The sequence below is a fragment of the Aegilops tauschii genome, chromosome 5 (assembly GCF_002575655.3).
Source record: "Aegilops tauschii subsp. strangulata cultivar AL8/78 chromosome 5, Aet v6.0, whole genome shotgun sequence".
Lineage (NCBI taxonomy): Eukaryota > Viridiplantae > Streptophyta > Magnoliopsida > Poales > Poaceae > Aegilops > Aegilops tauschii.
In genome coordinates, this window is record NC_053039.3 from 185,278,566 (window position 1) to 185,350,654 (window position 72,089).

At 44.3% G+C, this 72,089-nt stretch overlaps 3 protein-coding genes across 5 annotated transcripts; 2 read left to right on the forward strand and 1 right to left on the reverse strand.

The window, feature by feature from the left end:
- The first annotated feature begins 25,006 nt into the window (after positions 1-25,006).
- LOC109748944 (cyclin-T1-4) lies at positions 25,007-38,253 on the forward strand. 3 transcript variants are annotated; one of them, XM_073500089.1, is made up of 8 exons: positions 25,023-25,270; positions 26,261-26,321; positions 26,571-26,818; positions 27,409-27,490; positions 28,277-28,411; positions 29,501-29,676; positions 29,769-29,923; positions 36,907-38,253. In XM_073500089.1, the coding sequence occupies exons 3-8, from the start codon at positions 26,583-26,585 to the stop codon at positions 37,803-37,805; spliced, it is 1,683 nt and encodes a 560-aa protein (XP_073356190.1). In that variant the 5' UTR covers positions 25,023-25,270; positions 26,261-26,321; positions 26,571-26,582; the 3' UTR covers positions 37,806-38,253. The 3 variants fall into 3 exon arrangements, with proteins under 3 accessions (XP_020163539.1, XP_073356190.1, XP_073356191.1); XM_073500090.1 differs by having other exon boundaries at positions 25,074-25,270; positions 26,261-26,288; XM_020307950.3 differs by lacking the exon at positions 26,261-26,321 and having other exon boundaries at positions 25,007-25,270.
- A 309-nt stretch (positions 38,254-38,562) lies between these two features.
- On the forward strand, positions 38,563-38,940 carry LOC109778131 (ethylene-responsive transcription factor RAP2-13-like). The gene has a single exon (XM_020336720.1). It carries the CDS (start codon positions 38,563-38,565, stop codon positions 38,938-38,940), a length of 378 nt encoding a protein of 125 aa, XP_020192309.1.
- A 4,411-nt stretch (positions 38,941-43,351) lies between these two features.
- On the reverse strand, positions 43,352-55,829 carry LOC109777951 (E3 ubiquitin-protein ligase RGLG5). Its single transcript, XM_020336543.4, has 12 exons — positions 55,565-55,829; positions 54,897-55,400; positions 54,234-54,318; positions 54,017-54,157; positions 53,815-53,928; positions 53,633-53,730; positions 53,422-53,501; positions 50,877-50,982; positions 50,677-50,804; positions 50,371-50,575; positions 43,681-43,737; positions 43,352-43,599 (listed from the first exon to the last, which is right to left on the reverse strand). Exons 1-12 carry the CDS (start codon positions 55,577-55,579, stop codon positions 43,519-43,521), a joined length of 1,614 nt encoding a protein of 537 aa, XP_020192132.1. The 5' UTR covers positions 55,580-55,829; the 3' UTR covers positions 43,352-43,518.
- Between the last annotated feature and the right edge of the window lie 16,260 nt (positions 55,830-72,089).

A 72,089-nucleotide genomic window follows, 5' to 3' on the forward strand; every position in this document is an offset into this window, starting at 1 on the left:
GTATAACGCCCACAATGCGGCTATATCTCCCACGTGTCGAGGCACGACTTAGAGGCATAACCGCATAGTGGTTTTGTCGCAAGAAGGGTCATCTTCACACAATCCCATGCAATGAACAAGAATGGGATAAAGAGTTGGCTTACAATCGCCACTTCACACAATACATAAATATCATCATACATCATCCAAAATACAAACATATAGACCGACTACGGTCAAAATCCAGATGAAAATAAGATAACCCCAAATGCTAGATCCCCGATCGTCCCAACTGGGCTCCACTACTGATCATCAGGAAAAGACACATAGTAACGACCACGTTCCTCGTCGAACTCCCACTTGAGATCGACGCCAACATCTGCACTGGCATCGTCGGCACCTGCGACTGTTGTGGTAGAATCTGTGAGTCACGGGGACTCAGCAATCTCACACCCGCGAGATCAAGACTATTTAAGCTGGTAGGAAAGGATGGTGCAATGAGGTGGAGCTGCAGCGGCAAAAGCATATATGGTGGCTAACTTGCGCAAATGAGAGCGAGAAGAGAAGCAACGGAACGGACGTCATCTAGCAATGACCAAGAAGAGGTCCTGAACACCTACTTACGTCATGCATAACTCAGACCGTGTTCACTTCCCGGACTCCGCCGAGAAGAGACCATCACGGCTACACACGCACTTGATGTATTTTAATTGGGTCAAGTGACAAGTTATCTACAACCGGACATTAACAAATTCCCATATGCCTCATAACCGCGGGCATGGCTTTCGAAAGATAATACCCTGCTGGGGTGTCCCAATTTAGCCCATCATAAGCTCTCACGGTCAACGAAGGATAAACCTTCTCCCGGAAAGACCCGATCAGTCTCGGAATCCCGGTTTACAAGACATCTCGACAATGGTAAAACAAGACCAGCAAAGCCGCCCGAATGTGCCGACAAATCCCGATAGGAGCTGCACATATCTCGTTCTCAGGGCACACCGGATAAGTCAAGCTACGAGTAAAACCAGGCCTCGAGTTTCCCCGAGGTGGCCCCGCAGGCTGCTCGGTTCGGACCAACACTCGAAGGAGCACTGGCCCGGGGGGGTTAAAATAAGATGACCCTCGGGCTCGCGAAAACCCGGGGGGAAAAGGCTTAGGTGGCAAATGGTAAAACCAAAGTTGGGCCTTGCTGGAGGAGTTTTATTCAAGGCGAACTGTCAAGGGGGTCCCATAAATCACCCGACCGTGTAAGGAACGCAAACTCAAGGAACATAATCCCGGTATAACAGTAACTAGGGCGGCAAGAGTGGAACAAAACACCAGGCATAAGGCCGAGCCTTCCACCCTTTACCAAAATATATAGATGCATTAATTAAATAAGAGATATTGTGATATCCCAACATATCCATGTTCCGACATGGAACAACTTCAACTTCACCTGCAACTAGCAACGCTATAAGAGGGGCTGAGCAAAAGCGGTAACTTAGCCAAACAACGGTTTGCCAGGAGAGGATGGTTAGGGGCTGACATGGCTAAAATGGGAGACATGATATAGCAAGTGATAGGTAGCGGAGCATGGCAATAGAGGGAACAACTAGCATAGCAAAGATAGAAGTGATTTCGAGGGGTGGTCATCTTGCCTGCAAGGTTCTCAGAGTTGTCGAAAGCTTGATCCTCGTAAGCGTACTCGACAGGTTCCTCGTTCACGAACTCGTCTCCCGGCTCTACCCAAGACAAGAACACAAACAAACGGAACCACAATCAACAACGAGAAATGCGCAAGCAACATGATGCAAAACATGTATGATATGCAAGATATGATATGCGATGCATATGCATGCTCCGGAAGGAAAATGATGAACATGGCAGTAACTTGGCAAACCAAGCATGCCACTGGAAAGATGAGATGATTTCGGTCGAAATCGATAATAAAGATCACCGGAATCGGATGCACGGTTTGCAAATGGCAAGCAAAACAAGAATGACACGAATCTGCGATTAACAGCATGATAGCACTTAAAATGCAACAAGTAACAATGCTACAGCACCCCAACATAGCAAAAAAGCACATGGCAGTAATCTACAGGAGATGCTTGCCAAAAGATGAACACTGAGCTACGGCTAGTTCACAACATATCAAGCTCAAACAAGCATGGCAAAAGTGCAAAAGATTACAGGTTCACAGACTTAGTGAAAAACTGGACATGGCAGTAAACAGCATCAGGTAGCAATGTTCAGAGCACGAAATCAACATGCTACAGGAACATAACATAGCAAAACAAGGCATGGCAGTGTTCTACTAAAAGCACATGACAAAAGTCCCTTACTGACCATAAGCCAAAAAGTACCAGAAGATATTATGGCAAGCATGTAAACATAGCAACTTTCGTTATCAGGTTTCAGACTTAGCAGAAAAACAGAGCATGGCAGAAATATTAATATGTAGGCCTCTTTGTGAGCTTGATGCACTCACTACAGAGCAATGAATGACAAACCAAGCATACCTAAAGCAATATGGCATGTTTATGAAGCTATCCATGGCAAGAACAATTGCATATCATGTATGGATCAACTACAATAAGCTTGGCAAAAATGCATATCATGTTAAGAATCTGCCAGAAATATTTTATAGCAAAAGTAGAGCAAGATTGAGTCATTCTATGTCACTCCATAATTGCAAACAATTGCAGGAATGGACCAATTACAACTATATCTACAAAACATCCTTACTGAACATCTCCAAAATATGCATGGATCTCTCTGTAGCATCAAGTTTACATGGCAACAAAATTACAGCAGACAAGGACTTAGAGAAATCACAGTCCCTGAAATCAGAAATATTACGGGGCCTACTTTGCATGCTTGTGCTAGTCACCACAGAGATCACAAAAATACATGGGCTACACTACTGAAAATATGGCATGGCATACTTCAAAACACATGTAGAGCTCATGCTCAAAAGATGCACAGAATAAATGATACAAAAATGACAAATCTCCAAGTTCTGATAAGAACCAGAGAATAACAGCAACTAGCCCTCTTCCAACAAAGATTTGGGCATCAAGATGACCTCTAATGAACATGGTGCAATTGAACAAAATGCAGAGCATCACGAGACGAACAATTTGACATATTACACACGCGAATCGGAGCTACATGCACGGAGTTATGGCATCATGAACAAGTGCACATGCTGTAAAAATTCCAAGACTTGGAAGATTTCGGGGTCGCTAGAAAAGAACGGGGGAAAAATACCAGATCGGATCGAGCCGATGTCCTCGAGCTCGAGCTCGTCGCCGGTCGGGAGGGAAGAGGAGGCGGGCGCCGGCGGAGGTGATGGACGCCGGAGGGCGACGCGGAGGGGGAGCGGCCGGAGGGGGGCGGCGCTGCCGCGGCGGCGGGCGGCGCCGGCGAGGCCCGGGCGCCCCGGTGGACGGCGCGGCGGCCGAAGGAGGTAGCGCGGACGCCGGGGCCGGTGATGGCGGTGGCGGCGGCGAGCGCGGAGGAGGCGGTGCGACGGTGCGGGCCGGCGGGCCCGCGGCTGGCCGGGCGGGCCGGCGCGGTGGGAGGTCGGAGACGGGCCACGTGACGCGCTGCGATTCGTCCGCCGGCGCGGGCGGACGTTGTCCGGCGGCGCGAGGTGGAGGGCGCTAGGGTTAGACTGCGATTCCGTTTTTCGGGATGAACACATATTTATAGGTAGAGGGAGCTAGGAGGCTCCAAATGAGGTGCGGTTTTCGCCCACACGATCGTGATTGAACGACCTAGAGCATGGAAGAGAGTTTGGTGGGTTTTGGGCTGGTTTTAGAGGGGGGTTTTGCTGGACACTCAAATGAACTTTGCGGATGCCCGGTTAACCGTTGGAGTACCAAACGACCTCCGAATGGAACGAAACTTGACCGGTAGTCTCCGGGTGGTATAAGAAGACCACTTGACAAGCCTCGGTCCATTCCGAGAAAGTTTGACACACGCACACGAAAGAAAACAATAGGGGTGCACCGGAGGAGATAGGAGCGCCGGATTGCAAAACGGACAACGGGGAAAATGCTCGGATGCATGAGACGAACACGTATGCGAATGCAATGCACATGATGACATGATATGAAAATGCAAGACATGACAAAATACAAAACGAAAGACAAAACCCGACAATGGAGGGAAAATCATAACACATAGCCGAAAATGGCAAGAGTAGGAGTTACAAATATGGCAAGTTACATGCGGGGTGTTACATATGGGAAATAGTATGTGGTTACCGAAGGTTGTTCGGAGTCCCGGATGAGATCCTGGACGTCACGAGGAGTTCCGGAATGGTCCGGAGGTAAAGATTTATATATGGGAAGTCATCATACAGTCACCGAAAGTGTTCGGGGGTATGCCGGTATTGTACCGGGGCCACCGAAGGGGTTCCGGGGGTCCACCGGGAGGGTCCACCTGCCCCGGAGGGCCTTAAGGGCTGTAGGTGGAAGGGAACCAGCCCCTAAGTGGGCTGGGCACCAACCTCCCCCTAGGGCCCATGCGCCTAGGGTTGGGGGAAACCCTGGAGGGGGCGCCCCCCTTGACTTAGGGGGCAAGCCACCCTCCCTGGCCGCCGCCCCTCCCACCAGATGGGATCTAAGGGGTCGGCCCCCCTCTCCCTTGCCCCTATATATAGTGGAGGGGTGGGAGGGCAGCCGCACCCCCTGGCCTGGCGCAGCCCTCCCTCCTCATACAACTCCTTCTCCTCCGTAGTGCTTGGCGAAGCCCTGCCGGAGAACCACGAGCTCCATTGCCACCACACCGTCGTGCTGCTGGAGTTCTCCCTCAACTTCTCCTCTCCCCTTGCTGGATCAAGAAGGAGGAGACATCCCCAGGCTGTACGTGTGTTGAACGCGGAGGCGTCGTCCGTTCGGCGCTAGATCGGATCTTCCGCGATTTGAATCGCTGCGAGTACGACTCTATCAACCGCGTTCTTGTAACGCTTCCGCTTAGCTATCTTCAAGGGTATGAAGATGCACTCCCTCTCTCTCATTGCTAGCATCTCCTAGATTGATCTTGGTGACACGTAGGAAAATTTTGAATTATTGCTACGTTCCCCAACAAGTTCATGGAAGCGCTTCCCCCTACCTGGCGCGCCAAAGTTGTCGTGGTGGAACACGATCAGCTATGAGACTATCAGCCCCTTGTGGTTCGGCAAGGGGGAAGATCACATTGCACAAAGAGCAGAGGCCATGGAACAACACGACGGTGGTGACGCTGGTGATTTTTACCCAGGTTCGGGCCGCTGAGAAGCATAAAACCCTACTCCTACTTCGGTGGATTGGATGAGGGAACACGTCGAGCATGCATCGCTCAAGCCCGGCAAGGTTGCCTCAGCGAGAGCAGCTACGCGCGTACAAGTGTGTGAAAGTCTGAATCCTTTGCTAGGTTGCCTTGGACCTCATGTTATAGCTTAAGGGGTGACCATAGTGGCAAAACAGTCTTTATCTAATGGTCTTTATCTAATGATTAGATAGCTAACAGTGCTATCATACCTAACTCTGGTAGTTAGGACAAAGTGCATTAAATGCACTGCTAGGTGTCATGCAGAGGATGCAGCCCGGCAAGCCTGCCGTGCCGCTTAATCATCTTCTGCTTGTCTCCTTGACACGCCTCTGGACGGGTGTCATATGAGGGTAATCAACCTTCCAAATGGTTGTCACGTGCTTAGTGGAAGCCACTTAATCACTTGGGGGCTCGACACCACACTGATAACCGATTTGTGTTGCGGTGCGGTGGAGCAGTGGAGCGGTGGAGCCTTGGCGGGGAGATTTGCCCTTGGCAGACCCGCAAGCCTGCCGGGGAACTCTTGGACTTGTCCTTGGGGTGGCCTCGACCCGGGAAGGCTCTCCTGCCCGGCAAGGGAGGCCTTCCCAAGGTGGTGCTCTACTATTTTGTCTTGGTCTTCTTGATCCACTCTTTGATCTCACTAAGAGCTGCTTCTCTGGCTTGGCCTTGCTTTGGATGTTCGTGTAGCTATTCTTTTGCCAAGCTTTGGCTACCGGGGCGGAGGCCTTTCGTCCGTGCACAAGTCAGGGGAAACATACACCCCTGTTTGTGTACCTCGACAATGTTGGATGTGAGCTTGATTGGATCTTTTCTACCCTGAATTACAATGTTTAGTCACCGCTTGAACTTCGGAGGTGCTCCGCATTTATGTTTTGTGGTCTCAGAAAGGGCTAGCGAGATACCATATTATCATAACATATTATGATTGTTTTGACAAATTGTTGACATCTAAGATATCTTATTATTTGCTCGCTAGTTGATTATGTTATTGGCGTGAGTAAATGTGAGACCTAAGTGTTATCATTCATATGGTTAGTACATAATCTTTTCTGAAAATTTGATCACTAGTAAAGCATATATACAACAACGAGAACAAAAGAGTTTGTAAAAGTTTTCCTTTATCACTTTCAGTTTATCAACTGAATTGCTTGAGGACAAGCAATGAGTTAAGCTTGGGGGAGTTGATACATCCCAAACGTATCTTCTTTTCCAAACACTTTTGCTCTTGTTTTGGACTCTAATTTGCTTGATTTGAATGGAACTAACCCGGACTGACGCTGTTTTTAGCAGAACTACCATGGTATCATTTTTGTGCAGAAATAAAATTTCTCAGATTGGGCTAAAAATTTATGGAGAATTTTTCTGAAATATATAGAAAATACTAGCAAAAGATCTGCTAGAGGGGGGCACCACAGATCCACAAGCTCAGGTGGCGGGGCCGCCACCTGAGCTTATGGGCCCCTGATTGCTTGTAATCTGCGTTGGTAATTCCCTGAAGAGGAGGGGATGATGCAGCACAGCAAAGGTAAGTATTTTCCTTAGTTATGAAACAAAGGTTATCAATCCAGTAGGAGAACCAAGCAACACTATGTAAACAGCACCTGCACACAAACAACAAATACTTGCAACCCAACGCGTAAAGGGGTTGTCAATCCCTCAACGGCATTAAGATAGAAATATGATAGGAAATAGACCCGAGGGCCGTAGTTTTCACTAGAGGCTTCTCTCGAGAAAATAGCATACAATGGGAAAACAAATTACTGTTGGGCAATTGATAGAAAAGCAAATAATTATGACGATATCCAAGGCATTGACATGTATATAGCCATCATGTCCAAGATTAGTAGACCGGAACGATTCCGCATCTACTATTTTACTCCACACATCGACCGCTATCCAGCATGCATCCAGTGTATTAAGTTCATGGAAAAACGGAGCAATGCATTAGGCAAGATGACATGATGTAGACAAGATAAACTCATGTATGAATAAACCCCATCTTGTTACCCTTAATAGAAATGATACATGCGTGTCATGTCTCTTTCTATCACTGAGATTGAGCATCGCAAGATCGAACCCATCACAAAGCACCTCTTCCCATGGCAAAATAAATCAATCTAGTTGGCCAAACCAAACCAATAAATCGGAGAAGAAATATGAGGCTATAAAGATCGTGCATAAAAGAGTTCATGAAAGACTCAAATAATATCCATGGATAGATCTGATCATAAACTCATAATTCATTGGATCCCAACAAACACATCGCAAAAAAGACTTACATCAAATAGATCTCCAAGAACATCAAGGAGAACATTATATTGGAGATCAAAAAGAGATAAGAAGCCATCTAGCTACTAACTACGGACCCGTAGGTCTGTAGTAAACTACTCACACATCATCGGAGGGGCAGCAAGGATGATGAAGAACCCCTCCGTGATCGTTGCCCCCTCTGGCAGTGCCGAAAAAGGCCTCTGGATCGGATCTCGTGGTTCTAGAACTTGCGGTGGCAGAAAAACTACTTCATCGACTCCCCTAGGGTTTTGGGGATTTTAGAGTATTTATAGAGGCGGAGGTAGGTCAAGAAGCCTCCTGTGGGCCCCACTAACCATCAGGGCGCGCCAGGGGCCTAGTGGGCCCCACAGGCCTTCTCTCGTTTGCTCTAGGAGCTTCTTGGGTCTCTTATCACCATAAAAAAATCTCCAAAAAGTTTCATGGTAATTGGACTTCGTTTGGTATTTATATTCTGCAAAGTAAAAAAACAAGCAAAAAATAGCAACTGGCACTGGGCACTATGTCAATAGGTTAGTTCCAAAAAAGATATAAAGTTGCTAGTAAATGTATATAAAATATCCAAGATTGATACTTTAATAGCATGGAACAATAAAAAATTATAGATACGTTGGAGACGTATCAACCCCTCGCGGAGAAAAAAATCAGAGAGAAGGAATCATCGTGTTTTACAAGATAGAGCCGCTGCCACCTCCCGTTCTTTGTTGGGAGGCTGATCCGGAGTCCATTCGAGGCTCCGGAGAGGGGGATTCGTCGCCGTCGTCATCATCAACCCTACTTCATCAACAATTCCATGATGCTCACCGCCAGTAGTGAGTAATTCCTTTGTAGGCTTGCTAGACGGTGATGAAGTTGGATGAGATTTCTCATGTGATCGAGTCAATTTGTTAGGGCTTGATCCTGCTATGACTTTGCTATGCTTAATGCATGTTGCTACTTCTTGAGCTTGCATTGGTTTTTTCCCTTGAAGAGGAAAGGGTGATGCAGCAAAGTAGAGATAAGTATTTCCCTCAGTTAAGAACCAAGGTATCAATCCAGTAGGAGAAACGCGCAAGTCCCCAATATAATGCACCTACACAAACAATCTAACACTTGCACCCAACGCAAAAAAGGGGTTGTAAATCCCTTCACGATCACTTGCAAAGGTGAGATCTGATAGAGATAGATATAAAAGATTACTAAAACGTAAAAGTAAATAAATTGCAGCAAGGTATTTTTGGTATATAGATCTAAAAATATATGAAGGAAAATAGACCCTGGGGCTATAGGTTTCACTAGAGGCTTCTCTCTTGAAGGCGAATAATACGGTGGGTGAACAAATTACTGTTGAGCAATTGATAGAAAAACACAAAGTTATGACGATATCCAAGGCAATGATTATGAATATAGGCATCACGTCTGTGTCAAGTAGACCGACTCATGCCTGCATCTACTACTATTACTCCACACATCGACCGCTATCTAGCATGCATCTAGAATATTAAGTTCATAAAGAACGGAGTAACGCCTTAAGTAAGATGACATGATGTAGAGGGATAAACTCATGCAATATGATGAAAACCTCATCTTTTAACCTTGATGGCAACAATACAATACGTGTCTCGCTACCCCTACTTTGTCACTGGGTGAAATCACGCAAGATTGAACCCAAAACTAAGCACCTCTCCCATTGCAAGAAAAAACAATCTAGTTGGCCAAACCAAACCAATAATTCGAAGAGAAATACAAAGATATCAAATCATGCATATAAGAATTCAGAGAAGATTCAAATAATATTCATAGATAAGCTGATCATAAATCCATAATTCATCGATCTCGACAAACACACCGCAAAAGAAGATTACATCGGATAGATCTCCAAGAACATCAAGGAGAACATGGTATTGAGAATCAAAGAGAGAGAAGAAGCCATCTAGCTACTAGCTATGGACCCGTAGGTCTGTGTACTCATGCTTCATCGGAAGGGCAATAGAGTTGATATAGATGCCCTCCGTGATCGAATCCCCCTCCGAGAGGGTGCCGGAAAAGGCCCCAAGATGGGATGTCACGGGAACAGAAGGTTACGGCGGCCAAAGAATAGGGTTAGAGGAGCTCCGAGGGACCCACAAGGCAGGGGGCCCCCTGGGGCGTGCCCTGCACCCTTGTCGTCGCCTCAGGACTCTTCTGACTTGGTTTCCAAGTCCTACGTGTGTCTTCTGGTGCAAGAAAAAACTTCGTAAAGTTTTATTCCGTTTGGACTCCATTTGATATTCCTTTTCTGCGAAACTCGGAAACAAGGAAAAAATAGAAACTGGCACTGGGCTCTAGGTTAATAAGTTAGTCCCAGAAATAATACAAAATAGCATATTAATGCATATACAACATCCAAAACGGGTAATATAATAGCATGGAACAATAAAAAATTATAGATACATTGGAGACGTATCAAGCATCCCCAAGCTTAATTCCTACTCGTCCTCGAGTAGGTAAATGATAAAAATAGAATTTTTGATGTGGAATGCTACCTAACATATTTATCCATGTAATTTTCTTCATTGTGGCATGAATGTTCAGATCCATAAGATTCAAAACAAAAGTTTAATATTGACATAAAAACAATAATACTTCAAGCATACTAATAAAGCAATCATGTCTTCTCAAATTAACATGGCCAAAGAAAGTTATCCCTACGAAATCATATAGTCTGGATATGCTCCATCTTCATCACACAAAGTATTAAATCATGCACAACTCCGATGACAAGCCAAGCAATTGTTTCATACTTTTGATGTTCTCAAACTTTTTCAACTTTCACGCAATACATGAGCATGAGCCATGGATATAGCACTGTAGGTGGAATAGAATATGGTGGTTGTGGAGAAAACAAAAAGAAGGAGATAGTCTCACATCAACTAGGCATATCAACGGGCTATGGAGATTCCCATCAATAGATATCAATGTGAGTGAGTAGGGATTGCCATGCAACAGATGCACTAGAGCTATAAGTTTATGAAAGCTCAAAAAGAAACTAAGTGGGTGTGCATCTAACTCGCTTTCTCATGAAGACCTAGGGCAATTTGAGGAAGCCCATCATTGTAATATACAAGCCAAGTTATATAACGAAAAATTCCCACTATTATATGAAAGTGACAACATAGGAGACTCTCTATCATGAAGATCATGGTGCTACTTTGAAGCGCAAGTGTGAAAAAAGGATAGTAACATTGTCCCTTCTCTATTTTCTCTCTCCTTTTTTGGAGGGCTTCTTTGGCCTCTTTTATTTTTTATAAAGTCCGGAGACTCATCCCAACTTGTGAGGGAATCATAGCTTCCATCATCCTTTCCTCACATGGGACAATGCTCTAATAATGATGATCATCACACTTTTATTTACTTACAACTGAAGAATTACAACTCGATACTTAGAACAAAATGTGACTCTATATGAATGCCTCCGGCGGTGTACCGGGATGTGCAATGATCTAGCGTAGCAAATGACATCAAAAATGGACAAGCCATGCAAACATCATGCTAGCTATCTTACGATCATGCAAAGCAATATGACAATAATGGAGCGTGTCATAATAAAATGAAACGGTGGAAGTTGCATGGCAGTATATCTTGGAATGGCTATGGAAATGCCATAATAGGTAGGTATGGTGGCTGTTTTGAGGAAGGTATAAGGTAGGTGTAAGGCACCGGCGGAAGTTGTGCGGTACTAGAGAGGCTAGCAATGGTGGAAGGGTGAGAGTGCGTATAATCCATGGACTCAACATTAGTCATAAAGAACTCACATACTTATTGCAAAAATCTATTAGTCATCGAAAAAGAGTACTATGCGCATGCTCCTAGGGGGATAGATTGGTAGGAAAAGACCATCGCTCGTCCCCGACCGCCACTCATAAGGAAGACAATCAATAAATAAATCATGCTCTGACTTCATCACATAACGGCTCACCATACATGCATGCTACGGGAATCACAAACTTTAACGCAAGTATTTATACAATGCACAATTACTCACTAGCATGACTCTAATATCACCATCTCTATATCTCAAAACAATCATAAAGAATCAAACTTCACATAGTATTCAACACACTTTATATGAAAGTTTTTATTATATCCCTCTTGGATGCCCATCATATTAGGACTAAATTCATAACTAAAGAAAATTACCATGCTGTTTAGAGAGACTCTCAAAATAATATAAGTGAAGCATGAGAGTTCAACAATTTCTATGAAATAAAGCCACCGTCGTGCTCTAAAAGATATAAGTGAAGCACTAGAGCAAAATTACCTAGCTCAAAAGATATAAGTGAAGCACATAGAGTATTCTAATAAATTCACGATTCATGCGTGTCCCTCTCAAAAGGTGTACAGCAAGGATGATTGTGGGAAACTAAAAAGCAAAGACTCATATCATACAAGACGCTCCAAGCAAAACACATATCATGTGGTGAATAAAAATATAGCCTCAAGTAAATTTACTGATAGACGGAGACGAAAGAGGGGATGCCATCCGGGGCATCCCCAAGATTAGATGCTTGGTTGTCCTTGAATATTACCTTGAGGTGCCTTGGGCATCCCCAAGCTTAGGCTCTTGCCACTCATTCCGTAGTCCATCAAATCTTTACCCAAAACTTGAAAACTTCACAACAGAAAACTCATGAGATCCGTTAGTATAAGAAAATAAATCACCACTTTTTGGTACTGTTGTGAACTCATTCTTTATTTATATTGGTGTAATATATACTATGTCCCAACTTCTCCATGGTTCATAACCCCCCCCCCCCCCCGATACTACCCATAGATTCATCAAAATAAGCAAACAACACATAGAAAATAGAATCTGTCAAAAACAGAACAATCTGTAGCAATCTGAAAACTTCGAATACTTCTTTAACTCCAAAAATTCTGAAAAAATAGGAAAACCTGGGCAATTTGCATATCAATCTTGTGCAAAAAGAATCAGCATTTTATCGTGCTTCCGTCAATTATGAAATTACTTTACTGAGCGCAAAAGTTTCTATTTTTCAGCAAGATCAAATCAACTATCACCGTAAGCCATCCCAAAGGTCTTACTTGGCACAAACACAAATTAAACACCAAAAAACAATTACTACAGAGGTAATAATGTGTATTTTATTCAAGAACAATAGCAAAACAAAAAACACAAAAATAAAATTGGGTTGCCTCCCAACTAGCGCTATTGTTTAACGCCCCTAGCTAGGCATATTGCAATAGATCTAGGTATTGTCATCTTTGGTATGCAATTCCCTTTTAATCAAATCTTCCAAAACTCTTCTTAGAAAATCTATTCTTTCCTTTATTTCCCTTCTAGTAGGTGAACTTAATTCATGAAAAGGACTTTGATTAGTGATTTTGACATTCATAAACCCGTAATCTGTATCATCACCATATATATCATCATATAAAATACGTATCTCATTTTAAAAAGGTTCCTTAGTCATCTTTTCCAACTAATCATTATTAAATCCTACATAAATTCCCCTTGTAATCCAATCAAATTTATCATAGTTCTCAAGGTACAAGGTTTGAGTGATTTCTGAGTAGGGACTCGCCTCCTAAGATTGTCGCTGTAAGATTGATAATCCCGAGATTCCAAACTACGCAAAGTTTCTTTATCATGGAGGATTTCTTCAATCGGAGGATGTTCAACATTTTAATTATAGAAAGCAAAAATCTCCCTAGCCTCTTGTATTATAAAATAAAATTCCTGCATAAGGATGATAGTGACAATCTTTTTAGCTTTAGGATGATTAATATTGGGAAGTTCATAAAACACCTTTTGCAAAGCGGACAAATTTTCTTTCTAATTTTTCAATAAGCATGACAATGGCATCCGCATAATAATTTGTATCGAGAAGGATAGATCTTTTACTAATAGGCATAGTTCCCGTACAATCAAAGAATTCTTGAATAACACTTTTCCCAATAATATTACCATCTCCCACATGAAAAGTTTTTGCTTTATAATTAGGAGGAGTTTCAGTTTCATGATCTAAAGAACAAGATACAAGTTTTTCCTCAAGATTTATACTAGCAAGACCCTCAAAATTTTCAATGATAACCTCCCCAGATTCAGACATGATAGCAACAAACCGATCTAGCAAACGGGTAAGCAAAAAGCGAGCGAAAAGACGAACAAAAGAAGGGCGAATAAAAAGGCAAATCTTTTTGTATTTTTCTGAAAACGTTTTAGAAGTGGGGGAGTGGAAAACGAGAGGCAAATGGCGAATAACATAATGCAAGAGACGAGAGCTTATGATGGGTACTTGGTAGGCTAGATGTAGATCTCCCCGACCACGGCGCCAGAAATTCTTCCTGCTACTTCTTGAGCTTGCGTTGGTTTTTCCCCCTGAAGAGGAAAGGGTGATGCAGCAAAGTAGAGATAAGTATTTCCCTCAGTTAAGAACCAAGGTATCAATCCAGTAGGAGAAACACGCAAGTCCCCAATATATGCACCTACACAAACAATCAAACACTTGCACCCAACGCGAAAAAGGGGTTGTCAATCCCTTCACGGTCACTTGCAAAGGTGAGATCTGATAGAGATAGATATAAAAGATTACTAAAACGTAAAAGTAAATAAACGTAATAAATTGCAGCAAGGTATTTTTGGTATATAGATCTGAAAATATATGAAGGAAGATAGACCCGGGGGCCATAGGTTTCACTAGAGGCTTCTCTCTTGAAGGCAAATAATACGGTCGGTAAACAAATTACTCTCGAGCAATTGATAGAAAAGCGTAAAGTTATGACGATATCCAAGGCGATGATTATGAATATAGGCATCACGTTCGTGTCAAGTAGACCCACTCCTGCCTGCATGTACTACTATTACTCCACACATCGACCGCTATCCAGCATGCATCTAGAGTATTAAGTTCATAAAGAACGGAGTAACGCCATAAGTAAGATGACATGATGTAGAGGGATAAACTCGAGCAATATGATGAAAACCCCATCTTTTATCCTTGATGGCAACAATACAATACGTGTCTCGCTACCCCTACTTTGTCATTGGGTGAAATCACGCAAGATTGAACCCGAAACTAAGCACCTCTCCCATTGCAAGAAAAACTAATCTAGTTGGCCAAACCAAACCGATAATTCGAAGAGAAATACAAAGATATCAAATCATGCATATAAGAATTCAGAGAAGATTCAAATAATATTCATAGATAAGCTGATCATAAATCCACAATTCATCGATCTCGACAAACACACCGCAAAAGGAGATTACATCGGATAGATCTCCAAGAACGTCGAGGAGAACATGGTATTGAGAATCAAAGAGAGAGAAGAAGCCATCTAGCTACTAGCTATGGACCCGTAGGTCTGTGGTAAACTACTCACGCTTCATCGGAAGGGCAATAGAGTTGATGTAGATGCCCTCCATGATCGAATCCCCCTCCGGCAGGATGCCGAAAAAGGCCCCAAGATGGGATCTCACGGGAACAGAAGGTTATGGCGGCGGAAAAGTATTTTGGTGGACACCTCTGGTGGTTTGGGAATATTTGGGAATTTATAGGCCAAAGAATAGGGTTAGAGGAGCTCCGAGGGACCCACAAGGCAGGGGGTGCTCCCCCTGGGGCACGCCCTGCACCCTTGCTGTCGCCTCAGGACTCTTCTGACTTGGTTTCCAAGTTCTATGTGTGTTAGAGTCCAAGAAAAATCATCGTAAAGTTGTATTCCGTTTAGACTCCGTTTGATATTCCTTTTTCACGAAACTCAAAAACAAGGAAAAATAGAAACTGGCAGTGGGCTCTAGGTTAATAAGTTAGTCCCAAAAGTAATATAAAATAGCATATTAATGCATATAAAACATCCAAAGCAGGTAATATAATAGCATGGAACAATAAAAAATTATAGATATGTTGGAGACGTATCACATGTCACTAGGGCCCGAGTGCCATGATATCATATCTGAACCCTATATGTTATCATCTATATTTGAGTTCTTGATCCTATATGCTAGTTATATGCACTTGTTATTGTTTTGATCTGTAGACCCCAAGGTGACAATAATTGGGATAATCTTCGAGGATGACTGTAATTCAAGGAGTTCATGTATTCACTATGTGTTAGTACTTTGTTCTGGTTCTCTATTAGAAGGAGGCCTTAATATCCCTTATATTTCCTTATGGACCCCACTGCCATGGGAGGGTAGGACAAAAGATGTCATGCAAGTTCTTATTATAAGCACGTATGACTATATACGGAGTACATGCCTATATTAAATTGATGAATTGGAGCTATTGTGTATCGCTCTATGTTGTGACTGTTACATGATGAATGTCATCCAACATAAATATCCGTCGCTAATCCAATGATTACGCTCTGCTCATATTGTCTTTGCAAAGTTACTACTGTTGTTGTTGTTGTTGTCAAACTACTATGCTACTAAACACTTCGTTGCAGAGAACAACTTTCCATGTGTGGTTGAATTGACAACTCAACTGTTAAGGCGTATAGATATTCTTTGGCTCCCCTTGTGTCAAATCAATAAATTTGGGTGAAATACTACCCTCGAAGACTATCGCTATCCCCTATACTTGTGGGTTATCATGCCTTCCATGTAATTAGATGCATGCTTGAAAAAACTAGGGCTACCGATACAATACACTCATTGAATGATCTAGTAACACCGTATGGATTATTTGCATTTACACAAGGGGATTGGGTACTCATATTACCTTTGTAGTTTGCAAACCCTTGATGACGATCTCTTCGTAGCAAGAACAGGTTGGAGATTATTTGAAGCTTCGTCCCCAGAGGAGTAGCCAAAAAGTGTGTTCACACATGAACACGCCACTGTGTACCCTCGATACCGGGGGTGATACACCCCAGCTCATGTTGAATGAGACCCGGCCGGAAGAGCGGTGCACAAGCAGTCCGGCGGGTGCTTTTGTTGACCCAAAACCCCACGCACCTGGGAGGGACCCCGTTAGAGTGCGCAGCGGCTATGAGATGCCCTAGGTTGTCCTGATCGCCCCTAGGGCATCGTGGATCGCTGCCCTCCGAGAAAAGAATGAATGAAGAACGAGTAAGAAGAAGAACAAGGGAGAAGGTAAAAGGTAAAGGTAAAAAGTGATATATTGATAGATCGATTATGTGTTGCTCAATCGGCGGTCACCTCTTGTCTATATAAGAGGTGACTGAACTTCACGAACAACAAAAAAACTCCAAATCTCATTCAAATCCTTTCAGAATTAACCAAATTCGGATTTAGGTATGCCTGAGACAGTAGATCAGTTTTTGGATCCTACAGGCCAAATACGACCGGAGATGTGCCCAACAGGAAATTTAACCGTATTGACTAGATGAACGCCTTTCATGTTGAAAGTTTTTCAATTCGAGGTAATCTTGTGAGTGTTTTGGCCTGTCTACCAACATATGGAGTAGAGAAAGTATGAAATATTGGTCGCATAATTACCCGGACATCCGGGAACCTAGCTAGTAGCCGACAAAATTCTTCTCTGACTAACCATCCGGGTCTTCGTCTAGCCTTAGCCTGGACGTCCGCCTACCAGGCCAGATGTCTAGCCGTCGTGAAACACTCCTGCTACAGACCACTATTTTGGCCGCTGAGGATGCATATGAGCTCAGTGAAGATGAACCAAATATGAAAATCAGTAGACTCGACAAGATGAATACATTTCATGTAGAACACCTTTTCATCTGAGGTCTTCTTAGTTGTGTAATCGGCCAAACAGTACTCCAGATATGAAATCTTAGTATTTCAAGCACAACGTCGGCCCCGAAATGCGATCGGATGGCTATGACCTGAAAAATCAAAGTTGCTCATTTTGACGATACACAACTTTTTCATGTTGATGACTTCTCGATATGAGGCCATCTTAATTTACTTTCTTGCCATGACAAAATCTGGTGTCCATAGTAGAGTGGGAAGAAGATCAATATCTTTTTGTTCCCCAAAAGAAGAAGTATGATCCTACTTCCTCAAGGGAACACAAGCACAAGATGATCTTGCTATATTAGAGATATGACATGTAATAAGAATGAAGAAGAACGAAATCAATCACAGGGAACACAAAATTTTAACATGGAAAACTGTAAGTGCATCAAATGCCCCCTTAGTGGTTTGGGAGTATTGAAGAAAAATAGGTTGAGGGACTAATGTGTTTGTGAGTGTGCACATGAGATATAGTCCCTGAAGATTTGGTTTAACACATGGAAGACGACGACTAAAAATGGATTTCTTCAAGTGAAGAATTTGGTGATGAAATTAGTATAACCTTTGAAAAAATTGATGTGAAGACTTGAAGCCTGAAGACTTTTGTTTTCGTAGTTTCTTTCTTCTTATTTTGAGTCATAGGAAAAACCATATTGTCAAAGGGGGTCTAGGTGAATCATAGTTCGCATTTCCAAAATAATTCTCAAACCTATACAAACACAAGCCGCTTCGAGTGCTGCCTTTGGAAATCTTCGGAACAGCTGATGCGTTTGCTAGCGACAGTGACAAAGTTCATCTGGTTGCTGACGAATTTGGTTAGGCTGAGGAGTTAGGATTTCGCCAGTGCGATCTGCCTAAAAGTGAGGAAATTGAGTGCCCCGGCGAATTTGAGAGTTCAAATTCCGACCGTTGCTGCGCCGCGGTCCAGTTGTCAAGTGGATCCTTATCCTGACAACGGTCATACCAGAGAAGGGCGTTTATGATAATTCATGTTAGGTTGCCCTTGGCTATAAATAGCCACCCCCCACAACCACTTGTTGGTTGGCTGCTCAGAGAGAACTTGACACTTGTCAACTCATCCTCTGAAGATTTTGAGAGAATCCTAAGTGGGAAAAACTCAGAGCCAAAGTGATTGAGCATCACCGAAGAGATTGATGTGTGTGATCTGACGCCTTTTACCTTTGAAGACTGCCATTCTTCCAGACGGTTAAGCGTCATGTTCTGAGCACCCAAGAGTCATTGTGGTGTGTCGGTGAACAAGTCTGTGAAGGTTTTGGAAGTCTACCTTGAAGGCTTACCACGAGTGATTGGGCGAGGTCTAAGTGACCTTAGCTCAAGAGGAATACGGTGAGAACTGTGTGTCCTCTGAGTTTGTCTCAGCCGCCTCAACCAGACATACTGTTGATACAACAACTGGAGCTGGTCTACCAAATCGCTATGTCTTCACCGAGCCAACCTGGTTTCAATCTTCACCCTTCCCTTACGTTATTCCGCTGCTGAAAAATTTGTGATCTACTTTCTGAAGAACTTGAACTGCAGACTTTCATCATGTTGTACTCTATTTCTTCAGTTCTTATTCCTCATGCTTGTATGACTATATGATCGCATGTTCTTCATTTGTATGTATCTTGTATGCATGCTTTTCATTTCTGTGATGACATAGTTCCCTCGCGTTTCTATTTTTTCACTCCGATCTTCGTCAAATTCTTCAGAGTTTGACGAATTTCTAAAAACCTCCCATTCACCCCCCTCTGGGAGTAAACCCGCACTTTCAAAAAAAACTCTATTGCAAAGGGGGAAAAACCATAGGAGCCGCCCATCGAAACTTCACTATATCGAAGCATGAATATCAACATTCACAATACGATAAAATATCATTATATGCGCCATGAATTTAATTTTCATATTGTATAGCTTAGTATTGTAGATGTTGATATTTTTCACATAAATATGGTCAAACTTTACGAAGTTTGACTTCATATAAATCTTATACGCAAACTAAAAGGATCGAAGGGAGTACGTTAGTGCCACTACTGAGTACTTTGTGGAATACTATCAACGTCAATAGTGACCTCCTATTTCCTTGCTGGACAAGATCATGATGATGTGACCATTGCTTTTTTATAACATTACTTCCTCTTTATAAACTAGTAGCCAATTTACATCCTTAAGCGACAAATGAAGTAGCTCATTAAGAGCATCTTCGTACCACTCATCACAAAAAGATGATCTAGCTATTTTGGCTAATTCGTGTGCACATCATTAGCTTCCTCGGGGAAAAAAATATAATTAAGGACACAGAGATGAACTCATGCCAGGTGGTAACAATCATCAATAATAGCAGTAATGTTACCAAATAAATTTCCACCGTTCTTCATAATTGTTGGTTGTCATAGTTGATGACAATTGTTTTGTGTCCCGCAGTCACCGCAACATTAAGCCCAAACTTGAGAGTCATCGCCTCCGACATGAGGATATCATAACAAGAGTTGACCGACTTGTTTATAGCAGCAATCATCTGGCCCCTGTCATCTATGATTATTGCCCCCATAGCACCATGAAGCATGTCCTAGCCAAAAGTTGCATCAACATTCATTTGACGTAGCCATTCGATGGGTCGCATCACCCTTCTCTCTCCATTGATGCATTTGGATCACATTCAATGTTGAAGTTTGATGCGAGTATCAAAAATACCATGCAACAATCTTTGCACCTTGAACCAACTCTTTGTGCATGAGCTTTCTCCTTTCTCACCAAAGATACCAGGAACATACTCCCGCCGTCTCGCGGAAATTACAAATACCCAGGACAGCCAATTCAGGTGACCACTTGTTCATTCAATATAGTTGGATGCCAATAACTAGCTGTCGTTCCCCACCAGGGAGGGGGATCGGTAGAGAAGCCCCTCCAGGGCGAACCAGGCCCTAGGCAGCCCATTTACTATGCCTCCCAGCTCGTTAACCATTTTTGGAAAAAGTCCAAACCTTTGCCATCTTAAAAAATAGGAGGAAAGTTTGCCATGTTAAATCATAGCAGACAAACTTGCATGTTAAATGTAGAAAAAGCACACAAATTTTCCACGGTACAATTAAAACACATACAAAAGTACAAAATGTATTTATGTTGCATAAAAAGTGCATAATTTAGACATGAGAAAAACAAATGCAAAAAAATGCATGGATGTAAAAATAAAAAATCACTGAAATAGAAATGCCATGACATGGAAAATAGTTGGGAAATTATGTAAATGATTAATGTCAACTTGTTGGAAAAAGTCTAATTTGTCAAAGGGTATAAAATTTTGCAGTCATCGTATTGGATGAAAATGATCTACAATTTGCCATGGGGACATTTCAAAACATTCCTACAAATTGCCATAGGAATAATTTTTTACAGTTTGCCATGAGTAATTATTTAGGGAAACATTACCATGTGTACAAACACAAAAAATCTCGAAAGTTGCCATGAACCACATGGAACATTTGCAACAGACACTTTTTCTTTATTTTGGCCATGGATCAATACAAAATGCCACGTGACAGTACCAAAAAAGACAAACTAACACAAGTCTAGAATGGCCATATATGTCAAAATGAAAAATAGTTATAAGACAAAGAAAATTGGCCACAATATAATTAATAAAATGTCATGTTGTAAAGAATAAAAATTGACATGCTACTAAATTAAGCTGCCATGGCATACTTAATAGAAATGCCATAATTAATAAAATTATCATGCTCAAAAGAATAAAAATGCCATGCTACCTAAATTGAAACTGGCATGGTCCACCTATAAAAAATGCCATAGTCTCATTATTAAAATTGACATGCTCTTAATAATAAAATGCCACGCTCTTCAAAAATGCCACGTTCTGAAAAAGAAAATTGTCGCTGTTTAAATAATAAAAATGGCATAGACAATGTAACAAAAATGTCATGCTAACTACACTAAAGCTACCATGGTCTAATTAATAAAAATATTATGGTCTAACAAGATAAAAGTGCCATGCTAGCTTAGCCATATAAACATATTGAGTTTGGTTTACTTTGTTCTTTTGGAAAGAGATGACAAATTGTAGAGAAACCATACCAACTTGTTTGACATGGTAATTGGAGAGTTTTTTTTTTGAAAAATATAAGTTTTGCCATGAGAGTATATTATACAAAGATGGCAAAGAATATATAAAAATATTTTCATGTGAGTGCATGTAAATAAAAATATATTTAATTCCATGCACACACCTATGGTCAAAAATTTGCGATGGTCTAAATGAGAAAAATGCCATGGTATAAAATAAGAAATATGCCATCGTTTAAACAATAAAAATAACATAGTTTAAAAAATAATAAAAATGCCATGCTATCTACATTGAAACTATCATGGTCTAGTTAATAAAATTACCATTGTCCGCAAAACAGAAGTGCATGCTAGTTTAGTAATATAAAACAAGTCAAAATTTAGGATTTGGTTCTTTTCAAAAAGATGGCAAATCTAGACATGGCAAAAAGTGCAAAATCTAATTTTCATGACATGGCAGATTCACATTCATGTGCTCTCTAATTATTTAAAAAATAATTAGACAAAAAAGTCATGCAACTACTACCTCTGTACACAAATGTAAGACACTCTAGGTCGGTACGTGTGACCTAAAACGTCTTACATTTGCTTACAGAGGGTGTAGTTTTCTAAATCATGACATGGCAGATTCAAATTCATAAGTTTCTCCACAAATTGTCATGCTTATGGATTGGTGAAACCAGACATCTATGTAAACATGGTTCAGGGTTGCCATGTGCTTTTCTTTTAGCTAGGTATAAATTGCCATGGAAAATTTAGAGAAACCATGGCAACTAGTCTTTGACATGGCAAAAAGTGCAAAATATACTTGTCATGACATGGTCGATTCACATTCATATGTTTTTCTAGATTATCAAAATAATTAGATGAGAAATGCTATGCAACTAATTTTCTAAATCATGACATGGCAGATTCATTTCATAAGTTTGCCATGGTTTTAGAACATTTTCACTTTAATTCTGCCATGCTAAATATTATAAAATTGCCATGCTATATAAGATAAAAATGCAATGTTTTCAACAAATTTTGCCATGGCATCTTCATGTGTAGTTATCTAGCTGTGAACATACTAGAATCCCTTCGGTTGTCAATTGGTTTAAAATTTGTTAGCAAGTGTCATAGAAACATAAATTAAAACTTCCTACGCGTTAACATCGTGGTCTTTTATTCCAAACAAACATAATGGTCTCTTAGGATGACACTACTAGTGCTAGATTGTGCATACTAATTGAGTATCAATGGCTTATTCATCTGAAATGCTAGATTTGCTATTGGACACACACGCACAATTATTGCTCCTAGTCCAGTGCACCGTATATATGTATGTATACTTTTGTTGCCTTCTACCATGTGTGGCTGCTTATAAGCCACCGAGCTTGTGATGCTAACTTGATAGAGTAACCAAGCACGACATGGCGGACCTCGTGCAGAAGCTCATGCTAGAGACGTTTGTGCGGGCATTGTTTTTGTTCCCGCTCCCCCTCTCCTCTTGTCTCCGCATCACTAGTTCATCGGAAGTACTAGATCAGCAGGGCAGTGCCTCCCTACTTCGCCGCAAGCGCTGCCCATTATCGAGCACTTGCAACTTTTCGGCGCCCTTCCGCATGTCTCGCTCCACGGCCTCGCCAAGAAGCACACTCCCGACGTGATGCTCCTTCGCCTGGGCGCCGTGCAGACCCTCGTCGTGTCCTCGCCACGCGGCACCGAGGCGACGTTGCACATGCACGACCAGGTCCTGATGGCGACGCGACCACACTCGATGGGCCAAAGAAGTGACCTCCCGCCTCGCCGCACCTCGGTGACCTCCCGCACTGCGTCGCCTCTCTGCGAGGTAGGGTTTCTGGAATATTTAGAAATTTACAGGGCGAAGAGGCGGTGCGGGAGGTCACCGAGGTGTGCATGACCTCCCGCACCGCCTCTTCGCCCTGTAAATTTCCAAATATTCCAGAAACCCTAGGAGAGTCGGTGAAACACAATTCCAGCCGCCGCAAGTTCCAGAACCACGGGATCCAATCTAGACACCATCACGGAGGGGTTTATCATCCTCATTGGTGCCTCTCCGATGATGCGTGAGTAGTTCATCATAGACCTACGAGTCCGTAGGCAGTAGCTAGATGGCTTCCTCTATCTCTTTTGATTCTCAATACAATGGTCTCTTGGAGATTTATTTGATGTAACTCTTTTTTGCGGTGTGTTTGTTGGGATCTGATGAACTTTGAGTTTATGATCAGATCTATATCCATAAATATTATTTGAGTCTTATTTTGATCTCTTATATGCATGATTATTTATACCCTCGTATTTCTTCTTCGAATCTTTGGTTTAGTTAGGCCAACTATCATGGGAAGAGGTGCTTTGTGATGGGTTCGATCGTGCGGTGTTCTTTTCCAGTGACAGAAGGGGCAACAAGACACGCATGTATCGTTGCTATTAAGGATAATAAGATGGTGCTATTCCTACATGAATAGATCTCGACTACATCATGTCATCGTTCTTATTGCATTACTCCGTTTTTTCATGAACTTAATACACTAGATGCATGCTGGATAGCGGTCGATGTGTGGAGTAATAGTAGTAGATGCATGAGCCGGTCTACTAATCTTGGACGTGATGCCTATATATTGATCATTGCCTTAGATATCGTCACAATTATTCGATCTTCTATCAATTGCCCAACAGTAATTTGTTTACCCACCGTATGCTATTTTCTCGAGAGAAACCACTAGTGAAATCTATGCCCCCGGGTCTATTCTTTATCATATTTGCTTTGAGATCTATTTTTATTTACTTTTATTTTCAGATCTGTTATTTAAAAAACCCAAAAATACCTTGCTGCACCTTTTTATTACTTATTTTATTTCGCGTTTTATCGAGAGCTATTTATCCAATCTATCATAAATTTATCTATCTTTTTACCGGGGATGATCAAGTCAAGTCTCCCGTCAACTTACCAAATTCCGACGCCGTTACCTAGAAGGGATTGACAACCCCTCATAAGCGCCGGGTTGCAAGTATTTATTTCTTTATGTGCAGGTCCCGTTTACATAGTGTTGCTTGGTTCTCCTACTGAATTGATACCTTGGTTTCATAAATGAGGAAAATACCTACCATAGCCGCACTGCATCATCACTTCCTCTTTGAGAAAATACCGACGTAGTTCAAGCAACATCATGGCGCCACCCGCGCAACACGCCTCGTCGGTGGCGCCGGCCCGCCGCCGCGCAACATGCCTCTACCTTTGTCTTTGTCGGCGGCCTATATCTAGTCGGTGGCGCCACCTGCCTCATCTCCGCCGTCGCCCGCCTCTACATCGTCGGTGGCGCCGCCCACCTCGTCCCCGTCCTCGCACGCCTCATCGCCGAAATCGAAACACACTTAACTGAGTTAGCGAATGGGGCGCTAGTGAGAGAAAAAGCAAACAGTGGAAAGAAATGCGGTCTGTTGGGCGTTCGCGACGACCTACGAATAATTCTTTTTGCTACGTGTTTCTGGCTTTGCTTTAAGATGTGTGCATTATAATCTGACGGTGACAAATATGTTCGTTGGGAAATCTTAAAAATCTGACAAACACCATAACATTTCACGTATATAGTTTGCTTAAATTTGCAGAGGCGATCCTTATATCAATCAGTCAATAGCACAAAATAGAGAAGGGAGATAAAAATTCTGGAGAAAGAAAACCGCACTGGTATAGGGGTTCTGTTACTCTGGTTTTATCCCCCCGACGCCTCCTCTTCCCTCCCTTGCTTCTAGGCCCAGCCAGGAGAGGCGGCGGCCGCACGCAGCGGGGGCGAGCATTCCGTCGAGCCTGGCAGTAGCTCCCGGAGGCCCTGGCGCCCCGGCAGCATCCATCCTGTGAGCCGCTCCCGCTTCGCTGGCTTCGTCCTAGTCCGCAGCTGCGTCAAGGCATACGAGGTCAGTCCATTCATTTATTGCCAATCCATGTTTTTTCTCCCTAGATCAGTCCTTCATTTCTTGGGTCTTGCATTGCCCGAAGTATTGTTCTGATTTCCCAACTGAGGAAGTGAAAGATCGATCAATGGGAGGTTGGAATTTCGGAACCCTAGGGCGTGGTCGTTTGATGCTGTTGGTTGATACCGCGATGAGACGGAATACTTTGATTTTAGGTGTCATGTATGGGTTCAAATTGCGATCTTGCGCGTCTAATGGTCCCGACTTCGGTTTTGCGAGATCTCTTAGGTCTGGGTCATTGTTTTGTTGGATATGATAGATTCAGATTACGGTTTGGAGCGCTTTAGATCTGTTTCACTTACTGCATGCTTCGGTTAGGCTAAAATAACAACTTGCTGGGCTTTGGGGCTTTTGATACCACAATAGCAGATGTCCAATGGTTATTGGCAGGGGCGTAAATTCTGCAAATATTGCCTACCTGTCCACGAACACTTGGTCAGTGATTCTGGTGTCCTGTAGGATTCTAAGCTCGAAACAGGGTCAGGGTTTGGAACGATCTGTGAATGTCAGTTTCTGCAAATGTGTTTGACCAGAAAAAATGGAGTCACACAGATAGCCAGTGGCATGTGTTGGAATAAAGGAAGCAAGAAAATCAAGAGGCAATGGTTATTTGTGTGTAAACAGGTCATTCACGGATTCACCAGATCACAGACTTACTGTAGGTCAATAATTAATTCCGGGCTGTCCTTATTAACCAGTGGATACCCTTGGCTGGTAGATATCAGCATGATTAAGAAAAAAAACCATAGGGGTTTCCCCTACTGTTTGCCCGTAAAAAAAATAGCAGCATGATTGTTATCCTAGACATTTGGATTGATCACACCTATATTGTTCATATAGTAATTGTTTTTAGCAATTTATGCTTTTAATGCTATTTGCACCTAGTAAGTTAACAGCGTGGATTATTTATACTTGTGTATTTTTGACTTGCAGAAACTTCTAAACTGCTTATTTTCTGAATGTCAGTTGTCCTAGCCCATCGAATTACATTCGAGTACATCTCTTCCCTGCATACGTTCGTAACGGCATGTTCTACTAGACGAATTCTTACCAACAGTTCAGTTATTGGGCGTGCTGACTTATTTGTTGCAAGCAGGCCCTGCTATCTGCCAGCTATATTTGATCTTTACTATTTAGCTTGGCAACAGGACTATGCTTACCAGTATCATGTTATCATGTATCTTTTTTCTCAGTAACTGTCCTAAAACTCACGACTACCTTCGTCACTGTGTGCTGAATGTAGTTGGGAGCTTACATGGCTATGCTGCCAAGTGATTCGTCACATCATGGAATTGTAGAAAATAGCCCCTACAGAATTACAAAGAGCGGGAATAAGGAAGCTGGCAAACTTAGTGCTTCATGGTATTTCAGTAGAAAGGAAATAGAAGAGAATTCTCCGTCCAAGAGGGATGGCATTGATTTAAAGAAAGAGACTTACCTTCGGAAATCGTATTGCACTTATCTACAAGATTTGGGGATGCGACTCAAAGTGTAAGATATTTTATGTCCTTCTATGCATTTATTGATACTGTAGCCTGTTGGCTGACTGTCCCTTAATTATCCAAAAAAATAGTGCTCTGCTTACCATGTTAAATATTTCAAAATGTGTGTTTATATTGTCATTGTATTGTAATTGCTTCTCCTGATGTGTTTTTGTTTTATACCAGCATATATTTGGTCCAGAGATATTCAATTGTTTGTCTGATAAGATAATATTTTACTTCTTTATGGAGCACTCTTATGGCAAGCACATTTTTTCTGAATGAACTGCTGGCTGGTTTTTTTCTTCATAAATACGATAAATTATCATATCATATGAAAATGTCAAGATATACTGAAAATATGCCCTGTATGATGGTGGTCTGTCATTTTAGATTTGTTTTGGGCAATGCATGTTTGTATGCATTTTTTCTTTTGGCCCTTGAAGGCATCCATACTACGCATCACATCTTTAATAGTTTGCAATCGCGATAAAAATTGCTGTGCTCGTATCTTTAGTTTTTATGACACGCGGAGATAATGCCACAACGCTTGCTGGAATTATACTGTCAACTTATGCTGAATTTTTTCTTTGTATGTAGGCCACAAGTGACAATTGCTACATCTATTGTGTTCTGTCACCGTTTTTACCTTCGTCAATCTCATGCAAAAAATGATAGACGAGTAAGTGTTAGTCAATGACTAACTATAGTCCAATTTTTAAATATTTGATGAAGTGCAGCTCCTAACTTATATAACATGTAGATACTTTATTTGAGTTTATAATATTCTGTTTTTCTGCCTCATAGTTTAGTTTGAATAAAAATAACAAATAGTTTCTATCTCCATGGTTTTCCAGTTTGGTGATTGTTCTCTCCATACAGAGGCATTAATAGTTAATAATACACTTCGTACTTCTCCAGTCCAATAGAAGTTGGCGCTGAAGCTAGCAGCAGACTCAGATGTCAAAACAACTTGCACTTTAGTGAACTGTAGGGGGTGGTTATAAAGAGTAGGTATTTTCTATAAGGATAAGATGCACAGATGTACATCCTCTTGGTGCGATGTGGGGATTTTTAGTTTAGAAGAGCCTGACCTTGTTACTAAATAGCAGTTCACAGGTGGGCACACCATTTGATCAATTATGTGGGGTTGAGGGTTTATCATGAATATTTTGGCTGGTACAGCTCTCAAACACCCAGCACAGTTGATTTAGGCCCTGGTACTCTTAAATTATTGAACGTGAAAGCATTTGAAATCACCCTATCCATGAAGTAGTACCAAGCGTGTTTACTGAAATAGGAGTGCATGTGATTTCTTGTGTTCTTATCTGCAGCAGAAGTGGTAATGGTGTGATTTTCCTCTATATGTCTTGACAGAATATTAGTATTCTATACTATTTGTTATGCAGTTATTCTTATTTTTTCATGGCGAATGGGCAAATGAAGTCTGAATCTAACATCTGTACAGACAATCGCTACTGTTTGCATGTTCTTGGCTGGAAAAGTCGAAGAAACACCTAGGCCTTTGAAGGATGTCATCCTGGTTTCTTACGAGCTTATTCATAAAAAGGATCCTGCTGCTGGTCAGAAAATTAAGCAGAGGGTAATGTAATGGATCCAATTGGATGCTTCTTTTGCTATGGATTGTTCTTTGGTGAACCTTTTTCCCTTTACAAAAGTTGTAGCATGACCTGATTTTACCCTATAAATCTTGTTGTTCTCATACAATAACAGAAAATAACTTCAGAAACATAGCAAGTAGAAGGCTGGCTGTTTCTATCAGAATCCTAGCCTTTTCTCATCAGTATATCATTTATTTTGGAATCGTTTTGATTGCATCATCATCTGCTGAAGTTTACCAGCTATATATTTTACAATCAGCACCCGGCTAGTTTGGTTCTTCTCTTGTGTTTGGAGGAGTGCTGAATCATAGGATTTATATCCTCGTATGATCTTGCCGTTCTCTAATATAGCTGATACAAGGAAAAATAACAGATGTCCTTTCCTGTAAGCAAGTAAGTTCGCTCTATGATGGGTTGGGTGCAAACCGAGTATAAAATAATTTTGCTCTATGATGTGCACACAAAGTATTTTCTGGTAGATGCTGTATACTGTATTTTTTGCCTATTACGATTGAATCATAATCATTGATGTATGTGTACTTCTCAGTTTGGTAATGCGTGCCTCTGAGATCCATTTTTGCGTTGGTTTTTGTGACTTTTGAGGTCTACATGCTACAAATATTGATTCCTAATTATTTCTGGTGATGATGATGATTTTTCTTGTGAAGAAGTTAATAAACAAAATGAGGATGGCCATAAATAGTTGCCATTGCATGCTTCCATTTTCAGTTTGTGCTTGTTCGAAAAATTAACATCTGCTGTGTTAATTTGGGTGAGTGAATGCACTGTATCTGCCACATATTTGTGAAGGTTCCATTCAACTGCATCGGTACATATTTGTGCAGGTTCCGTTCAACTGTATCAGTAGTTCAGTACACTTCGCCTATCGATGCAGATCTTTTTCTATTGTAGTTACCACTGTATCTGCCACATATTTCTGAAGGTTCCATTGTGTTGGTACACTTATATTCTGTCGATGTAGATCTTCTCTGCACCAGTTCATGGTTAGTTCAAAGTGATTTCCTCTGGGAATAATGCTTGAACAAACTGTCTACTACTGTCTTATGCAGGAAGTATATGATCGGCAAAAAGAACTCATTTTACTTGGGGAGCGAGTTGTACTTGCAACACTTGGTTTTGACCTTAATGTGCACCATCCTTACAAGCCCTTGGTTGAAACAATAAAGAAATTCAAGATTACTCATAATGCGCTTCCTCAGGTTGCCTGGAATTTTGTCAATGATGGGTATGCTAATGCTACCCTTGTTCTTTTTAGCCATACCAGTATTCAGTTTATATGTCTACTAGACCTCCTTTAAAAGGGTGTGTACTGTACAGGCTGCGCACTTCACTCTGTTTGCAATTCAAGCCCCATCATATTGCAGCAGGTGCTCTCTTTTTGGCTGGCAAGTTTCTCAAAGTGAAATTTCTTCCAGATGACGGTGAGAAGGCTTGGTATCAGGAGTTTGATGTGACACCAAGACAGCTGGAAGGTTGGTTCCTCTATGCAAAGTCAGTAATTCGAAATTTCCTTCTGCTTTGTTTGGTTTGTTTCTTCTGTATTTCTAGCTTCCTTGCTGTACAGTGACTACTGTTGTGGTTTAGTACATCTTACCACCGGGACTCACCTTTTTATGTGTTCCTGTGGCATCTGGGTTTTAGGGATACAAAGAAAGAACTAAAGTAAGCGTACAATGACTTGGACATTTGTGAAAATACTTCATAGTGTGAAACTGATCTTTTTGCAAGTACTATTCTTGTTGAGTAGCTAAAAATAAGGATATGTACAAAACTTTCCTGTTAAACAACCATTTGGATGTGTCTTTGCTTCATTCTAGCTAAGGAAATGATTCTGCACTCCTGGGCGTGCGTACTCCTGTGCTTCATGTACCACATAGATATTATACTACCCCTTTATCATTTTAATATGCTTTATTAATAATTACCAGATAGCGCAAAGTGAGTTAAATAAAAAATTCCATTTGAGTCAATGTGTTCCAGATCATTTGCTTGTAGACTGCCTTTTCGTACGTAAAATTGTTATGTCAGGACCCCGATTCCAAGTCACATCGATCTAGCCGGTAACACCTCATATCACTTTGCGGCCTCACGCACGGTATTCCCACGGGTGTCGCCTTACCATGGCCCGGGACCGTTTGCGTCTTTTAGCTCACGTATATGATAGTGTCGCTAGCATCCATATGACAGAGAACCCGGGCCGACATGACTAGTCGTGAACCCAAAGTGGCACTAACTTACGGGGACAGGCATACATGAATCAACATCGAGCATGTCGGTCAGCAGCGTGCGAATCCGGGCTGTAGCACTGGGCTAACAGGACTCCGGGAACCCGGACTGTAGCAGGCTAGGCAGGACTCCGGATGTCACCGCGTGACATTTCCCCGAAGGGACAGACACAGGAACGAAGTGAATCACATGCCGGCCAGTTAAGTGTTCCGGAGCAGTAGTGCTGGGCTAGCAGGACTCCGGTGAACCGGGCTGTAGCGGACTACTATGGCTCATGGAAGCACAAGACTACATTTCCCCATAAGAGAGGCTATCAAGGATAAACAACTAGGTTGTCGGATCCCACACATACCAAGCATTTTAATCATACACACAATATGCTCGATATGTGCAAATACAACATGGCATCACAACAAGACTCTACGACTCAGAGTATTTATTCATTAGGCTCCGAAGAGCCAGATATTACAAACATGGGTCTCATGACCCAACATTCAGAGCATACAAGTCAAAGCACATGCGGAAGCTTAACATGTCTGAGTACAGACATCTATAAATGAAAAAGGCTGAGAAGCCTGACTATCTACCAGATCCTGCCGAGGGCACAAGATCGTAGCTGAGGTAACAAGCTAAACGTCGAAGTCCACACGGAACTACTAGCGAGACTGACGTCTCTCTGCAAAACATAAAATAAGCAAACGTGAGTACAAATGTACCCAGCAAGACTTACATCAGGACTATCTATATATGCATCGGTATCAACAAAGGGGGTGGTGGAGTTTAACTGCAGCAAGCCAGCTTTGACTCGGTGGCTATCCTGAACTATGACTGCAAGTAACTCTTTTGAGGTGGCGCACACGAGTCCACATATTCACCATATCAATACACCACTATGGATCCGCTCCCGTCTCCCTACGAGAACGCCATCCATAGCACTCACGCTTATCTTGCGCATTTTAGAGTATCCACTTTCACTTGTCTATGAACTGTACAGGCGACCCAGAAGTCCTTTAACGTGGACACGGCTATTCGAATAGATCATATTAACCCTGCAGGGGTGTACTTCGTCACACACGCTCTCGCCACTTACCACCATGTACACCTCGTGTACCTCGGCAACCTTCAAGCGGAAGCCTGGCGAGGGAGTCGGCCACGACCTGACTAACCACACAAGTCTCTTGTCCAGGTTTATCGCCTATTCGGGTTCCATCCGCAAGGAGATTCGGCCGGGGTGTCGCTCACGGCCCCAAATGATGTGAACAGGGTTCCCAAGCCCACCTCGACGGATGGATCTACGCTTGGTACACCGTGCCACGGTGCCTAGTCTGTCCCAAGCCCACCTGTACCGGGTACCACTTGGTAGACTACTAACACTACCTACAAACACCAGAAACTAGTTGCAACTCCTGGACAGAGATCAAGTTGATTAATAAGTCGAGAGGGGCACTTAAGCATTCCAATGTGTGGTTGTAACTGTTCATGGATCACAAACACAGAACTCAGTTCCTCAGGACGGTTTCAATGAGACAACCCACCATGTACTCCTACATGGCCTCTCACCGCTACCTTTACCAAATCGTGTTCACACACTTAGCTCTCAACAGTAGGACATGTTCACCACATTCCAATTCATTCCCGATGAATCAGACCTGACACAACTCTAAGCAATAGCAGGCATGACAAACAAGCATGAATGAGTAGGCACATCAGGGCTCAAACAACTCCTACTCATGCTAGTGGGTTTCATCTATTTACTGTGGCAATGACAGGTCATGCAGAGGATAAAGGGGTTCAGCTACCGCAGCAAGTAACAGATAGATCGTTGTTGTCCTAATGCAGTAAAAGAGAGCAGGAGCGAGAGGATTGTATCGGAATGAACAAGGGGGTTTTGCTTGCCTGGCACTTCTGAAGATAGCATTGAGTCTTCAGTAGTGTCAACGATCACAACGCCGGAACATCGTCTACCGAGAGGGGACAAATACCGGCAACAGAGAAGAAATACAATCAATGCAATGCACAATATGATGCATGATCATGACATGGCAATATGCTGTGGTTTGGGCTAATGCAACTAGCAGCAAGTTAAATGGAGTTGGCTTGAATCAAAGATTCAAATTCAAACTCCATATGTGATTTCTTAAATGCCATTTAATTGAATTGTCCTAAACAGTAGTCATAAGTTGTTCTAACATGCATGGAAATGGTACAGATGGATAGATTGGATTTTTCTGATCATTTTTCATATATAAATGTTTTCCATCTGAGTTATAGATTATTTTTTATGATTTTTAGAAGTTTATAGGATTTTCTGGAATTCCTGAATTATTTTAAATCCAGAAAAAGATTAACTGCGTCAGCACTGCGTCATGCCTGTGTCAGCAGGTCAGCAGCGCTGACCAGGGTCAAACCTGACGTGTGGGGTCCACACGTCAGTGACACCTGGTGCTAACCCGCGTTGACTAGCACTTTGACCTGCTGCGGGGCCCATTGTCAGTGGCTAAGGGCGGCTGAGCTGGCAGGGATTAGCGCTAATGACTGCGCCACGTCGGTCCTCGCCGGAGTTTCGCCGGCGACAACCAAAACTGCAGCGGCAACTCGCCGGACTTGAGCTACAGACGGCGGCTGGACGCACGAAACCCACCAGGAGGTAGCCCACGCTCTTCCGCATCCAGAGGAGGTGTCAGAAGGTCGCGGGGTGGCCTGGTTCGCCGGCAGCGAGCACGAATGCGGCGGCCGGAGTTCGGGCACTGATGGTTTAGGCGCTACAGCGCGTTTCGAGGCGAACTGGTGGGGTCTGCGGCTTCCTGAGGAAGCGCTGAGCACGCCTACGTGCTCTGGTGCGACGTGCGGGTGTTGCAACCGCGGCGGCGACATGGCCGGCGGCGGGGAGCACTCGGCTCCGGTGGTTGATGCGGCTAGGGGGCAAATCAGGCAACGAGGCATGGGGGAAACGGTGCAACGGCTCACCGCGGTTCTTCTGGTGCTGCTGGCGGGGCAGGGGAGGCACGGGGTCCGGCGAAACGACGGTGGGGATCACCGGCACCCGAGGTCGAAATCGGCGGCGTTGGAGATGCAGCAGAGCTTCTGGCGCCGTGTGACTCGATGGAGAGGACGACGACGTCGTGGCGGAGCTTCTGGGCGCGTTGGTGAGGCGAGGGGAAGGCGGTGGCCGCGGTGGTGGCGATCGGCGGCGACGGGCTCGCTCGGGTGGCTGCGGCGCGAGCGCTGGGGGGGAGAGGGAGGAACCAGAGAGGGGGGGGGGGGAGATGCAGGGGTGTCGTGGCGCTCTTGGCGCCCTCCAGCAGCAGCGGCGGCAAGCAGGAGGTGGCCGCGCGCGTGCTAGCGTGCGGAGGCCACGCGCCCCTGCCTACTGGCGTGAGGTAGGGGATGACTGGCATCTCCAGTGGGCTGGGCTGCTACAGTAACGGGCCAAGGTAACTCTCTCTCTCTGCTTTCTGTTTCTGTTTTCTATTTATTTCTCTGTTTTGAATTAGTAAAAATACTAATTCATTTTGTAAGATCCTGAAAATAATTGTGGGCACTTTTGAAACTATTTCCAACAGCCCTCAAATGCTTTCAAGATTATTTGGACAGTTAAAATATTTTATAGAATTTAAATGTCCACATTCAAATACTTATGATTTAATTCAAAAATCCAGAATGTCCTAGAAAAAGTGTGCACCATTTTGCCAGGGGTTTTAGCCCAATCCAGAAATGATGAACATTTTATGAAGGCATTTTGGGATCATTGAAAATATTTCATTGTGACCCTAGTTGGATTTCATTTGATGCTAGGGTTTGAACATCCCCATTTCAAGTTTAGGCAAAATTTAAACATGATGCACCAACCAAGCTAGTCCAAGTGCATAGCAAGGTTAGGGATGTGACATGTTAGATTTTATAAACTAAGGGTTCTGATGATGTTCTTTTTATGAAATTTGTATTGAGGTATCTTAGATAATTAATAAGGTATATTGAGAATGATAGAGAAGTATATTTAATGTGAGAGTACATACTCCCATGAGCGCAGAAAATCAGTCCTATATATATTACTTATAAATTTGAGTTGGTGGTGGTGGTGCTCGGTTCACCCCCCACTCCATCCAAATCCTCCTCGCCCATGCAGGATCCGTTGGATCCTCTTTGGTTTGTAAAAAATAATAATCATAAACAAACAGTCACAAGTAATTCAATCGTGGAGTCTCGAACCCCACTGGACCCTCTTTGGTTTGAAAAAAATACATCAATAAAACAGTTACAAGTAATGTGTCGAGTCTCGACCCCCATCGGACCCTCTTAGGTCCCCTTTGGTTTGTAGGATTTTTGTAGGAATTCTGTAGGATAGGATTTGCAAAGGAAAAATTCCTTTGAAGCCCTTTGGTTTGTAGGAATGGATTCCTATTCCTATGTAGGATAGGAATCAATCCTTCACATTTTGGAGGAAAAAACACATTAGCCTAGACTCAATGGAAAAAATCCTATCCTATGCACCAAATGGCATCTCTTTCTCTATAGGAATTGACATGCATGTCATCTCACTTCCTATGATTTTCCTATTCCTATAAAATTCCTATCCTATGAACCAAAGAAGGCCTTATGGTTTGCGAAAAATGATCATAAACAAAACAGTAACAACTAATGCAATTGTGGACTCTCGAACCCCTCACTTGCCGCTATACGCAGCTTAATCAAACTAGCAAGTCACCACCTCACTCATGTTTTGAATGGGAAAGTATTTGATCAGTACTAGTACATGGTAGTACACAATTTCTTTTACTGCGACACCAACCAGCCAGTCAATCCGGCAATGATATTTTACCCAGCCACCCCTCCTCCCCATTCCCCGCCCTCCGGCCACCCCTCCTCCGTAATCCTCATAATCCTAACTTTCAAATTTTAAAATCCAGCCATGACATGTACTATGGCCACTATGGTGTTATTACCCTTTTATGATTATGGTGTACTACTCCCTCCTCAAAATATAAGGCGCGCGTTGACTTTTCTTGTCTTCATCGCACAACTTTGACTCTGATTTTCATTGATTATATATGCCTAGAAATTATTATAAAGACGTATGAAATAGAATTGTTTTGCAAGACAAATACGATGATACTATTGATACATGTTCAATCCATGTATTATGGTATATATTAATGGTCAAAGTCATGCATCAAGGACCGTGCAAAGTCAAGCACGCCTTATATTTTGGGTAGGAGGGAGTACTTTTTATGATGTCAAGTAACAAGTGCATTGGTTGTTGTATGCTACTAATCAAATACAACTGCAATCAGTTTTTGGTTCTGTAGCAACGCGATCATTATGCTAGTGGTGGTAATAAAGCCGAAGTCTAATTATACATGGTGTAGTTGCTGTACACAGTTTTATGAATTATTTACTATACTATCACGCGTTCCAGTTCTGACTTTTTCTAGTGACTATTGCTTCATATGGGACTAGTTAAGCCAGTTCAGTGGTTTATAGATCTGGCAAGACACTTTTAATCTCCTCTGTACCTGCCAAATAGAATATCCATAATAAAGATTATAAGGGCATGTACAATGGGGTGATTTCAGCCTTTTCCTTGTCTCAACTAAGAGATGATTTCATTCTCAAAAAATCCTAAGAGATGATCTCTTAGCGCTTGAGATAAGATATTTTTCTCCATTGTAGTGGATGCCATCTCTTACACATGTTTTCTAATTTTATCACTACATTGTTTTATATGCATGCAAAAATTAACCACTAGAGACAACATTACAAGATAATACACTGTATAACATGTTTTGTAGTCATCTCTAGATAGCTAAGAAAAGGACGCCTTCTCAATCTAAGAGCACCCGACTGTTTACAAACAGGAAACAAAGCGCATGATTTTCAGTCAGTTGCTTGAAGATTTGATGGTTCCAGAAAATCCTTTGGTCTTGTAGAATCTGGTCTGTTTCAATGGTGCTCCATAGTAGTCCTTGTTCATGGCTTTGATTCATCTTCTACTCCCTCCGTTCATAAATATAACATGTTCTAACTTTTTTTGTGAACCGGATGTATGTAGACACGTTTTAGTGTGTTTGTTCACTCATTTCAATCCGTATGTAGTCCGTATTAAAATATCCAAAACATCTTACATTTGTGAACAGAGGGAGTAGCAGTTAATTTGTAGTTGAGCTTTGGTAACATGGCGTGATAAATTCACGTCTAATACTAATGCATTTCTTTTATCTCTTGATTGCAGAGGTTAGCAATCAAATGTTAGAGCTGTATGAGCAAAACCGCGTTGTACAGTCGCAACCAACAAATGGGAATGAAGCTGAAGGGAGCTCAGCTGGTGTGCCTAATCAAAGGATCTCCGTAAAAGCAGAAGCCAACTCCGAGGAACCTCCTGTTGTGCATCATCCAGCATCCAAACAGTCAGATTCCAATCCTTCTACATCAACAGGTGTTCCAATTCACAATGGTGCTGAGCACTCAAAGCCACACAAGCAGATTGGTAGCCAGAAAAGTCTTCAAAATGACAATGGTGGCCATGAAAACGACAAAACAAGCAGTCAGAGTGGAGGTAGAGTTGATACTAGTACAAAGGATGGTTTGCATGATGGCACAAAGTCCTTGCCGAGAAGTTCCAGGCCCAGCGACAAACCTGGTATTCCAACAGAAGAGAAACCTCTTCCATCGCATGCTAGTTCCAGTGAATCGAGAGATGGTAATCTCAGTAACAGTGGTGATCCCAGTGTCTCATCCTCCATGATGGATGCCATGAATAAAATTGACAAGGACAAGGTAAAGGCAGCTTTGGAGAAGCGAAGAAAGTTCAAAGGTGATGTTGCTAGGAAGGTACATGTGATGGATGATGACGACCTACTTGAGAGGGAATTAGAACATGGTGTGGAGTTGGCTGTTGAGGATGAGAAGATCAAGCAGGAGAGGAACGATTGTAGTATGCATCAAGAGGATCACCGTAATGCTGATGGCGTTGCAGAAAATGGGGACAACAATGGTGATCAGAATGTTCCAGAGACTGCGAAAGAGGCTGAAGTTCTGGTGGACATTAAAGATGAGCATTCTCTAACCAAGAGAAATGATGGTTTCGAGCACAAGCCGCAGCACCTAGTGATGCACCAAAGCACAACGTGAGCCACCATGATGCTCAGCTTGGTGGTAGACATGAAGAACATAAAATGCCTCGACCGGAAGGTTGATGGGCCAGAATTGATGTGTAGAACCTACACTTGGTAGAATTCTCGGTACGAACATAGGCACGTGTGACTGGAGATGTAGCTGCTCTGGACTGTTGATGAGACATCCAGGTCTTCATGTTTGTACCCAGATGTTTTTGGAACCAATCAACTGATTGCAGCGGAGATTTGTTTGTGGGGCGAGGAATCTCCTGATAGAAGCATCTGATGTTTTGATTTTATGCGCTGTGGCAAAGTTACTAATTCCAGTAGCCCAATTCTTCACTTGCGGAATTTAAGACTTGATTGGATCTAAAAAGCCTCATAATTGTAGGAAGTTCCATAATTGTACACGTTTTTTGTTCCAGAGCTTTTCATTCTTAGTCAAGATCTCATCCAATTTTCAATCCGCGTTTCAAAATTTCAAAAGGCTATATTTGTGGTCGCACTGATTTTCTAGCAATGAATCTAGTGCCACAACGGAGGGTGCAACTGTGTTCGTAGTAGCAATTCATGCAATAAAAGGTTTGAACACGCTGAGAATTTCCCAAGGCCAAATGCTTTTACAACCTTGGCACAAGGTTCTCCAACTTCGTATGGCTGATTCATTGACTGCTGCTCAACTCCAAACTCTATTACTACTTAGTCAAGAGCATCTCCAACAGCAGCTGCAAAAACCGCGCGCGGGACAGTTTCGCGGCGGGAAACTCAGGTGCATGGGAAACGATTGCGCGCGTGGGAAAAAGCGGGCGGTTGCGCGCCGCGGCGCGCCTATAAATTGTTACGCCCGTCACGTGTCCTCCATCGCTCTCCACCTCGCCACGCCGCCGACGCGCTACCATGCCGCCGCGCCGCCGGGGATCTTTGGGCAATCTGGTGTCCGCCAGCGCCCCTCCGGCGCCTTCTACGCTGAGAATCGGTCCGGCGACGTCCGCCTCGGCCTCGACACGTTCGAGACCGCGCACGAGGCCGCCCGCGCATACAACGCGGCGGCGTGGCGCCTCGGGAGGCCTCGCCCACAGATGAACTTCCAGGACGTCTGGACATGTGAGCAGGTGCAGGCCATCGCCCCTTCCGCCGCGGCTAATAACTGACGCCGACCGCCAGGAACACCGTTGGCGACAGCGCCGCCTCCTCATCGCCGAGGCGGACGAGCGAGCCATGGTGGAGTGGCGCCAGCGCCGCCCGAAGGACGTCGCCAACGAGCATGCCTTCTGGGTGGAGAGGAGGGCAAGGCGGCACGCGAAACAGGCGGACAGGCGTCGTCAGAAGGCACTGGCGATATCGCAGTGCAATTTGGGAGCAGCATCATTCTTCTCTAGCGACGATGAGCGGTGGGAAGAGGCGTGGCTTGATACGTCGGACGACACAAGCGAGGAGGAGGACGACGACTCGGAGTAGTTTCTAGTTGCACCTTAGTTTTTACCTCGGACTAGTGTCTTTTTTTACCTATCTATGCTAGATGAACTATCTATGTATCACTTTTTTTATCTATGCCTATGGTTTTTTATTTGTTTTGAGTGCATAGCGCAGTTTTTTTTGCAGCGCCTGCTGGAGTGGCTCGCCGCGCTAAACTTTGCAGCGGCCGCTGGAGCAAGCGCTCCTCGCCGCGCAAAAACTCGCGAACAGCGCGCTGCAAACGCTTTTTTAGCGCGCCGCGCGTTGCGCCTGTTGGAGATGCTCTTTTGTCCCCCGCAAAAAACAACAGCTCTTTTGTCTCCGTTTCAAATAGGTAAATAAATATTGCTGCTATATTGCCTTGACATCAGGTAGTATGTACTAAGATTGACCATTTCTCTAAGAACAATTACATTGGATTTAATAAAATGCATATATAGTCTGATTCATCATAGCCTTGTAGGTAAAGGTTCGGTACATGTGGTGATCAAAATCTAGAAAACCATTTCCACTATAAATTCTGAGTAATCATGATGGTCTAAGATGTCTTCAGATTATTTTTGCCGTTTCATATGTTGTAGTTTTCTTCACATGGACAAGGGAGCTAAGTTTGTTGTGTGTTGTATATTTCTCGATGTAATGTCACATCACATTCTTTCGATTTTTCTTGATAGTCCTTAGTTACCAGTGTATGATCAATTGTAGAGGTAGCACTTAGTGCTCACTGGGCTGAGCTTAGTTGGGTGTCAGGCCAAGCAGTGACGGCAGCCTGACATTCTAAGAATCTGAGGTGATATGCTTTTTATTTCTCTTTTAACTACCTTCAAGAGAATGATAATTGATTATTGTATTTAAATTTATGGAGACCTTCCTTGCAAATGATTTTGACTAAGAAGTTAAACAACTTCAAAAATAAATGATAATTTTAATTTAAAAGTAAACAAGCAAAGTTTGGGTTTTATTTGGAGAAATACACTTTCTTCCTTATTTTGTTTACGTGATTTCTGTTGCTGCTGGTTAGTTTTTCACTAAGTTGAAAAGGTTGGAAATGTGAACATAATCAGGTGTATAAGTGGTGCGCTAGATGGCTATATTCCTTCTCTAAACTTGCTTAGCTTAATTGCTTGAACGTACATCATGTTATGTAAAAATTTAGTTCTATGTATGCCGTATGTGATTTTCCAACAGTTCCTTGAGTTGTGGACAATCTCTGGTTATTTTTGGTTTTAGTTCAGAGAAAGATATAAGGTATGGTTGGAAAACAAAGGAGCAAGAACAACCTATGTCCTATAGTCAAAGGAGTATAGTAACAAAATACAAAACTGAAAAGAGGTCCAAGGGGTCCATTGATCAAGCATTAACCATTAAAAACATTTTGTCGGTTTATGAGAAGGGAACTGGTCAGCTTCTGAGTCCAGATAAGTGCTCCATTAAATTTGGTAAAAAGTGCAGTATGGAGGATCAGGTGTCTACGATGGTTATTCTCAATATTACCGCTGAAGGTTTTGAGGATAAGTACCTTAGATTACCGGTGCCTGAGGGTAGAATGAAGGTTGGGAAATTTCAGACGACCAAGGATAAGGCGTTAAAAAGAGCGTCAGATTGGATTGAAAAGTATGCTTCTAGTGGTATAAAGGAATCTGAAATTAAGGGTGTTCTGCAAGCGCTCCCAGTGTATGCCATGGGACTTTTTAAATTTCCAGTCTCATTATGTGAGGAACTTGCTCAGATTATGAGAAATTTCTAGTGGGGAGACGAAGAGGATAGAAGGAAAACACATTGGCTAGCTTGGGATAAACTAACAAGACCAAAAGGTCAGGGCGGCATGGGGTTTCGTGATCTAAGGTTATTTAATCAAGCACTATTAGCTAAGCAAGCCTGGAGGTTATTAGTGTACCGGACTCGTTGTGTGCTATGGTTTTGAAGGCAAAATATTATCCCAATGGTCACATACTGGATACGGTTTTCCCACAAGCCACGTCGGTGAATTGGCAGGGTATTATCCATGGATTGGAACTATTAAAGAAAGAGGTCATATGGAGAGTGGTCGATAGCAACAATGTTAACATCTGGAAAGATAATTGGCTTCCAAGAAATTCGGGCCTAAAAGCTATAGCAAAAAGGAAGCGTACTAGACTGAAATGGGTGTCGGAATTATTCATGAGCGGGACTAAAACATGGGATGAAAATTTGATTAGGCAGCTATTTTTTCACCATGATGCTGAGGAGATCTTAAAGTTACGCATTCAATCCGTGGGGGAGGGGGATCTTGTTGCTTGGCACTATGAGAAAAGTGGTATGTTCTCTGTTAAAAGTGCATACAAACTGGCGTTAAATCTCAAGGATTGCAGTGAGGAGACAGGAATTTCCAGCAGTGCGGTTAATAAGGAAAGAAGAATGTGGGATGTTATTTGGAAGGCTAAAGTCCCGCAAAAAATTAGAAATTTTGCTTAGAGAGCAGCGACCAACAGTTTGGCGGTACAGGTAAATAGGGTAAACCATCATCAAACGGTCTTGGGTTTGTGCACTATTTGTGGTGTTTAGGATGAGAGTATTTTTCATGCCCTTGTGACATGTCCTAAGGCGCGTGCTTTGCGTATCGCTTTGGGGAAGTGTGGAATATTCCGGATGAGGAGTTGTTCAGATTTACGGGGCCGGACTGGCTCTTCATCCTGCTTGATCAACTGAGGTCGCCGGTTCGTGAGCAAGTTTTATTCATGTTTTGAAGAGCTTGGCACCTGAGGAATGACCTGATTTTTGGAAAAGGGAAAGAATTTGTGACCGCCTCTGTAATCTTTGTGGAAAATTATTGGAAAACATTCACATCTGCCAACAATTGTGTGCAAGTGAATTTAAGCAAAAAGGGTAAGGGGGTGTTTGGTGACAGGAAGTTCGTTAGTCCGCAAAAAAATGATCGTGCTCTTTGGAAGCCTCCGGATCCGGAGTATATTAAGATAAATGTTGATGCTAGCTTCATGGAGAGTCTAGGATCGGCTAGCGTTGGGGTTATCGCAAGGAATCATCTGGGAGAAGTCCTGGTTTCTTCATGGGATTTTATTCGTGTGTGCTCCGGAGTGGACGAAGCGGAACTTCATGCGTGTCTTGCCAGGATATATATTGGTATCACTCTTCTCAAACCTATTATTTTGGAAACTGACTGCTCTTTTGCTGCATCTTTTCTTGCAAAAGAAACCTTTGACAGGTCTCCTTTGGTGGATCTAAAAAAAAAGCAATCAGCGCTGCTAAGTTTATTAAGGATCTCAAGATTGTTAAGATTGACAGATATACTAATATGACGGCGCATGAGATAGCTAAATTTAGTTTTGATAGCAGGTTCGATGGTGTGCTTTGTAATACTGTTCCGTCCTGCGTGGCTAATTGTGTAATGAACGATTGTATGACTCTTGTTATTTGATCAATATATGGGTGGGGTTTAAAAAAAATTACAAAACTGAAAAAAGGTCAAATTCCTCTTTGCTCACAAATAGTGACGACGCATGTCATTTTTCACTCTTGTAACTACAGAGTGGATCTATTCTATGCCGACATAACCATTTTTGTTAAATGTTTCCTATTCAATGTCAACAACTACAGCAACTGTTTCTCGATAAGACCATAAATGTTTTATCATGGGAGCATCCTTCTTATTCTTGAAGCATGCTCTCCTGCATAAATTTGGCGATATTTATAAATGAGAAGAGCTTTCGTGTCTATATTTTATAACAAGTGATTATTGGAGTCAGGAGTTGGAATATGTGCACATGACACTGTCTGGTATTCAAAACTAAAGTGTATATTTGATATTGGCTTCATAGTATTGGTGTTAACGAATAGTTATTTGTGCCCATGGCAACGCACGGGCATTCAACTAGTCACTAATAGAATGCATATTTTATGGACGATGACATGCATGCATGTTTGTATCGATAATGTGTTGTATGAACTGCAAAACACTGCCATGGCAACTTTTTTAGTGGGCCTGGTTAAGTTACCAGTGACGGGAAGAAACGTGGTATTTAAGTTACCAGTGGCAGGCCCAAAACTAGTGACCGTCACTAGTAGCTATTTTTCGCCTGCCACTGGTTACTAGTTTTGCAGTAGTGCCTGTTCTAGGTACTGAATTGATGACATATAACACAGAGCAGTACACAACTGTTATTCATTTTCTTTATGGTACAAGCTACAGTGCAAACGGAGTTCTTTTTCTTTTCCATGGATTCTACTTTCAACACTCCAGCGTACTTCAGTCAAACCTAGTCAGGCATGTGAGGCTGTTAGTATAGTTTTACTCTTGTATCAATTGGCCTTCGACAGATAGGGCAATCCACGACCTGCGGTCCACACCCTGAACAAGTCTGCATGTAAAGAAAAACTTAGAGCTGGGAAAACGCGGTCTAGCTAAACAGTCTAGGCTTACCAGTGTTATAAAGTCTCACCTGATGACCACAACCAAATGCCATGTCCCGGGGTTTGGCAAGGCAAACTGGGCAGAACTGCAAATATCGAAAAGTAGATGTGAATATACATATGTTTGTTCGATTTCAACGAAAACAATTTACTCAAAAACAGAATATACAGATGTTGGAGTAGAATTTTCACTAATGAAAAATGGCATGCTTGGATATTGTGCAAAAAAACAAAATTTACCGTGCTATGCTCGCCATTCAAAACTAAGAATATTGCTTGCTTTTCTACACTACCTAACCACAATGGGCTAGGGAAAACTTGCTTGCATAGGAAAGCAGGCTTGACTTGAACAGAGTACCAAGTGCTTGTTGGAGTTGTATTGAATATTGTGTACAAGGTAGGTTACAGTTAAACTTGGAGTCATACCAGGGGTAGACAGAGTATGGAGTCGGGTCCTAGTAGGACACTTGATGCGGAGCATCCTAAGAACATCACCATGTTAAGAGCACTTTTGCCAAGTGACATGTGCATACATATAAAGATGAATAATCTCCTTTATACATGTTCACTTGATTCCTTCTTGGATGGTATACTACTTAATAATCTATCATGCATGTATAGATTTGATCGGAGCTTCACGGATGACGAGGAGGAGTGCAAGCACAAAGGAACAACTACACCATCCGCGAAGGAAATGTGGAGGCGAAGACGGAAGATGGGAGTTGCGGAGGTACAACCTGATGAAGAGGACCGTCTAGGAGGAGCCAAGATTAAGTCGTGCTCCAGCGGCCGGACATCCAATGGCGTACCAGACATCTGGTGCTTCACGACCAACCGGACATTCGGTACCCACCGAAATCCGGTGCCAGGACACCCAAGAGGAAATCAACGAATTTCCGGTGTGTACCTGACATCCGGTTTCTCGCGAGCCACCGGACATCCGGTACCTGCATGTGTGCAAGACAGGCCACTTGACCTTATATCTCTCTCCCACCTACCCTTCCGTGGCATATACTATAAATAGACCTCCCCCTTAAGAATAGAAACAAAATCATAGAGCTTAGCTCATGTCTCTCCCCTTGTGGGATTCCTCTTGAGAGAGAGACTCCATTGGAACACAAGGCCTCCTTTGGAGAAGAATCCCTAGTGGATTATCAAGGCCTCCTTGTCCTAGGACTTGGGGAAAAACTATCTTGTTCCATCTCACTCCTTGGATGATTTGGAACATGGAACTATCTATGTGTATCTTCATTTGCATCTATGTGTTGATTTGTGTGATTCCCCTTGTGTTCTTCATGGGTTTTCTCAAATCCAGCTCCAATTTATGAAGATTGGGCCACATAGGGTCTCTACCCTACATCATCTTGGTATCAAAGCAAGGTTGCCATAAATTTGGAGCCTTACCCCTCACTTTCTACCCTTAGTTTGTTGTGCTCTTGCCCAATTTCTAAAAATTTCCAACAAAAATAGCCCCAATTTTATCTTGTGGTTTGATGTTCTACCGAGTTTTGTTGATTTCTTTCTGTGGATCTAGTGTTTGGCAAATGGATCTACCTCCCTTGGCATTCTCTAGGCCCAATTTGTCTTTTTCCCCCATCAATTTTGCCCCCAAAATCACGATCCGGAGTCCAAATCTCGTGCTGGATATCAGCCACCGGACATCCGGTAGCCCCACCGGAAATCCGGTGCCGGTATAGAAATTGCGTCCATCGGCCGGACATCTAGCCATTACCGGACTTCCGGTGCTTCTCTGACGACCGGACATCCAATACCTGGAAAACTGACTTTGGCTGCCATTTGTTTTGGCCCTAACTAATTCATCCGGACTCTGATTTTGATGTTCTTTAGCTCGTTTTGTAGTTATTGACATCCACCATCCACCAAAATTAGTTCCCACACCATTTGAGTCCATCAAAATTTTCAAATTTTGGCATCTTCGCCTAGGCCCTCTATCAAAACCACCATAACTTCTGCAATATTGACCCTTTTTCGTCCCCATTGCATTTGTGGTCGTTGAGTTGTGATTTGAGTCTCTAAGTTGTATCGGCAACTTGGGGACGGTTTGCTTCAACAACGATACCGTGTACCGTTCCATCGACTACATCAACCATAAGCTTCCACAAGCGACGATGATCATCCATCCTTTGAGACCACCTACCGGAAGCAAGGCCGGTTACCTCCAACTAAGTGAAAAGTTAAGTTTGACGAAGGTATCCATTTCGTCACAAACCTTTCCTTGCCATTACACTTTGATAGCCCCACCATCTTTGCGATCACCTTCATAACTATTGAGACTAGCTATCCAAGTATTGTCATGCTACGCGAAAACTTGAGCACCATAGTGATACGATATCATATTGTTACATCATTTGGTATATCATATAGTGTGAAAGCTTACTCCCATGCATATTTAGTTGAGGCTCAATAAGAATAGTGGCAAAGAGAAAAAAAAAGCTTCTAAGCAAGGAAAAGATCAAAACTTATAAGCAAAAGTGGGGCATGAAAAGATAAACATGTGCATACGGATACATGGAATAGGAAAACGTTTTGGTTGCATATATAGGATTGGTGCCAAGTGGTGAATCGTGCCCAAATGTGCTATCAAGCTAGTGTCTCTCCTTGTGTTTGTGCAACACGAGCTTAGTCTTCGTTAGGCAATTTTGTATTGCTCATCTCTATAGTTGCACAAGCCCCATTATCCCACCGCACGTGTTCTTTGTTGCCCTCCTCTATGCCCTCCTCTACTTCAGTGATCACTTGCTTTCCATTTTGAGTCCTTTGGATTGATTTCAACATTTACAATATCTTAAACTTCAATTTGCTTGATATTTTGTGCCACTAATCCCTTACCGAGCTCCACATATAGCCTTGCTGTGAGTTGTGGGTGCGCTCGGGAACACTTATCAACACCATATTTGCTCTATTAGTACACATTGGACAATCTTCTATCCTTGTCATCCACAGAGCCAAGAAGGTAACTTGATATTGTTATTTCCCTTTTAGCACTTGCTACTTGCACTAGTGCCATGATGTATAGGGACGGCACATCTCCTTCAGTCTACATCCACGACGACGAGTTCGATGTCAACAAGAGCTACGTCGACGCCAAGATGGACGCTCAAATGGAGGAGCTCAATGTCCTCATCAACAAAAGCAAGAGGTCTTCAAGATCATCTTCAAGAAGATACTCAAGTGACATGCTCACGAGCTACCATCTCCGGCAAGGTCACATCGGCATCGACACCATCACCGACAAGTTCATGAAGTTTGAGAGCTCGAGGACTTCACCACCTCCCTTGGCATCTTCGCCTTTGGATGTGCGGCATCTTCGCTGACAAGTACCTCAAGAATATGAACAAGAGAAGCTCCCTAAGCTTAGGTTCGCCACTTCCACGAGCTACTATGACCTCGACACCGACCATGAGACTCTTTTCTATGAACCTCAAACTACATCAAGTCCCCCTCCGAAGATCAAGTGAAGTGCGCCACAAGAAACTTCCACGACTACGCATCGTCATGGTGGCTTCACACACTTTCGAAGGACTTCCACATGAGTTGGCCCAAAACGAAGACAGCTATGCGGCGAGAGTTTGTGCCTTCCACCTACACAGAAAATCTTCGACGCCAATTGGAGAACAGCAAACAAGGTTCCCAAGTCCCTCGGCGGGTACTTCATGGAGATGAAGAAAGCATTGCGACAAACCGGTGTGGATGACCCCATTTGGATGAAGTGCCACTTTACCACGGGATTGAACAACGACATCGCTAAGACTATCTTCTTCAATAAATACGAGTCTCTCGATGACCTCTACGTTGGTGCTCTCAATGCGGAACAAGAACTTAAGAAGGCCAAGGCTTCTCGACCCCATGCACACTTCGCAACAACCGAACTCCAAGGCAACTCCAAGGCAACGAGCATGAGGGTAGTACCACAAAGATGTCCAAGCCCGACGAGCTCCAATACTACGCTCCAATGTTCGACTTCACCGCCATCCCTCCTCGTGGCATTAACGATGCCGAGTCTACCATGACTCTTTTTGAAAACGGCGCGACGACGACTACGACTACAGAGCCACTCAAGGACCAAGATTTCGAGGCGAGTGACATGGTGACAAGCAAGAATGATGCTTCCATCTTCAGAAGCGATAGTGAGATGACCGAGCATGGAATGTTCCCTTCGGTCATGAAGGCGAGTGATGATGTGCCATCTTCGGCCTTCACCCGTGGCGACGGTGACAAGATGGTTGAGCATGTGATTTTCCCTTCAACCATTGCGGTGTATGATGATGAATTGAGAGACTTGTGCACACATATTGATGGTGGCGATGAGTTGGGATTTTCCCTTCAACCACAACTTGGCGTTGTCCTTGGTCAAACCAGCGTGGTTGCCTGATTCAAATCTGGACGTCTTGATGGTGGTGATCTAGAACCGGTCGGCCAAGTGCTGGTGGCTACAAACTGTGGTGGAGCGACCTCCTGCGGCTTCACAACGGCGGTGGTCACCGAAAGGTCTTCGGGAGGGTTCATCTCTCCATATCTGGTGGTTGACTTCGGCGGTGAGATGCAAACTATGGACGACGGCTTGACACAGAGTTATGGTTGTGCAGCAGTGGCGGTAGCACATCACATGTAGTTGTTGGAATCACGAAAAAGCGGTGGCGACAACACATGAGTGACTTCCATGATGGTGTGAAGGCCTAGGTCTGACCCGAGCTAGTTATACCTGGCAATAGCGATGTTTTTTCTACGTCGTTACGTTGTTGAAGGCATTACTCGGATATGCTCGGTCTGATTATTCAGGCTGAAAACCTAGATTCTGGCCTAGGTGGTTGGATCCGGTGACGGCGACATTTGAGCGTCGCTTCCTTCCCGAAGGAGTTGATGTTGAAGAACCTCATCGTCTGTGTGCTGTCATGAGATGGTTGGTGCGTATGTGGTCAATGTTGCAGTTGGCTGATCGCGGACCTAATCGCTATGGGACTTTTTTTCGTTTTTCCTCGCCTACGCATAGCTAAGGATTTGTATGGAATTATGTTATGATACCGAGCATTCCACCTACATGGCGTGCATGTTGCAAAGTGTACGTTGTGTGGAAGTGGTGACCTAGGATCGTTATTATGCAGATGCTAGCAGACGTGCTAGATCTTCATGAGCACGGGAACACACTGGCGGGCGGGTATGGCCGGGAGCACACCGCAGCTGCTCGCTTGGGCTCGGGATATAGGAACAGAGAAAGGAAAGAGAAAGATGAGGAAGAAGATGTGCTATGACAAATGGGACAAGCAATTTTGTTTTATAATTTTTGCTAACTCGGATGCCACCTCAGCTTTGAGGGGTCAATTTGAATGTGCCACGCCACACAAAACCATGTCCCAATCGTCTCAAGGGAGTAAAGTAAACAGTATTGGAAGTTAGGAGTGTGTTCTAACCGGTTTTGGAGTCAAGGGTTGCAAGTTAAACTCTTTGGTAAGTTGAGGGTTGTGAAGTGGACTTAGCTTTTTTAAGATTGCTTGTTACCTTGTTTTTGCTGGATTTTTCAATTTCTTGCAGCAATAGACCTTAGTGGTGGCCATGTCAGCTTGCCTTTGCAAGGCTGATAACATCTCAAGGGTTGGTTTAGTAGTTTCTTGGCTAATTGATCCCCTCAGCCAGTAGCCTAGATCACGAGTCATCTCCATCAACTAAACGTATATACTCCTGTTCTTTATGAACATATATGCGTACTTTAGCTTGACATACTCCATTGGGTAGAAAAAAAGTTATTTACTCCATCATGAAAAATAAGCTATATACTCCTTTGAAAGAAAAGAGTATATCTTCCTTTAACTGCCAAGCAGTATATATTGTTTTGGATATAAACAGTACATACCCCTTAATTTAGCACGTGGTAGTATATACCTGTTTTATTGGCAACCAATATATACTCTTTTGGGTTGTAATTAAGCAGTATAGTGCCAAGTAGTATATACTACCTCTGTAACTAAATATAAGACGTTTTTGCAGTTCAAGTAACCTCTGTAACTAAATATGTCTTATGCTCCCTCTGTCCCATAATATAAGAGCGTCTTTGACACTAGCGCAGTGTCAAAGACGCTCTTATATTATGGGACAGAGGGAGTATCTAGTTACAGAGGTAGTACCTTTCAATTGCCGACAAGTATATACTTGTTTGGATTGTGGCTAGCAGTATCATTAATTGTTTAATCATCCTAAAGAAGGAAACTACTTTCAACATATATACTTCCATTTCATATTCATATACTGATATCATTATACCACTACCGTTCACCATGAAAAATATGGTAGTATTTTATTTGACGGTACCAAACAAATCACATGAAAAACCAAACTATCATGTCTCCTACGAATTTCGGATCCCCTTATTTTTAGTAGTTGGCTAATTGCTCAGCATGCGCGCGCGCACACACACACACACGCACGCGCGCACACACAATAGTGCTATGCTAAGCTCGAGTGTAGAATAGTTATTCTACACCGCTAGAAAAACTATACGTAGTATAGTAAAATTGTGCACAAAAAGTAGCAATTTTGGAACAACTTTTTACTATTCAAGTCACTATGCTGTAACATTGTTCCAAAAATTACTACATACACTATTTTACTATATTGTGTGTGCCTGCCCATGAGATTCTCGTTTTTTTCTAGTCTGGATCAATTTATAAAGATCCTACAATATAGCAGGGCAGTATTTGTCTTACTTGGAGTTCTGATGCTCTAGCATCTGCAGCTGGTGGGGGTGTAACTGACGGTGTGATTGTTGAATCTAAAGTTGCCTCCTCCCTAAGATTAGAAGGCACACTTCGGAAGTTATTTGCCCAAGATGGTGCTGCTCTTGAGGTGGTATTATAACTTGCAAAAGGAGGAGGAAGTGGAACTCGCTCTGGAGACTTTGCAAGTCGACGCCTAGTTAGTAAAAACATGAATAACAAATGAGACAATCAAAGCCAACTAGGAATGGTAAATAAGAAATATGTGTAACTACACTTGCTCTTGCTTCTGCTTACCCCAGTATTCCAAGCTGTAATGTTGCTTTGTACTGCAAAGGTATTTCCATGAGTGCTGAAAGAGCAAACTCTGTCTCCTTGTTGCTTTGACTGATCTTTTTTGACATGATTCCGGTGAAGTTGACAAACTAGGATAGCGAATATCACCGTTATTTTGCTTGGGAGGCAAATATCAGTATTTATATAGTTTTGGTATTTACCTGGAAATTGTCAAAAGATCTAGCAGGAATGTTGTCATCAAATTCATTCATCATGTCCCAAGGACCATCTCCAACTCCGACCAGAATTATAGACAAAGGAAATTCACTGCAACAAAATGGGAACATATGACCAAGGAGAAGTCAGTGTTATGTCAATCCATATGATGAATTTATGATGTTATATTTTTTGGCAATGGTCATGCAAAAGCAAGGTGCGAACTCTTAGCTTAGCTTCATGTATCAACTGCACCAGTTTGTTGAACACTCGCTTCATGACTACCAGAACCCAGAGGGAACCCTACGACACCTCGCAAGTTGCCTGAGGCGACGGCTGTCCATTGAGTGTAGGACAGTCGTACTATCAAGAGGGGCACAAGCAAAGGTACTTTGGTTTGAACCCCACAAAAGATCCCAAGCCAAAGATCACAAATGATCGATTTTGATATAAAAATCGTCCCAATCCGAAGTCGTATGCAAATGTTAGAGCCCGCACAGCGCGACCCTGCAGTGAGCAAAATATGACGCCCGGGACAAGACACACATGTGACTATGTCTGATGAGTTGCATGAATAATTGCCTGTTTTGCGGGAGCCATTTGGCCCTGAAGATGCCCTCTAATCGAAAAACGTTCAACACGAAAGTTGTTCGTCTCGTCGAAACGAGTAAATATGCTTTTGGGCGCATTTTCATCGGAGGTCATTTACTGCCTCAAAAGTGATCCGCAAGGTGCAGCCAGATTATAAACTGAACAGTTTTGGAAAGTTTGGACTCCGAGTTGGACCCAAACTAGGGTTTTGAACGTGAATTCTAACCTTTCCTTGCACGGGAAGTCCATCCGCCTCTTATATACACGAGGTGTGACGACCGATTGAAAAAACAACACAATCGCAAAACACATATATTTTTTACCCTAGTTTTATATCTCTCCCTTGTTCTTTCTCTAGTTCTTCGTTCGTTCTTCGTGTTGAAGGACAGCGATCCTCGAGGCTCTAGGGGCGGGCGAACCGACCTAGGGCAGCCCATAGCCGCCGCGCGTCCAGACGGGGTCCCTCCCGAGCGCGTGGGGTTTCGGGTCCTGAAAAGCACCCGCCGGATTGTTTGCGTACCACGCTTCCGGACGGGTCTCCTTCGACGTGAGCTGCGGTGCATCACCCTCGGCGTTGGAGGTACACGACGTGTTCGTGTGAGAACACATCTCTTGTAGATCTAGCTGTTGGACATGTCGTCTTTTAGTTAGCCAACACTCACCATACAACATCACAAGTCGAATCACCATCCTATAGAACCCGCCTTTTAGCTTCTGTGGCACTCTCTTATCATAGCAAACGCCAAAAGCTTGGCGTCACTTCGTCCATCCAACTTTTATTCGATGGCTCACATCTTCATCGATATCACCATCCTTCTGCGTCATTGACCCCAAATATCGAAAGGTGTCCTTCTAAGGTACCACCTGCCTATCAAGGCTAACTTCCTCCTCCTCGCGCCTAGTAGTACTGAAACCGCACCTCATGTACTCAGTTTTAGTTCTACTAAGCCTAAAACCTTTCAATTCTAAAGTTTGCCTCCACAGCTCTAACTTCCTATTAACCCCTGTATGACTATTGTTGCCTAGCATGACATCATCCGCAAAGAGCATACACCATGGGATATCTCCTTGTGACCTCATCCATCACCAAAGCAAAAGGATAAGGCCTCAAAGTTGACCCTTGGTGGAGTGCTATTTTAACTAGAAAGTCATCAGTGTCGCCATCACTTCTTCGAACACTTTTCACAACATTATCGTATATGATGTCCTTGAGGCTGGTCGTAATGGTAGTATCATAAACGATATCATGCATGCCAACTAGACTTTTTTTATTATGTGGCACACAATTAAATGAGGAAAGAGAGGATGTGGTATCATATTATGATACTGTATCATATTAAATGTTGTACTACTTTGTGTCATGGATGGGAATTAATAAGGCAACCTAAGATACTAACTTATGATACTATGCATTACGGAAGTAGTATCATACACCAGTATCATATGCATGATATTAGTATATGATACTCACCATTACGGGCAGCCTGATGAGGGTAATGTACTTTGTTGGGACTTTTTGTTTCCCCAAGGCTGTTGGTGACATAAAAACAATTAAATGCTGATAGCAATTACTGCAGCTGTTTGAAAATCAAGACAAGTAGCAAGAGCTTTTCAACGTCTTACGCTTACTCTGCAGTTACTAACCAAATGTAAATAATTTGTTGCAAGCTGGACATGAATACTGCAGGAACAAGAAATACAAACAAATAGGTGTATTTTGACATACCAAAACAGAACTTTCTAAGTACATATACGCATTATGCCATCAGGTAAGCAATAGAAAATTGGGGTAGTAGAATAATGAAACACACCCTTAACTGTACACATCTGGTGTTAACAGGAATCATGTTAAGATTAAACATACAACACAACAGCATCTTGATCATGATATTTATTGCAACTAAGAAACTTCTATGGTACACCATTTTACATACTCCGCCTAAAATAACCCCACATTACCTGGCTTGCACAATAGCATCTACAGTCATCTGCTCTTGGGTACTTAATTGACCAAATTCAGTGTTAACACTTCGTGTGACCTGTACAGTGATATTTCAGACACAGGCCAAATAATACCAACATAGGAAAAACATCATCATGCACAGGAAGCCAATGATATAATAATTGAACTAAAAAATAAAAATAAGAAGGGTGATATAAAAAAGCCTACTTGTCCATCGGCAATTATTACTAAAACATGGTATTGGCCACCGCTTTGCTCAACAATGGTTGTGGCCATTTCAATTATTGGAGAAAATGATGTAGGACCTTCAAACATATAACAAATTTTATCCATACATTGACCATGATTGTACGCTTCAAAAAACAACAATCAAAATTGAGCTTTCCTACCGGAAAGACGAAGATGAGGAACAATTTCTCTATATCGAGCCAAAGCCTCCTGAAACCCATAGCATGGTCTTTCGTCAGGGTTGAAGGCAAATACATCTTGGTCATGTGTAGATGCTGCGTTTTCCAAATAAAACTGAACTATAAGTCTTGTGCAATTTCACTATATATTGGTAAATTAACAAAAGAAAAGTTTGAGCTTTACCATCTCCAAAACCATAGCACGGAATTAAGTTATCCTCATCAAAAGCTGACAGTGTTTGTCCAATGATGGAGATTGCCTGCTCGTAAGGATTGGGGGCATCACCAATATGATGCAGGCTCACACCATTGAATGACCTCTTTCCTGCATGCCGAATTGCAGACATAGTCAAGCATCAAGAATGAATGTTTTGTCCAATGCATATATTCTATTCAACTACCTGTCCATTCATTACTTTTCGTGAAATCAATTCCAATGATTAAATTGGAAGACTCGAGGCCAGCTTGCGCTAATGCTTCAATAACCTGCATACAGAACTCTAGTATTGAGCCAAGTGTCACAATTTGTTAAGTACTCCCTCCGTAAAGAAATATACTCCCCCCGTCCCAAAATTCTTGTCTTGGATTTGTCTAGATACGGATGTATCTAATATTAAAACGTGACTTGATGCATCCGTATTTAGACAAATCTAAGACAAGAATTTTGGGACGGAGGGAGTACTTCTTTAAAGAGGGAGTATATTTCCTTACAATTTGTTAAGTACTCCCTCTGGACTCGGTTGTTTGGCGTTAGTCTATAAACAGTGTTTATTCGGCGGGCTCGATTTGCAATTTTCAATTTCAAAAGAGCAGATGCATCAGTTTGTTGTGCGGCTCGTGCAAATTGTTCCCCACCTTGTTATCATCCGGGTGAAATTTTGCACTATCAGTTTCGCACCTTTTACATGTAAGCACCATGCAAGCTCCACAGCACTACATTAAACCAGATACCACCGATGTCCAAGCCATCTACAATGGCTAATTCCATCCCTGATATGGCTTCGAGCCGGAAGCAGTGTTGAACATTTGAGCATCACCAATCCAATACACACATTGATACATACCTCATCCAAGGAGCGGTACTGGTCCACAATCTTGGAGTACTTCCTCTCCAGCTTGGGCCGCTTACTGGCAACTGCCGGTGTCTTAATTGTCCGCGACACTGGTGGCACTGAGACGGCATGAGCCGGAGAGGCTGGCGCTGCTGCCACGGCCGAATGAGAGTAACTGCTGGAGGAAACCACCAAATCTTCAGCGGCCTGCGGGGCGCTCACCCGCCGCCGGTAGATCGAGGACGAGTGATACTCATCCGTCACCGGAGCGGTGTGGGGGGACGGTGGTGGGTCCCACAGCTGTGACTGCGGATCGTATGGATCCGCGGGGCCGCCGCCGGCGCGGTTCCTCGCAGCCGGCGGCGATCTGGGTCGTGGTGCTGCTTCTGGTTGCGGCTCTTCTTGTGGCTCGGCTGGCGGTGCAACCTGCAGGAGGCCCCCGACAACCTTGGTGGCTGTCTGCAGGACCAGGAAGAGCACCCACAGCAGGAACGTGACAATCTTGCCGGCCACAGCCTGAAACTCCAAGCAAATCGTAACGGCAACAGTCAAGATCAACGAATCGAAACAAAAACAAATAATCGAAGCTTAAATAGCTCCAACGAACAACAAACAAATCAACAGGAACTTTTTGTTGAAGATTTGGAGAAGTGAATGAAGCTGGTGCATCTAGTGCGTACGAGGAAACCGCTCATGCCGACGAGGACGACGACGCGAGGGAGGCGAGCTCTGCCACTCCTCGGGGAAAGGGATGCGAGGTTGGGCGGATTGCAAGGGCAATGGCTGATGAGCCGCTCATGCCGAGGAGGAAGTTACTTTGGTCAAGTCGGTGCTGTTGTTGCGTCTACTCGAGTCAAGGGTCGATGTGTCGAGTGATGACGTTTACGCCTGTTTGCCGTGGTTGCTGCTGGTTACTGCTTCACAGCGGAGATCCACCACCTATCCGTTTGTTACACAGACGAAAAAACCATAAATCTGCGAAAAAGCTAACGTCCACGCGTGTGTACATTTGCATATCGTTCACATGCTTTTATCATCACTTATTTTGCCACGTATGAACATATGACATCAGCAGATTTTTTTATTTTCAGCTTAAAATGTTTTATCTCCTAATTAAAAAACGAATTAAAAATTCGTTTTCACCATTAAATCCGTCTCGACGAGATCTTCAAAACTAGACCCCATGTTAATATGTTTCGACAAAAAAAATTTTTGCCCAAAAGTTGCCGTGATGTTTACACTGTAGTTGCCATAGTGCTTAAACTAAAGTTGTCATGTGGCAATTTTAGTTTGTAGAGCATGGCAATTTTAGTTTTTTTATGATGCAATTTCAATACTTTGATCATGAAAATATATTTTTTTATGAACCATGGCAATTTTAAGTGCATGTATCATGGCAATTTTAGTTTATGGTGCATGTCAAGTCTAGTTTCTTAATTCTCTGTTTTATAATATGTCAAAAATTACTTTTAAATGTAGAAGAAAATAGCTGAAACATATCATGGCAACTTCAGTATAAACATCATGACAATTCATGTGCAATAGACATGGCAACTTTTAACAAAAAAATTCGTCGAAATATATTGATATGAGATCTAGTTTCGAAGATCTCGTCGCGAGGGATTTAACGGTGAAAACGGATCTTCAATCGGATTTTTCATTTAAGAAATAAAACATTTTAAAAACTGAAAAAATTCTCACATGCATGCACGCGGTGACATGGCGTAGTCTGTGTGTTATATAGCGTGTGGGCGGATTTGTCTCCCACCACACGTGTGGGCGTTAGCGTTGTCCTAAATCTGACATCTGCTTGAGGCCGTGCGCGCCTGTCGATGCGTCCAACGGGTGGGCCGCATCCCAAACGGTCCTTTTTTTACGTGAATAAAAAAAACCCGAAAACCCTAAATAAACGTTAAAAACAACTAAAAGATATCAATACATACATTTAAAACGTCTAGATTACCCTAGTTGAACACATTCATATAAACATAAACATTTTTTATATTTTTAAAAAACTAGATAAGGGTCGTCGTGGCTGCCGTTGCCTTCCATGGCCGCCGTCTACTCCTCCTCGTCGTCGTCGCTGGTGAGGTTGGCGTATGGAGGTGGCTGCCAGAGGTGGGATAGCGGCCCCTGCCACGCCGGAGGCGCCTGCTGTGTCGGCTGCGATGGCGCCTGCACGACCTCTTCGCGCAGCGGGGATGGTGACCACCAGTCGGCGTCCACCTTGGGCGTGCACCGCATGGTCTCCGTCCACGTCTAGGACTGCCCGACCAATGCTGGGTTCCATCCCGTCGGCTAATCCATCGCGACCTCTGGCCACGCCTCCTCCATGTCCACCTCTCGCCGTGCCTCCTCCATGGCCTTCTCCTTGACGTACGCATCGAGCTTGGGGAAGGCGACGTCCCCGGCCGCTGACAGGGCCAACATCTCCTCGAGGCCCTCCCATTGGCGCTCGTCGTGGGTGTGGACGGACTCCTCCATCACCTGCCGCATCAGTCCTCCTGCTCGGCGGTCGTCTGTCGCTCGGGGTGGCGGGACGGAGACGGTGACAGCGACGGCGTAGGGGTGAGGCCACGGGCCTGCCTGCGGCCGCGCGACTGGGGCGCGCGGCGGTCAGCGCGTGGCCGCCGCGGGCTCTGCGGACGGCCTGCAAAGTAGGACTGCCGCCGGATGTTGTGCTCGTCGCGGAGCCATGTATCCCACAGCGGCGAGTCCACGGCGTACCTCCAGTCGTCGATGAGGTCCAGGGGCAGGCGGCGGGCGCGGCCACTCACCGAGATCGGCGGGACAGGCACGCGATCCGCAGAGAGGTGCCAGTTGTTGGGGAGGTGCACGTCGCCCCACGACAACGGCGTGCGCGTCTTCCAGTAGCGCTGGTACACCTCCGCCTTGGCGTATGGCCGCTGGCGAGGCGCGGCGCCGCCCGACGAGATATGAAATGCGGGCGGTGGAGGTGGAGGTGGAGGTGGGATGGGGGAGCGGCGACGGCGACCAGACGACGGCCCTGGCCTGGCGGTCGTGCCTCGTCTTGCGGTCGGGGAACCATCACCCCACCATTGTCGCCGGCAAAGATGTGGATGAGGGCTAGGGTTTGCGGTCGGGGCTCGAGGAGGCACGAACGACTAGGAAGTGGAAACTGTGGACTAGCGCCGGTCCATGGCTTCCAATTTAAGAAGGACGACGACCCTCCGTCGTGTGACCGACAACCGGGGCCGCCGTGCGTGCGCATTGAATTTGGACGGTGGAGGTACGTGGACGACCACCACACGTCCCCAAGGCGGGCGCTGCTACCTCTTGAGCTTGCGTTGATTTTTCCCTTGAAGAGGAAAGGGTGATGCAGCAAAGTAGCATAAGTATTTCCCTCAGTTTTTAAGAACCAAGGTATCAATCCAGTAGGAGACTACACACAAGTCGCCTCGTACCTACACAAACAAATAAGAACCTTGCAACCAACGCGATAAAGGGGTTGTCAATCCCTTCACGACCACTTGCAAAAGTGAGATCTGATAGAGATAATAAGATAAATATTTTTGGTATTTTTATGATATAGTTGAAAGTAAAGGTTGCAAAGTAAAAATAGATTGGGAACTTATATGATGGAAAATAGACCCGGGGGCCATAGGTTTCACTAGTGGCTTCTCTCAAGATAGCATAAGTATTACGGTGGGTGAACAAATTACTGTCGAGCAATTGATAGAAAAGTGCATAGTTATGAGAATATCTAGGCATGATCATGTATATAGGCATCACGTCTGCGACAAGTAGACCGAAACGATTCTGCATCTACTACTATTACTTCACACATCGACCGCTATCCAGCATGCATCTAGAGTATTAAGTTCATAAGAACAGAGTAACGCATTAGGCAAGATGACATGATGTAGAGAGATAAACTCAAGCAATATGATATAAACCCCATCTTTTTATCCTCGATGGCAATAATACAATACGTGCCTTGCTGCCCCTGCTGTCACTGGGAAAGGACACCGCAAGATCGAACCCAAAGCTAAGCACTTCTCCCATTGCAAGAAAGATCAATCTAGTAGGCCAAACCAAACTGATAATTCGAAGAGACTTGCAAAGATAACAAATCATACATAAAAGAATTCAGAGAAGATTCAAATATTGTTCATAGATAATCTTGATCATAAACCCACAATTCATCGGATCTCAACAAACACACCGCAAAAAGAATTACATCGAATAGATCTCCAAGAAGATCGAGGAGAATTTTGTATTGAGATCCAAAGAGAGAGAAGAAGCCATATAGCTAATAACTATGGACCCGAAGGTCTGTGGTAAACTACTTACACATCATCGAAGAGGCTATGGTGTTGATGTAGAAGCCCTCCGTGATCGATTCCCCCTCCGGCGGAGCGCCGGAAAAGGCCCCAAGATGGGATCTCACGGGTACAGAAGGTTGCGGCGGTGGAAATAGGGTTTCGTGGTGCTCCTGGATGTTTTCGGGGTATATGGGTATATATAGGAGGAAGAAGTAGGTCGGTGGAGCTGCGAGGGGCCCATGAGGGTGGGGGCGCGCCCAGGAGGGCAGGCGCACCTCCCTGCCTCATGGCCTCCCCGCTTCTTTCTTGACGTCCATTCCAAGTCTCCTGGATCACGTTTGTTCCAAAAATCACTCTGCCGAAGGTTTCATTCTGTTTGATATTCCTTTTCTGCGAAACACTGAAATAGGCAAAAAAAACAGCAATTTGCACTAGGCCTTCGGTTAATAGGTTAGTCCAAAAAATAATATAAAAGTGTATAATAAAGCCCATTAAACATCCAAAACAGATAATATAATAGCATGGAACAATCAAAAATTATAGATACGTTGGAGACGTATCAAGCATCCCCAAGCTTAATTCTTGCTCGTCCTCGAGTAGGTAAATGATAAAAACAGAATTTTTGATGTGGAATGCTACCTAACATAATTTTCTAAGTAATTCTCTTTATTGTGGCATGAATGTTCAGATCCGAGAGATTCAAGATAAAACTTCAATATGACATAAAAATAATAATACTTCAAGCATACTAACTCAGCAATTATGTCTTCTCAAAATAACATGGCCAAAGAAAGTTCATCCCTACAAAATCATATAGTTTGGTCATGCTCCATTTTCGTCACACAAGAATGCTCTCATCATGCACAACCCCGATGACAAGCCAAGCAATTATTTCATACTTTAGTAATCTCAAACTTTTTTCAACTTTCACACAATACATGAGCGTGAGCCATGGACATAGCACTATGGGTAGAATAGAGTATAATGATGGGGGTTATGTGGAGAAGACAAAAAAGGAGAAAGTCTCACATTGACGTGGCTAATCAACGGGCTAGGGAGATGCCCGTCAATTGATGTCAATGCAAGGAGTAGGGATTGCCATGCAACGGATGCACTAGAGCTATAAATGTATGAAAGCTCAGCAAAAGAAACTAAGTGTGTGTGCATCCAACTTGCTTGCTCATGAAGACCTAGGGCATTTGAGGAAGCCCATTGTTGGAATATACAAGCCAAGTTCTATAATGAAAAATTCCCACTAGTATATGAAAGTGACAAAACAATAGACTCTCTATCATAAAGATCATGGTGCTGCTTTGAAGCATAAGTGTGGGAAAAAAAGGATAGTAGCATTGTCCCTTTTTATTTTTCATTTCTTATTTTTTGGCCTTTCTCTTTTTTTATTTGGCCTTTCTTCCTTTTTTTATTTGGGACAATGCTCTATTAATGATGATCATCACACTTCTATTTATTTACAACTCAATGATTACAACTCGATACTAGAACAAAATATGACTCTATCTAAATGCCTCCGGCGGTGTACCGGGATGGGCAATGAATCAAGAGTGACATGTATGATAAATTATGCATGATGGCTTTGCCACAAAAACGATGTCAACTACATGATCATGCAAGGCAATATGATAATGATGAATTGTGTCATAATAAATGAAACGGTGGAAAGTTGCATGGAATATCTCGGAATGGCTATGGAAATGCCGTAATAGGTAGGTATGGTGGCTATTTTGAGGAACATATAAGGATGTTTATGTGTGATAGAGCGTATCATATCACGGGGTTTGGATGCACCGGTGAAGTTTGCACCAACTCTCAAGGTGAGAAAGAGCAATGCACGGTACCGAAGAGGCTAGCAATGATGAAAAGGTGAGAGTGCATATAATCCATGGACTCAACACTAGTCATAAAGAACTCACATACTTATTGCAAAAATCTACAAGTCATCAAAAACCAAGCATTACGCGCATGCTCCTTGGGGGATAGATTGGTAGAAAAAGACCATCGCTCGACCCCGACCGCCACTCATAAGGATGACAATCAAAGAACACCTCATGCTTCAAATTTGTTACACAACGTTTACCATACGTGCATGCTACGGGACTTGCAAACTTCAACATAAGTATTTCTCAAATTCACAACTACTCAACTAGCACGACTCTAATATTACCATCTTCATATCTCAAAACAATCATCAAGTATCAAACTTCTCATAGTATTCAATGCACTTTTTATGAAAGTTCTTATTATACCCACCTTGGATGCCTATCATATTAGGACTAATTTTATAGCCAAAGTAAATTACCATGCTGTTCTAAAGGACTCTCAAAATGATATAAGTGAAGCATGAGAGATCAATAATTTATATAAAATAAAACCACCACCGTGCTCTAAAATATATAAGTGAAGCACTAGAGCAAAATTATCTAGCTCAAAAGATATAAGTGAAGCACATAGAGTATTCTAATAAATTCCGATTCATGTGTGTCTCTCCCAAAAGGTGTGTACAGCAAGGATGATTGTGGTAAACTAAAAAGCAAAAAATAAAATCATACAAGACGCTCCAAGCAAAACACATATCATGTGGTGAATAAAAATATAGCCTCAAGTAAAGTTACCGATAGACGAAGACGAAAGAGGGGATGCCTTCCGGGGCATCCCCAAGCTTAGGATTTTGGTTGTCCTTGAATTTTACCTTGGGGTGCCTTGGGCATCCCCAAGCTTAGGCTATTTCCACTCCTTATTCCATATCCATCAAATCTTTACCAAAAACTTGAAAACTTCACAACACAAAACTCAACAGAAAAATCTCATGAGTTCCGTTAGCGAAAGAAAACAAACCACCACTTCAAGGTACTGTAATGAATTCATTCTTTATTTATATTAGTGTTAAACCTACTGTATTCCAACTTCTCTATGGTTTATACCCTCCGATACTAGCCATAGATTCATCAAAATAAGCAAACAACACACGAAAAACAGAATCTGTCAAAAGCAGAACAGTCTGTACTAATCTGTATCAAACGTATACTTCTCTAACTCCAAAAATTCTGAAATAAACTGCTGGACGTGAGGAATTTGTCTATTAGTCATCTTCAAAAAGAATCAACCTAAAAGCACTCTCCAGTAAAAAATTGCAGCTAATCTCGTGAGCGCTAAAGTTTCTGTTTTTTACAGCAAGATCATAAAGACTTCACCCAAGTCTTCCCAAAGGTTCTACTTGGCACAAACACTTATTAAAACATAAAACCACATCTAAGCAGAAGCTAGATGAATTATTTATTACTAAACAGAACCAAAAAGCAAGAAACAAAAATAAAATTGGGTTGCCTCCCAACAAGCGCTATCGTTTAACGCCCCTAGCTATGCATGAAAGCAAGAATAGATCTAGGTATTATCATCTTTGGTTTTTAATCTTTTGGCGGAGTCATGCTCGAATCCGGGAGGTTCTTTACGTTTCCCTTCATATTCAGAGATTTTAAGATCTAAAGAATCCAACCGCTTATTGCAAAGGGTAATCAACATATTCATGCGGTGAAGATTTCTGCTAACACTCTTAAGAGGTTCGAGAGACTTTTGTAAAATTTTCGTTACTTCACAAATCTTCTCAAAAACTTGTATCTCTTCCTGGGTATGATGTGGCCCCTTTTGTTGAGGTAGTGTTCCCACTATTCCCTCTATGATTTCATGCGCAATACTGGGATCAATTTCGATAAAATTTCCTTTGGCAACGCAATCCAAGAGTTGTCTATGGGACATATTTAGCCCAACATAAAAATTGCGAAGTAAAATTCTAAAACTCACCTCTAAGGTGCAATTACGGTAAGATTCCATCATCCTATATCAAGCATCTTTTAAGTTTTCTCCTTGTCTTTGTTTGAAGTGAAGAACTTCAAACTCGGGAGACAGAGGAGCAGATAAAGGACTGGCCATGACGACACATGGCGACACAAGAAGCAAGCGAAAAGAGACGAACAGAAAAGAGGGCGAATAAAAAGGCAAAGGTGAAGTGGGGCAGAGGAAAACGAGAGGCAAATGGCAAATAATGTAATGCGAGGGATAAGAGTTGTGATGCGTACTTGGTATGTCTTGACTTGACTTGACTTGGCGTAGATCTCCCCGGCAACGGCGCCAGAAATCCTTCTTGATACCTCTTGAGCTTGCGTTGGTTTTTCCCTTGAAAAGGAAAGGGTGATGCAGCAAAGTAGCGTAAGTATTTCCCTCAGTTTTTGAGAACCAAGGTATCAATCCAGTAGGAGACTACACACAAGTCACCTCGTACCTACACAAACAAATAAGAACCTTGCAACCAACGCGATAAAGGGGTTGTCGATCCCTTCACGGCCACTTGCAAAAGTGAGATCTGATAGAGATAATAAGATAAATATTTTTGGTATTTTTATGATATAGATTGAAATTAAAGATTGCAAAGTAAAAATATATTGGAAACTTATATGATGAAAAATAGACCCGGGGGCCATAGGTTTCACTAGTGGCTTCTCTCAAGATAGCATAAGTATTACGATGGGTGAACAAATTACTATCGAGCAATTGATAGAAAAGTGCATAGTTATGAGAATATCTAGGCATGATCATGTATATAGGCATCACGTGTTGGAAATATGCCCTAGAGGCAATGATAAAATGGTTATTATTGTATTTCCTTGTTCATGATAATTGTCTGTTGTTCATGCTATAATTGTATTAACTGGAAACCGTAATACATGTGTGAATACATAGACCACAACATGTCCCTAGTAAGCCTCTAGTTGACTAGCTCGTTGATCAATAGATGGTTATGGTTTCCTGACCATGGACATTGGATGTCATTGATAACGGGATCACATCATTAGGAGAATGATGTGATGGACAAGACCCAATCCTAAGCATAGCACAAGATCATGTAGTTCGTTTGCTAGAGCTTTTCCAAATGTCAAGTATCATTTCCTTAGACCATGAGATTGTGCAACTCCCGGATACCATAGGAGTGCTTTGGGTGTGCCAAACGTCACAACGTAACTGGGTGGCTATAAAGGTGCACTACGGGTATCTCCGAAAGTGTCTGTTGGGTTGGCACAAATCGAGACTGGGATTTGTCACTCCGTATGACGGAGAGGTATCTCTGGGCCCACTCGGTAATGCATCATCATAATGAGCTCAATGTGACCAAGTGTTTGGTCACGGGATCATGCATTACGGTACGAGTAAAGTGACTTGCCAGTAACGAGATTGAACAAGGTATTGGGATACCGACGATCGAATCTCGGGCAAGTAACGTATCGATTGACAAAGGGAATTGTATACGGGATTGATTGAATCCTCGACATCGTGGTTCATCGGATGAGATCATCGTGGAACATGTGGGAGCCAACATGGGTATCCAGATCCCGCTGTTGGTTATTGACCGGAGAGTCGTCTCGGTCATGCCTGGATGTCTCCCGAACCCGTAGGGTCTACACACTTAAGGTTCGGTGACGCTAGGGTTGTAGAGATATTAGTATGCGGAAATCTGAAAGTCGTTCGGAGTCCCGGATGAGATCCCGGACGTCACGAGGAGTTCTGGAATGGTCCGGAGGTAAAGATTTATATATGGGAAGTCCTATTTTGGCCACCGGAAAATGTTCGGGATTTTTCGGTATTGTACCGGGAAGGTTCTAGAAGGTTCCGAAGTGGGGCCCACCTGCATGGGGGGACCCACATGAACGTGGGTAGGGGGGCAAGGCCCCACACCCCTGGTCAAGGCGCACCAAGATCCCACCTTAGAAGGAATAAGATCATATCCCGAAGGGATAAGATCAAGATCCCTAAAAAAGGGGGGATAACAATCGGTGGGGAAGGGAAATGATGGGATTTCTTTCCCCCACATTTGCCAATGCCCCAATGGACTTGGAGGGCAAGAAACCAGCCCCCTCCACCCCTATATATAGTGGGGAGGCGCATGGGAGCAGCACCCCAAGCCCTGGCGCCTCCCTCCCTCCCGTGACACCTCTTCCTCCCCGCTTGCGCTTGGCGAAGCCCTGCCGGGATCCCGCTACTTCCACCACCACGCCGTCGTGCTGCTGGATCTTCATCAACTTCTCCTCCCCCCTTGCTGGATCAAGAAGGAGGAGACGTCCCCGTTCCGTACGTGTGTTGAACGCGGAGGTGCCGTCCGTTCGGCGCTAGGATCATCGGTGATTTGGATCACGACGAGTACGACTCCATCAACCCCGTTCTCTTGAACGCTTCCGCTCGCGATCTACAAGGGTATGTAGATGCACTCCTCCCCTCTCGTTGCTAGCATCTCCTAGATTGATCTTGGTGACACGTAGGAAAATTTTGAATTTCTGCTACGTTCCCCAACATCACGTCCGCGACAAGTAGACTGATACGATTCTGCATCTTCTACTATTACTCCACACATCGACCGCTATCCAGGATGCATCTAGAGTATTAAGTTCATAAGAACATAGTAACGCATTAGGCAAGATTACATGATGTAGAGGGATAAACTCAAGCAATATGATATAAACCCCATCTTTTTATCCTCGATGGCAACAATATAATACGTGCCTTGCTGCCCCTGCTGTCACTGGGAAAGGACACCGCAAGATTGAACCCAAAGCTAAGCACTTCTCCCATTGCAAGAAAGATCAATCTAGTAGGCCAAACCAAACTGATAATTCGAAGAGACTTGCAAAGATAAAAAATCATACATAAAAGAATTTAGAGAAGATTCAAATATTATTCATAGATAATCTTGATCATAAACCCACAATTCATCGGATCTCGACAAACACACCACAAAAAGAATTACATCGAATAGATCTCCAAGAAGATCGAGGAGAACTTTGTATTGAGATCTAAAGAGAGAGAAGAAGCCATCTAGCTAATAAATATGGACCCGAAGGTCTGTGGTAAACTACTTACACATCATCGGAGAGGCTATGGTGTTGATGTAGAAGCCCTCCGTGATCGATTCCCCCTCCGGCGGAGCGCCGAAAAAGGCCCAAGATGGGATCTCACGGGTACAGAAGGTTGCGGCAGTGGAAATAGGGTTTCGTGGTGGTCCTGGATGTTTTCGGGGTATAAGGGTATATATAGGAGGAAGAAGTAGGTCGGTGGAGCTGCGAGGGGCCCACGAGGGTGGGGGGGTGCGCCCAGGGGGGCAGGCGCGCCTCCCTGCCTCATGGCCTCCTCGTTTCTTTCTTGACGTCCACTCCAAGTCTCCTGGATCACGTTTGTTCCAAAAATCAATCTCCCGAAGGTTTCATTCCGTTTGGATTCCGTTTGATATTCCTTTTCTGCGAAACACTGAAATAGGCAAAAAACAGCAATTTGCACTAGGCCTTCGGTTAATAGGTTAGTCCCAAAAATAATATAAAAGTGTATAATAAAGCCCATTAAACATCCAAAACAGATAATATAATAGCATGGAACAATCAAAAATTACAGATACGTTGGAGACATATCAGGCGCCGAGCAACCTCGTGCCCGTCCGTGTGGACGCAAACCAGGCGCATGTTTGCGCCGGAAAAGGGGCGGGCCAGACGCCAAACGGACAAAATTTGAGGATGCGGCTGCGCGTTGGGCCGTGTCATCTGTCTGTTTTGGCCCAAACGGACGCGGCAGACAGGATGGGGCGCGCGTTGGAGTTGGCCTTATTGACTTTCCCACACGACACTCTTATTGCCATTGGATCAAACTGCACGAATCTTCGCGTGAGCGACTGGGTGAGTCAGATTTAGCAAACGTTCGCTGAAATGTGCTTTCTACGCGAGCGATCCTCTACAGCGAATGAGTGAACAAGGCTTATCCACTTTCGACGCCACTCCTCTATCTCTTCGACCCGTCCTCCACCCCACAACTCGCACGCGTTGCCTGCTCTGTCGCTGCCATGTTCGCAGACGGGGTCCTGGCCGAGGTTCACCGCCTGGGAGACAAAGAGGACGAGGTCGACGGCGAGGGATTGCGCGCGCGGCGATTCCATGATTCCGTGCTCGACGCATGCGAGGTAAGCTAGCGACGGGGACGCCGCGCTTGCAGTCAGGGAGCTAACCGGGGTACGCCGCCTGGGAAACGGAGAGGCCGAGGACGGGCGACCATCGGGGGGTGGATCCATTGGTTGGCGAACACCAATGGCTTGCTCGCTCTCTCCTGTGGTGGTCGCGCGTGGGATGAGCTCGTTGCGCTTGGGCCGTGCCGCTACGTCCAACGGGTGGCCGCGGTTGCCGACGCTAATTTGATCCTAGGTTGCCCATGGTTGAGCCGAGGTTGATGGTGCGCCACGGAGCTGAGGGTTGAGTTGTACATCACCCTTCATGCGGGAGACGCCTCGAGGATGAGGTTTGCGTCGAGAGAAGTAGAGCAGGGATTCGCAGTGGCCGCCGGGCAGCACAACGTTGGAGGCCGCCAAGGCTGCGTTGTCAGTTCTCCGAGGACTCACCGTGTCACTTGCGCCGGAGGGCGTGCATCCACGTCCATGTGTGTTGACGTGGAGGCTTTTCTTGAGGGCAGCGATCCCTGGTAGTAAGAACAAAAAGATGGATAAATAGCACTAGCTCCTGATGTCTATGGTAGTAATTCGGTCAAGTTCCGCTTCCATTCTTGGTGCTTGAGGCATGTTGTCTTTGTCTTTTTCTCTGTTCTTGTCTTGTAGTACACGATTTGATTGATTCTACAAACAAGAAGAAAATAAAACAATCCATTGTTAGCATGCAATTTATATGTCTGCGCTTGCCGACATCTGGAGAGAGAGAGAGAGCTCCGCCTAGAGCCCTCCGCCTAGCCCTGTCGCTGGCCGCTCCGGCCGCGCATCCACCAAAAACTGCCGCCGGCCACTCCGGCCGCGGCAGCCACCCAAACTGTCTCTGGCCAGTCGCCTCATCGCATCATCCAGCCGATCTAGAATCGTCGTTTCTCTCTCAGATTGGTAACTAAGTCCCCCTCCAGCTTCTTCATCGTGTCTCTCTCTGACCTCAGGTTCGATCGGGGCCATGCATTCGAGGACAATATGCGTCAGAAACCGGGTCCCCATCAACTTCACAGAACGAGAGGGACTCCGAGAGTTCTTTCTAGTGGCAGAATTCACTAGATCCAGAATCAGAATCACAGAGGAAGCAGTGGGTACAATTCTCCTTTCGTACTTTGGTGGGAGGGCTTCTTTATTTAAGGTCAGCAAGATCCAAGACAAAATGTTCAAATTCTCAGTATCGTCCATGGATGTGGGCTTTGTTATCTATAATGGAGGAACAATTTCTGTCCCTGAGTTCAACTTGGGTTTTCTTCTCTGGGGTCCCAAAGATGCTAAGCGCAAATCCGTTTCGGATCCTGATCAAGAAGAAAGATGGACCACAGTTTCCCGTAGAAGATCCACTAATTCATATGTTGATGCTGTAAGAAATCCAAGGATCTTTGATCCTGCTACTTCGGCAAGAAACCTCCAAAGTCATCACGCTAGATCTCCGGTGCGTGTGTTGACGGTTTTCAGTAGGCTTCAATTCCCAGTCAATCACGGGAATAATGGCGCAGGATCTTCGGCAGTTCAAAATCAGGATACCAGGGCCCGTCCCAGTCGAGCGGCCCAGACCGCTTCTTCTGTTCAGGCCCAACCATTATGTGTTCGCTGCCTTCTGCTGGGCCATGAGAGGCCGGCATGCACAAACAAAATCAGATGTTGTAAGTGTAAGATGTGGGGTCATGTGGTCAGTGGCTGCCGTTTCGGTTTCCAATCTTTGGCAACGTCAAATCAACTGATCGTCCCGGGCTCTGTTCCTGCTGCCTCTGCCAGAGTTAATGGTGAGATTGTCGCTCCTTCCAATGCAGGACTGGTGCAGATACGGGTAATCTGCCCTTGACCCAACTTTCCCCTAGCACTAAGAACCGCAACACGCCATTGCCCAGTGACTCTTCTGTGCCACCTCCGTCGCTGTTGCCACCTCCGTCGCTCTTGAGTATATTGATTATTAAAAAAGACGAGATGGACTAGAATTTGTTCTGGCTTGTCTTGTACTTCAAGTTAATCATTATACTTTTATATATATATGCCTATGAGGCTTAAGCAATACAACAACTATTCCACCAAACCTCTCTCTTCTAACACACCAAACCTTTCTCTCCCTTCTAACATGGTATCAGCCTTACCTCGATCCTAAACCCTAGCCGCCGCCACTTCCGCACCCGCACGTCGCCCCTGGAGCGGTCGGCCTCCATGACCGCCATCGGGGGACGCGCCGCCCATACCTAGGGTTCGTCCGCCGGTCGTGTTGATCGGCTGCCCTAAAGAGTCTTTTCCCGAGCCCTTGCTCCGGGTTTTCTCTCTCCCGCCGGTCATCTTGATCGGCGTTTTCTTTTTGGTTTTTCGATCTATACTTAATCGGTTTGCATCGCCCACCGCCGCCGTCGACCCCCGTGCGCCTCTACTCCGACACCTTCGCGACCGGCCGGCTCCTTCACCGACCCGGCGGCCTCGCGCGACAGGTGGCCCCTCACGGCCGTCGTCTGCGCGCCCGCCCGCCCGTCGATCTACGCCGACCGTCTCCGCCCTCTCCGACCGGGACACCTGCATCGCCTCCACTCGGCAGCCTCGTGCCATGCAGCGGCCAATCATAGCCGCCGCTCGCGCGCCGGCCCGCCAATCGATCCATGCGACCTGCCTCTGCCGCGTCAGCACGGCGGCCCTGCGGGTTGCCTCGCCGACCTTGTCCCCGGCTGCGTCAGGCCCGTTGCCTGCCTCGAGCTCGGGCGTCGCTGCTTCGTTGGCCGCTCCGGCCTCGCTGCCCGGGCGCCGGCGCTGCTTTGGCGGCCCGGGTGCCGGTGCTGACGCGCTCGTCCGCATGTCGTCCCACGCCGTTCATCGTCGCCGGCTTCATCTCGGACTCCGCCGCCATCCCGCCTCCATCGAGCGGCGTCCCCGACCTCGCACGCGATCGGATTGATCACCCGCCCGCCGCCGCGATCCGCCTCATCTACGTCGTGCGACCGACCTGGCCCGTCGGTTGCCGCGCCTCTGCAGGCCCCGTGAAGACCGTCCCGAGTTTAGCGCGCCCCTCTACCGATCGAGCAATGGGCTGCCGCTGCGTCGCCCTGTCGGGCTGCAGCACCGCCGCCCAGTGGTTCTTCTCCCGGCTGCACCGACCCGCATCACCGCTGCGCCGCCCCTTCGGGCCGTAGCGCTGCGGCCCACGGTCCCCGCCGCTGCCCTGAGGTCTTCCCGTTGTCGCCCCGACCTGCCCGCCGCCCCTTCGGGCCGTCGCGTCGCGGCCCGCAGTCCACTCTGCCGTCACCACGCGTCGACCTCCCGTGGTATGCACCACGCCGTCTCCCTTGGTGCGCGAACGCCACTGTCCGCGCTGGTCTTCGTCACGCTGTCAGGGTTCTTCGCCTACTTCGAGCACCTCCACCTTGCTCCTAACCTAGCCGCCGCCGCTCTTCTTTAGCCGCCGCCGCCGCTACCCCTGTAGCCGCCGCCGCCCGTCCACCTCCTTCGTCTCCATCCAGCACCAGCCCGTCGCCAGCGTTTCCGTCATCTACCCCGACCACTTCGTCTACTCCGACAACCGCAGGCGACATCGGCCCCGCGCCGATTGGCGCCGCAACCGTTGTCGAGTCCTTCTCTGCTGGCTTCTCTGACTTCTTCGACATGGCGTACAGCTCGTGCAGGTCCCAGTCTACGCATGCCCGGTGCTGGCAACAACGAAGCGTGCCTTCGTCCACGACGTGTCCCCGAGCCTGGCAAGTCTGGTGTGGTGCTTCATCAACTTCATCTTCGTCCGTCTACGCATGCCCGGTGCTGGCAACACCGACGCGTGCCTTCGTCTACGACGTGTCCCCGGGTTTGGCAAACCCGGCACGACGCCTCGTCAACATCATCTTCTTCCCAGCGCACCACTACTTCGACATCACTGTGCCCATGCTAACTCGGCGCCCCCTTGCGTCCGCGGCTCCACGGCGACTTCCTCGATCCCGGCTACCCCAACTCGATATCGACCACGGTGTTCTTCGCACGGCAACCTCGACCACGGCTACACCACCTACGCTCTCGGCTACTTCGACAAACGGCACAAAGGGTTACCGCCTTGCTTGAGCAACCTCGTCGGGTTTCCACTCTAGCCAGGACTTCCGCGATGCATCGATTGTTACGATTGGTGGGGGTGTCCGTCGGCTTGCCTTCAGATTCTTCTCCAGTCTCACCGTCTACGTCGCTACAATTGTGACTGCGGGGGGATGTTGAGTATATTGATTATTAAGAAAGACGAGATAGACTAGGATTTGTTCTGGCTTGTCTTGTACTCCAAGTTGATCATTGTACTCCTATATATATGCCCATGAGGCTCAAGCAATACAACAACTATTCCACCAAACCTCTCTCTCTCTCTTCTAACACACCAAACCTCTCTCTCTTCTAACACACCAAACCTCTCTCTCTTCTAACAGCCGCCATCGCCCCAAACTCTCAGCTCTCCTCTGTTCTTGCTAGGAGAGCCAGCCCAGCTGCGGCCATGTCGAACTTCCCTTTCGACCCAGCCATGTTCCTGCCGCCGCATCACCAAGCGATCTAGGTTGAAGGCAAGCCTGCGAGGGTGCGTGTCATATCGGCACCGGCTGCCCCAAGGCATGAAGAATGGGCAATCGCCACGATAATACCAATGCCTAATATTTATGTTCATTTCCCTACTGCGAGACAGCTTATTGGGGAGTTCATCACAGAAGTGAAGCACTTAGGGTTTTCAGAGATTTGCCCTTGGCCATTTGGACAAGCTTATGTCAGGTTTAACTCCCCTTTTGATAGAGATGCAATGGTACTTTAGAGCTCGCATGTTTTTGGGGATGTTCATGTGATTTTCTAGAGACATACTCAGGGTTTGAATTGGAGAAATCTCCCTATGAATAGAGACATCTGGGTTTTGCTCGCAGGCTTTCCGTTTGA

Bases quoted from the DNA above. Each gene is read 5' to 3' on its own strand.
- LOC109748944 (XM_020307950.3), top strand. From the start codon at position 26,583: ATGGCTATGCTGCCAAGTGATTCGTCACATCATGGAATTGTAGAAAAT. The intron at 27,491-28,276 runs GTAAGTGTTAGT...ACATCTGTACAG, and splicing joins ATGCAAAAAATGATAGACGA to ACAATCGCTACTGTTTGCAT. The intron at 29,677-29,768 runs GTATGCTAATGC...TGTACTGTACAG, and splicing joins TGGAATTTTGTCAATGATGG to GCTGCGCACTTCACTCTGTT.
- LOC109778131 (XM_020336720.1), top strand. From the start codon at position 38,563: ATGGGAAACGATTGCGCGCGTGGGAAAAAGCGGGCGGTTGCGCGCCGC.
- LOC109777951 (XM_020336543.4), bottom strand. The intron at 53,929-54,016 runs GTAAAGCTCAAA...TGGAAAACGCAG, and splicing joins GTGCTATGGTTTTGGAGATG to CATCTACACATGACCAAGAT. The intron at 50,805-50,876 runs GTAAATACCAAA...TCGCTATCCTAG, and splicing joins GATCTTTTGACAATTTCCAG to TTTGTCAACTTCACCGGAAT.